The sequence below is a fragment of the Lotus japonicus genome, chromosome 5 (genome assembly GCF_012489685.1).
Source record: "Lotus japonicus ecotype B-129 chromosome 5, LjGifu_v1.2".
NCBI lineage: Eukaryota > Viridiplantae > Streptophyta > Magnoliopsida > Fabales > Fabaceae > Lotus > Lotus japonicus.
This window is the reverse complement of record NC_080045.1, coordinates 53,589,667-53,657,585: the sequence shown is the minus strand read 5'-3', so window position 1 is coordinate 53,657,585 and position 67,919 is coordinate 53,589,667. Positions and strand designations below refer to the sequence as shown.

General features: G+C 37.4%; 12 protein-coding genes, 2 non-coding genes and 1 pseudogene across 16 annotated transcripts in view; 10 read left to right on the top strand and 5 right to left on the bottom strand.

Annotated features, from left to right (window-relative positions):
* The window catches only part of LOC130717135 (telomere repeat-binding factor 4-like), a 3,843-nt gene extending 2,296 nt beyond the window's left edge, over positions 1–1,547 (top strand). Inside the window, exons 5-7 of the mRNA XM_057567255.1 lie at positions 1–31; positions 729–1,023; positions 1,123–1,547. The exon at positions 1–31 is cut by the window's left edge and continues 53 nt beyond it. Coding sequence (XP_057423238.1) covers positions 1–31; positions 729–1,023; positions 1,123–1,154 — 358 coding nt within the window. The 3' untranslated portion in view covers positions 1,155–1,547. The remainder of the gene's footprint in view (positions 32–728; positions 1,024–1,122) is intronic.
* A 6,444-nt stretch (positions 1,548–7,991) lies between these two features.
* LOC130717134 (quinone-oxidoreductase QR2-like) lies at positions 7,992–10,704 on the top strand. The gene is made up of 5 exons (XM_057567254.1): positions 7,992–8,467; positions 8,772–8,865; positions 9,670–9,920; positions 10,075–10,333; positions 10,428–10,704. The coding sequence occupies exons 1-5, from the start codon at positions 8,241–8,243 to the stop codon at positions 10,446–10,448; spliced, it is 852 nt and encodes a 283-aa protein (XP_057423237.1). The 5' UTR covers positions 7,992–8,240; the 3' UTR covers positions 10,449–10,704.
* Positions 10,705–12,366: 1,662 nt separating this feature from the next.
* On the top strand, positions 12,367–13,851 carry LOC130717133 (RNA pseudouridine synthase 1). Its single transcript, XM_057567253.1, has one exon. It carries the CDS (start codon positions 12,382–12,384, stop codon positions 13,417–13,419), a length of 1,038 nt encoding a protein of 345 aa, XP_057423236.1. The 5' UTR covers positions 12,367–12,381; the 3' UTR covers positions 13,420–13,851.
* A 1-nt stretch (position 13,852) lies between these two features.
* On the top strand, positions 13,853–18,907 carry LOC130719787 (pyrophosphate-energized vacuolar membrane proton pump-like; annotated as a pseudogene).
* Positions 18,908–20,789: 1,882 nt separating this feature from the next.
* Positions 20,790–23,929, top strand: LOC130717132 (calreticulin). Its single transcript, XM_057567251.1, has 13 exons — positions 20,790–20,958; positions 21,537–21,644; positions 21,747–21,939; positions 22,040–22,298; positions 22,373–22,429; positions 22,539–22,586; positions 22,665–22,751; positions 22,837–22,894; positions 22,990–23,057; positions 23,144–23,239; positions 23,335–23,412; positions 23,492–23,599; positions 23,689–23,929. Exons 1-13 carry the CDS (start codon positions 20,874–20,876, stop codon positions 23,698–23,700), a joined length of 1,257 nt encoding a protein of 418 aa, XP_057423234.1. The 5' UTR covers positions 20,790–20,873; the 3' UTR covers positions 23,701–23,929.
* A 1,593-nt stretch (positions 23,930–25,522) lies between these two features.
* On the bottom strand, positions 25,523–27,520 carry LOC130717137 (universal stress protein A-like protein). 2 transcript variants are annotated; one of them, XM_057567257.1, is made up of 4 exons: positions 27,096–27,520; positions 26,899–27,005; positions 26,662–26,774; positions 25,523–25,852 (listed from the first exon to the last, which is right to left on the bottom strand). In XM_057567257.1, the coding sequence occupies exons 1-4, from the start codon at positions 27,289–27,291 to the stop codon at positions 25,756–25,758; spliced, it is 513 nt and encodes a 170-aa protein (XP_057423240.1). In that variant the 5' UTR covers positions 27,292–27,520; the 3' UTR covers positions 25,523–25,755. The 2 variants fall into 2 exon arrangements, with proteins under 2 accessions (XP_057423240.1, XP_057423241.1); XM_057567258.1 differs by having other exon boundaries at positions 27,114–27,487.
* Positions 27,521–28,472: 952 nt separating this feature from the next.
* On the top strand, positions 28,473–30,265 carry LOC130717136 (GTP-binding protein SAR1A). Its single transcript, XM_057567256.1, has 3 exons — positions 28,473–28,762; positions 28,870–29,001; positions 29,763–30,265. The coding sequence occupies exons 1-3, from the start codon at positions 28,634–28,636 to the stop codon at positions 30,081–30,083; spliced, it is 582 nt and encodes a 193-aa protein (XP_057423239.1). The 5' UTR covers positions 28,473–28,633; the 3' UTR covers positions 30,084–30,265.
* Positions 29,315–29,433, top strand: LOC130721693 (small nucleolar RNA snoR83). Its single transcript, XR_009013614.1, has one exon. It is a non-coding gene; the product is annotated as a small nucleolar RNA snoR83 (small nucleolar RNA).
* Positions 30,266–31,769: 1,504 nt separating the features above from the next.
* On the top strand, positions 31,770–31,842 carry TRNAA-AGC (transfer RNA alanine (anticodon AGC)). The gene has a single exon. It is a non-coding gene; the product is annotated as a tRNA-Ala (tRNA).
* Positions 31,843–32,131: 289 nt separating this feature from the next.
* LOC130717138 (uncharacterized) lies at positions 32,132–33,436 on the top strand. The gene is made up of 4 exons (XM_057567259.1): positions 32,132–32,338; positions 32,430–32,497; positions 32,729–32,954; positions 33,080–33,436. The coding sequence occupies exons 1-4, from the start codon at positions 32,260–32,262 to the stop codon at positions 33,199–33,201; spliced, it is 495 nt and encodes a 164-aa protein (XP_057423242.1). The 5' UTR covers positions 32,132–32,259; the 3' UTR covers positions 33,202–33,436.
* Positions 33,437–33,570: 134 nt separating this feature from the next.
* Positions 33,571–35,667, bottom strand: LOC130717130 (pentatricopeptide repeat-containing protein At1g09190). The gene has a single exon (XM_057567249.1). It carries the CDS (start codon positions 35,575–35,577, stop codon positions 34,123–34,125), a length of 1,455 nt encoding a protein of 484 aa, XP_057423232.1. The 5' UTR covers positions 35,578–35,667; the 3' UTR covers positions 33,571–34,122.
* Positions 35,668–39,273: 3,606 nt separating this feature from the next.
* LOC130717126 (protein FAR1-RELATED SEQUENCE 5-like) lies at positions 39,274–42,968 on the top strand. 2 transcript variants are annotated; one of them, XR_009012247.1, is made up of 3 exons: positions 39,274–40,004; positions 40,157–42,485; positions 42,632–42,968. XR_009012247.1 is itself a non-coding variant. In XM_057567245.1 (2 exons), the coding sequence occupies exons 1-2, from the start codon at positions 39,930–39,932 to the stop codon at positions 42,143–42,145; spliced, it is 2,064 nt and encodes a 687-aa protein (XP_057423228.1). In that variant the 5' UTR covers positions 39,274–39,929; the 3' UTR covers positions 42,146–42,603. The 2 variants fall into 2 exon arrangements, 1 of the variants encoding a protein (XP_057423228.1); XM_057567245.1 differs by lacking the exon at positions 42,632–42,968 and having other exon boundaries at positions 40,157–42,603.
* A 3,473-nt stretch (positions 42,969–46,441) lies between these two features.
* Positions 46,442–48,521, bottom strand: LOC130719786 (uncharacterized). Its single transcript, XM_057570396.1, has 5 exons — positions 48,098–48,521; positions 47,495–47,582; positions 46,916–47,399; positions 46,610–46,837; positions 46,442–46,552 (listed from the first exon to the last, which is right to left on the bottom strand). Exons 1-5 carry the CDS (start codon positions 48,519–48,521, stop codon positions 46,442–46,444), a joined length of 1,335 nt encoding a protein of 444 aa, XP_057426379.1.
* A 5,359-nt stretch (positions 48,522–53,880) lies between these two features.
* On the bottom strand, positions 53,881–55,461 carry LOC130717131 (uncharacterized). The gene has a single exon (XM_057567250.1). It carries the CDS (start codon positions 55,459–55,461, stop codon positions 54,259–54,261), a length of 1,203 nt encoding a protein of 400 aa, XP_057423233.1. The 3' UTR covers positions 53,881–54,258.
* A 2,110-nt stretch (positions 55,462–57,571) lies between these two features.
* On the bottom strand, positions 57,572–62,682 carry LOC130717127 (ATP-dependent DNA helicase Q-like 1). Its single transcript, XM_057567246.1, has 9 exons — positions 61,910–62,682; positions 61,081–61,341; positions 60,609–60,772; positions 60,359–60,455; positions 60,237–60,280; positions 59,300–59,414; positions 58,856–59,209; positions 58,007–58,231; positions 57,572–57,785 (listed from the first exon to the last, which is right to left on the bottom strand). Exons 1-9 carry the CDS (start codon positions 62,399–62,401, stop codon positions 57,675–57,677), a joined length of 1,863 nt encoding a protein of 620 aa, XP_057423229.1. The 5' UTR covers positions 62,402–62,682; the 3' UTR covers positions 57,572–57,674.
* Between the last annotated feature and the right edge of the window lie 5,237 nt (positions 62,683–67,919).

The following is a 67,919-nucleotide window of genomic DNA, read 5'->3' as shown; positions in this document are numbered from 1 at the left end:
GAAGCTTGTTAGTCAGGGGAAGCTTGAAAAGGTAAATAAGTCCTCTACGCTGCTTGTATCGAAATATATGTAATAGCTTTTCATTTGTTATTTCAATCTTGAAGCTTTTCCTTTAAATCTAAAATCTGTAATATGTGCATTCCTTTATTTACTGATTCCCATTTTTCATGAATTATGGCATTGTTGCACCATAAAAGATACATCTAAATTCTTTTAGTTTTTATCCTTATCATGTTACACTTGGCTTTCATACTTGCTTAACATCGGATGGTTGACATCTTTTCTCATTTTGAAGAGCAAGCATCTGCCCCCTTCCCATCGTTTAATGTTCTTATTTTTAGTTTTGAGTCATTTGTCATGGTTACTTCTCAGTTCTCACCTGGGTTTTTCAGGTAATTTTCATTCTAGACATGCATCTGTTGGAACTTGGAAAGCTATTTTGCATTAATAATAATGCTTTGTTTTGCTTTGCTTCACTTTGTGGGTTCTATGAGGAGGAGCTCTTAGCTTCCTCTTCTTTGTTTTCCTTTACTTCAACGGGATTAATTTTTTTTAATCACTTGTTAAATTGTTGCTTTAGGATTGCTAGAGGCTGTAGGCCGCCTTTTCTCAGAGACTCTACATTCTTGGAACATAAGCAAAACATTTCCCATATTAAAGCAGAATGATCTTGAAACTTGAAGCTTGTTTTCTTATGTGAGTATTTGAACTCTTTACATCTCCTACAGGTACACAATTGCTACAAGATTAAAAAGGACACCCCATCAGGAACGAGATTACCCTCTCCAAAATCACCTGTGCCAAAACAAAATGAGATTTGGCCACAACAATCCCCGACCTCTAGTTTTGTAACAAGGGATGAGATAATAAAGGATGCCGCTGATACTGCAGCCTACAGAGTTGCTGACGCCGAGAACAAATCATTTTTGGCCGCCGAGGCAATCAGGGAGGTGGTGAGAATCTCAAGGCTGGCTGAAGATACTGATTCAATAATACAGCTTGTGCAAGATATTTATGAACGATGTACGGCAGATAAGCAACCCTAACTACACATCAATATATTTTCTATTCGTAATTTTTTAAGTAGAATAACCATTGTTCTTTCGGGTCAATTGATGGCAGGTTCACGTGGTGAAATTGTTCTTTTGGCTTGAGTTAGTGAATGTGAGCCGATATGGATCCAGCAAATTCATCAATCCGGTGAATATTATTTGAGTAGCTCTCTATTTTTCCTCCCTCTCCAATAGTATTAGTACCGGTTAGTATTTCTTGTGAAGCCATGTTTCTTTGAGGCTGGTACACCTTCCTTGGTCTCTAGATATTATCCATGGAAGCTGTCTTTCATTTGAGATTGCCACAAAGAAAAATGTCTTCTTTGATGTATACCTCCATATGGCTGCTGATGTTAGAATTTTTACTGGTATATGTAAGTAGGAGTATAAAAGTTGTAAGTGTTTGTTTGTAAGATATATCATTATTCAAACAAATTTGATGGAATATTGAGCTTCTCCAAAAATTCATTGAACTGTTGTTTTTCAAATTATGAATTTGGACTTACCTAGTAAATTGAGTTTTATGTTCGCTGTGGTAAATTTAACTTACATGTGGGGATTCTAGAATTTTATGGTGAAGCCAATGTCAAAACTTAAGTAGTGTTTTAATCTGGAAGAGTGCCACCAACACTTTCTTTTACACTCTTTCCAGCCCTCTCTCATTGATTTGTTGAAATACATGTGAGTCCCACTAAATTAGAAGAGAACCTGATTTTTTAGTGGACCCCGCATGGATTTTAACTAATTAATGGGAGAATATTGATAAGAGAGTGATAAAGTGCGTGTTGCTAGCATTTTTCTTTGATTTTTGGATGTGATGTTAAGAGGAAGTCTGCCATGATATTGTTTCCGCTTATATTAATTAGGAATAGTATCAGTGCATTTAATATTAATTAGAAATAACATCAATCTATTTGTTGTATATATTTATATATTCCTATTTTAGGTTGCATAAATTAGTAATTGTTATTATGTGTTGTTAAATGTTTTGTAATATATATTATATATATGATGAATAAAATCAGAGAAAGGAATGGAGCCAAAAAATCTTTTGACATGGTTTTAGAGCTTGTTTCGATTCTATTGAAACCATAGCAGCGAGAGTGGTGCAACTGACATCAAAGCTTCTGCTGTGAGGAGGGCACCACCTCCCCCTCATGGAGGCTCTCCAAATCTCTTTGGATTTTTTCCCCTCTCATCCTCTTCAAAACATTTGTTTGGCTATCACTCCTTACTCGCTCTTGTCTCTTGTTGTGTCCATTCGTGATTCTCGACTCCCTTACAACAACACACTTCTTGTTTGTGTTCATTACATCATCATTTCGTAGTTTGCGACTTATGGTTCAAGACTCTTGTTTTAGTGATCCTCGGTTCACTCTTGGTTGTGATGGTTTGGTTTAGCAAATGATCAATGTGGTTCAGTCGCTCTCACTCGATACTCGGTTTTAGCTTAGTAAATGATGATCATTCGCTCTTGGTTCTTGGTTTTGGCTTAGCGACTCCATTCGCTCTTGGTTCTTCGTTTTGTCTTAATGATTCCATTTGTTCTCTGTTCTCGGTTTTGGCCTAGTAATCACTCATTACTCTCAGCTTTGGTTATTGATTCTCAATTGACGAATCTATCTGAGGTACCCTTCGTTAATAGGGCTCAGTCTCAAGTCTCCATTTTGATCGGTCAACAGTGGTTGTGGCTATTTTAGCGATTGATCCGTTGTTGCTCTTATTTGTGGTTCACATTGTTCTCGATTTATGTCATCAGTTTTTACTGAATAAATTAATGTTTCTTAACTAGCCGCATCAATTTGAGGGGTTCGTAAGAGGAAATTTACTATGATATTGTTTCCTCTTATATTAATTAAGAGTAGAATCAATTTGGTTAATATTAATTGGAAATAACATTATATTTCTATGTTAGGTTGTACATATTAGGAATTGACGAATTGTTATTTTAAGTTATAAATGTTATGAATCGAAGAGTTGTTAGTGTTTGACCCGACTTATTTTTTACTTTTAAGAAAAGTTGGGCTGAACACACTTGATAATAAGCTCTTAAAAAAACTACTTATTGTTTATAAAGAAAGTATATAAAAAAGACTTTTATGTAAAAAGTCAAATAAGAAGGTTAAATAAGACCCCCACTGTTACCGTCACTCTTCACCCTCCACCCCCATCACCACCTCTACCATCACCTACATCACAACCGTTCACCACCACCATTGTTGTCGCCGCCACCACTTCATTGCTACCACCACCATCACCTCCACTACTATCACCACCATCATCATCTCTACTATCACGTCCCCCACAACTGTTCACCACCACCATGGTCGCTGTCACGATTACTATCACCACCACCGCCACCACCTCCATTGCCACCAACACCACCAATTTCATCGCCACCACGACCATTACCTCCATTGTTACCACCACCCTCCACCTTCCACCACCACTACCTCTAGAATTACCTCCACCGCAACCGTTCACCGCCACCATCGTTACTACCGCCACCACCACTGTCATTGTCGCCAACTCTTTCTTCATAACCCCCACTACCATCGTCTCTACCACCTCCACCGCGACCACTGCCAATATGTAACACCGACCTCTAGCACCAGTGCTACCTGACCCTCCACCATCACGTCGCTTCAACCATCTATTGTTGTGAATTTACTAACTAACAAATAGCTTGTAAATTAAAAGTAGCTTTTAAGTTATAAAAAATAAAAAAAAACTGACAAACAACTTTTACTTTTTTCTAAAAGCTCTTATTTTTCACTTTTACTTAAAAGTAACTGTTAAGTCAAAAAAAAGTCGGGTCAAACAATACCGATAAAAAGAAGCAACTTAGAGGAGATTTTTGCTTAAAAGAAGCTTATTATACATTTCCCTTCCACGTCTCTACAGGGCCATCAGAGCATCTTTAACCATAATATTCACTAAAGTATTACTTTTTTACAACTCCCAATAATGTTACATCATCTACATCATTTTGTTAATTTTTACTCCAACCCAACAACTCTTAAAAGTTGATATAAAAAATTATTTTATTAATTGTAAATTTTATTTAAACATTTTACATTAAACAATAATAAATGCAAACACACTTTTCATGACTAAATTGAGTATCTACTCTCGCATACTCTCGTAGTCATGTTGGAATTAAAAATATGCTCCAATGTTAATAGATATTGTTGGAAATATGTATTTGACATTACATACTCACATTGGAGATGCTCTCATCATCAGATCTTTCTTCGACCGTCGTCTACCTCTTATCATTGGTGCCGACAAAGCCATTCAACCACCCTCTTCTCTTCTTCTGGTTTTTCTTCCTTTCTTAAATTCTCAGATCTGTTCAATTGAATTCACTCCAAAGAAAACATAATTCACCAGTTTCAAAAAAAAAAACATAATTCACTCCAAAGAATTACCATTGCGCAACATGTCCAATGAAACCCCTTTATGATTCCTTCCACACAGATCTGCATCACAGGCTACGAAAGTTTTTGGAAAGCTGAATATCATTCATTAATATTTGTTTCACTACAATTGTATTTGAAAAAAGTGATTTTTTTTTTTTGAAAAAAAGAAAAGAAAAGAAAAAAGTGAAATTTAGATCAAGCAAAGTGTTGTTTGATAAGTGTATAAATTTTGATCCAGCAACCAATCAGACATTCGAGACATTGGTAGATTGATAGGTAAAGATAAATTTTTGTGGTAATTTTGTAATTCGATTCGATTTGTGCATTGTAAAATTGAATGTTTGAATTTTGTCATATAATGTAGGTTAGAAAGGGGCTAATTTAACCAGAGGCATTTTTGTGGACAAACCAGAGGCATTTTTTGCTAGGTTTTAAAAGAACTCAACATCTATCTATAACTTTATTAATTTTTCGATGTAGAAAAAAATCTATCTATAACCTTATTAAAATAGCAAAGGTTATGAGAACTCAATGCAGAGATGTCATTTTCTCATGCAATGAAAATGAACTCTTCCAGACTCCAATTAGTTCCCACTAGTTGTAACACTGACTGGAAATCTTAGGTGGCTACACTAGAATTCTTCCCTCCAAAAAAGAACATGTGTCACCCTCTCAATTTTTCTCAATTATTTTTTCCTTTTCCAATTTCCCTCAATTCCTGATATTTATTCTTCTTCGTCTTTTAAGAACTCTGCCCACCATGCACCGTTCCCACTCACCAATGCCTTGGCCAGAAATAATGGTTCTCCTAAAATTACCGCCCCATATTCATTGTTTTACCCAATCCCATTTCAGCCTCCTCCCCTCTTCCTTCATCTGCATCTATCATCCTCCACCTTCACAACTGAATGAACTGATTGGTACAGTCTCCAAGAATTTGTCCTCCATCACTTCCCAATCAAATGCCTTGAAATGTATTGTGTGTGTATCAAAAGCATGTGTGCCTTCTGCTGCTTCCGTTTCCAAGATCCTCACGCATGCACCATCATCTTCACTCTCTTAGTTCCTGATGTCGTCGTTTGTTTCCTCATCCTATTTTTGCTTTCATTTCCTTTTTTGTTCTGCTATGAGTAAGATGACCAGACCCTAAACGAGAAGAGGTGAACCCAACGATGGAGAAGAGAAGAAGAGGAAACTGAGGAAGTGGAAGAACCCAACCCCTTGACTTCTACGTTCTATCCTGGGGACTTTAAAAACTCAATCGGGGAAGATGGGCGATTTTGAAACCATTAAAAGATCTAATATACTCTATCTTCTTCTTGCTACTCATTAAGGGAACCATGACAGAGGTGACACTAAGGAGGTTAAAAGGAAGTCTTATTATTCGACCATTAAACTTGTGCTTCCATGCACCCTTGAAGCACAATGCATTAGCAAAGATAAGCCTGGTTAAGTTGGTTGTTGTCCTGGGAGGAAGAAGATGTGTATTAAGGCTATTAATCCATTTTTCAATCCATGAATTCACTTCACTGAGTACTTGATCACTCAATGTGTCACTTCATCAGCTGCAGCAAGGACCTGCTCTAAACGTTTTACAAAGAAGAGAAGTTTTTTCAATAATTTTTCTGGCGAGAGACCTAGGTCAAATGGCGACACAAATACATTGACCAATTTAAGGATTAATCAAAAAAAATATAGCTCATCACATATCTTCATCATATGTTAAAGCATGTTATAATATCTTATTCTTTTCTTAAAGTAGTTAAAGTAAGTTAGATTATTATCTATAATAAAAGTAATTTAGATTATTTTCAAGATTTATTTATTTTCTTATTTCCTTATTTATTTAGGATAAAGAATATTCTCATTTCAATATATATGGTTAAGTATTTTATCTTTCAATCAACATAATTATTCATAATTGAATAATTATTGGTTGATGATAATTGGGTCGTGCGATGGATGAGAGGAGGTCCCCAAGTAACGCCTCATACCTACGATATGGCTAAAATGTTGCGACACCCTAAGGTGAGAATTCTTTGAGGTCAAAAGACAAGAATTTGATAGAGTAACGTTTAGGCATGAGGCGCTAAAAAAATATTGCAAGCAAGAAGAAATACACTCCATTTGTTTTACATAAGCTTCCCCCAATAACAATAAATCGACAATGAAGAAAACGTGGGAAATAAGAGGGTCATTCTTTGGTAGCTTAAGAAAATCCCACACACCCTTCCCAACTGCATTATTCCATACACAAAACCAAGAGGTAGAGAAACAACGGATTACCTTGTCTAGAACTCCTCTATTCAGATTAAAAGCTTGAATTTTATCCCGATTAAACATAGCTTGAAAGCTACATGAAGAAGCATACGTGATAATGAGCTCACTCATATCATCACTTGGCCAATAAACTTGAGCCTAAAATTAATACCCCATAACGGTGCAATAATACTAGAAGGCAGTAACGTCAGATTTGCTCAGGGAACTCACTCGAGAGGCTTGACGAGCCAATAAGTCAGTTGCGTGATTTCTATGTCTAGAAATATGCTTAAGAGTAACACTCCAGTCCCAATTTCTCATAGCTTGTATCCTTTGTATGGGATCCATTGCCCAAAAGGTATGAACGTCAACTTGGTTCTTGAGGACCTGTACCACATTGCTACAATCTTAAACGCAAGTAACATCCTTGAACCCGAGATCTCAGGCGTGTTTTAGGCCATTCTCCACTACTACAAGCTCATCAAAGAACACGTTCCTATGCCTAAACTCATGGACATTCTAAAAATCCAATGTACTAACGTACAACCACACCACAACCAATCATTCCCATCCTTTGTTCCCAGCTCCCATTAACTACAAGTCGTAGCCCAATAATCCTTGTTGCGTCAGATGTTGAAGCTGCAGCAGTACGAGCTTGTCGCGAGGGATTCACGCCAACATTTTGCCACCGTGTCCAATTTCTAAACATCCAATACAATCCGTCACAAATCATAGTTGATCTACCCTACTTGTCCCCGAAGATAAATTGATTCCTCCAACTCCACATCCACCAAAGAACAACTATTGGGATAATCTGTTGTTTCTGGGCTACATGCTTGTTGAACCAAGCCTTGAAAAGACTCATCTGTAACAAAAGACGACATGAAATACCTTAACTATAGCCATAAGCGACCTGAATCTGAATAGTCGCAAAACACATGGTTAACGTCTTCTTCCTCCACGCTGCACATAGGGTAATTCAACTCAAATCTATTATCTATTACTTATGATTTTTGTTTTTATTTTACGGTAATATTTTTTCTCATAATTACTCATCATTTTTAATTATTAGTATTAAATTGCTTTTTTTATTCTCATATTCACTCATAAACTTTGTTAGTATTAATTACTCAAAAATATTATTCTCTTTGGTAAAGGATGATAATTGCAAAATTGCTAATTAAATTGCATAGAATCATGTAACTTGAAAGTTCAATCGAAATTGAAAAATGCTTAATTGTGCAATGGAAGTAGAGTGAGGAGAGATGGGAAATCAGAAACAGAAGTGGACACTGCCAAGTCCCTGCGATGAACTCCCATCCATTAAACTGCCAAATAACTAACTATCTAACGGCTAACTGACAAGCTTACTGAACTAACCGCCTTACAAATTGATAGTCACGCAATTGGTGTGTGGCACTGAATTCAAACTATAAATACACGTTTTGCTTCCCGCTATTTTCACAATCACCAACCGTCAACAATTCAGCAGAGAAAGAAAGAAAGAATGCAAACAACAGCAGAGAGCAGCAGGAAGAGGCCGAGAGAAGATGGAGGATCATCGTCAATGGCTGCGGAAGGTCAAGAAGTTTCATCATCTTCAGCGTCTGTGGACGAAGCCGCATCATCATCATCTTCATGTCCTGCTGCTGCGAAAGAAGCATCATCATCATCATCTTCATGTCCTGCTGCTGCGCAAGAAGGACCATCAAATCCTGTGAGAGTTTTCATAGTGTATGTATTCAATTTTTTCCTTTGTTTCTTTCTGATTTGTTCATCTGCTGCTGCGTAATCTCATGCTTACATTGTGTTTGTTGTTAGGTCAGTTTCGTTTTTCTTAGATATCGCGCATTCTTGTTTCTTCTTGTTATACATTGATTATGATTATTAGGTTTTCTAGAACATTGATTATTGCTCAAGACCTCACGATTGATGAGGAATTCAAGTTCAAATACTGATTAGGTGTCAATTTTTCATTCTTGAGCTTGGTTCTGTCATCTTTATTTCACCGATGGAGATTTTTCGATTTCTTTGGCAGGTTTTACCCGATGCATGGTCAAGTGGAGAGACTAGCAAGGAGAATACTCGACGGGGTTCATTCTGTACAAGGTGTTGAGGCAAAACTATGGGCGGTATGCGTTTGTGTTTCACTTATTATGACAGTTCCTAGTCCTATGCATTTCTACATCTTTTGCATACTTAATGCCAAAATGGAAAATGTTGTCAAAATGGTCAGAGAGATTAGATACATGTAAAGTAGTAGAAAATTACATCACAAGTAGGAGCAATCCTTGTAGATCACATCTTGTTAATTAGTTCCCCTGCCATATGTAGATCTCAATTCATAGAATAGTTCAGTTGTAGAATTTGAACCAGTCCTAAAGAACCAAGGCAACAATCCTTGTTCGTTTTTTAACATATTTGTTTGACAATTTGGACTAGATTTGGATGCTTTACATTTCTAACTATTTGTGTTTTCTTTAAGTTTCCTACAATTTAATTGAGTACTCCTTTTAGTTGCTAGCTCAGTCTTTCTTTTGGGAGAGTAGTATGGAAAGGAAAGGACAATAGCCTATGGATCCCAATGAACTCAACAAAACAAAAAACTAGAACAACATATCATCCAACTTAGCCAACCCACTATACTAGCCTCAGATTATAATTTCTCTGCTATGATCCTATTATCAATCTTTTTAAAATTGTTAATGAGGCTTTAGTTTAATGGTTTATGGTCTGTTCAACTGATGCCTGTACTCTGTTCTTTCAAATCCACCAATACTGGGTGTTCCGTGTTTCCAATGCCATTGTTCTTCTAATAGGTTCATGTGGTTAGTTTTGTTATACATTGTAGTCTCTGTGGATAATTACTTCTCAAATTCATCTTTCTTGCTAAGTTTTAGTAAACAATTTTTTGACTTTACTGTGGCTATGAGCAGGTACCTGAGCCACTGGCAGCTGAGCTAAGAGCACCAACCGAGAGTGATGTATCAACCATCACCGCAGACGAATTCCTGAAGGCTGATTGTGTACTCTTTGGCTTCCCAGCAAGGTTTGGAATGATGGCTTCTCAGTTCAAAGCCTTTCTAGAAACTACTGAACTTATTGCGAAAGAAACCTATCTTGCAACCAAGCCTGCTGGCATCTTCTACAGCAGCAATACCCCAGGCAGTGGCCAAGAGACTGCAGCGTAAGAACACGGATCAAAATCCTCTCATGTAGAAACTTCACATGACAAGTTCAAGTTCAAATTTTGTGTCTGTTATTGTGATTCCTTCAATTCATTTAGTTTCTTATTTAAATGACATATTATTAGTACCATAACGTCAACATGTCTATGACAGGCTCACTGCTGTAACTCAGCTGGCTCATCTTGGAATGATATTGGTTCCGATTGGATATCCATCGGATATGAACGTGTTTCAGCCACAGGGAGGACACCTCATGGAAGTGAAAGGTGGAAGTCCATATGGTACAGGAACTTATACTGGTGTTGATGGTTCTAAACAGCCAACTCCGCGTGAATTGGATTCAGCATTCCGTCAAGGAAGAAATACTGCCAAGATCGCAAAGCAGCTCAAGGATTGTGGCTTTTCTCAGAGAGTATGTTGAGTTATATTTTTCACTGCATACAAGCTTTTACTTTTAGTTATTTTAGAAGCAAATACTTGTCTTAACCTCTATTTTTGTGTTGCAGTGTATGGAAGATATCTGGTGATTGATATTTGCTTTACAAGTTTCTTGGTGTTTCTCTCTCATATATTAGGCCAAGAAATACTTGTTACTGGTCCCCTTTCACGAATGTAATGATGGCAGATTGAAAGATTAATCTGCAAGTAAACTTCTAATTTCTTGTTACAATACTGTTAGTAGATTAGTTTGTTAGCATATTGTTAGAAACTGTAGCATTTAGTTACTGAATTAGTTAGTTCAGTAAGTATGAACACTTGTGTGTAAAGAGATGCTATAGTTTGTTATCAGTTTCTTAATTCAAGAAGACGAATTCATTTCAGTTCTTGATATCTTCTCTATCTTTAGATTCATAAACTGTTCTTGCTTGGTAATGTTGCAGCTCTTAGCTAATGGTTGGATTGGGATCATTATCAGCTACTATATTGGTCATATGTAGTAATTTGCAGTCAATTTGTTACTTGGAACAAGCAATGTTTACTTGTCCCAATTTTATCTTAGGGTTAATTCTCAAATTGGTCTCTATCTTCGTGTCGTCGTCTGATTTAGGTCATCGCCGGAAAATTATTGAAAAGTTCATTTTCTTTGTAGATTATTTGGAGCAGTCCTCGTCGGAGTTCCCGCTCCGGCAAGTGATGAAATGACATGCTGACTTGATTAAATTTGCTTACGTGAATAAAATAAAATAAAATAAAATTACACATAAAAAATTAAATTAAATTGAAAAAATTAAATCAAACCCTAAATCAAACATTCATCAACATCATATCTTCTTCTCATGTCACAGAAAAGGAAAACATATCTTCTTGATCAACATGAATTAAACTCATGTCTCTTAATTTTTCTGGAATATTGTTTTTAGTTTTTATGGGTTCCGGATTAGGTAATCTAAATTTTTTCTTGAATTTTTTTTGTTGTTTTTAATTATAGTTATAATTTTAAGTTTAATGCATTTGTGTTTTTCTAATATATATTTTTTCTTGTAAGTAAATTTAATTCAGTTAGCGATTTAAATCACCACTTGAGGCCTCATTCTGTGATCTTGGTTCCAAGTTGGGGGTGGGGCGGGTCTTTTTTCACCATATGGTTCTTATGCTACTGTACTCACCTTCTTTTCTACCTCTTTTGTATTGGGTTGAAGTACCACTTATACTTCGCTTAATATATATATTCCATTGCCTATAAAAAAAAAAAAAAGCTCCCACGACAACCTGCTCTAAACGATTTACAAAGAAAATTAGTTTTTTGATTTTTTTTAATAATTTTTCCAGTAAAAGATCTAGTTCAGACGATGACACACAGTAGCCAATACGAGGATTAACCCTTTATTTTAATTACTTCACAAATATTTTGATTTTTTATTTTCCAATGTATAAAAAAAATATTTTGGTCATTAAATATTTGGCTTAATTGCACTTTTGGTCCCCCAACTATTGCCTTCTTGCAAAAATCGTCCCCAAACTTCAAAATTAGCAAAAAACGTCCTCCAACTATACATGTTGTTGCACTTTTGGTCTGCAGTTTGCCTTATGTGAGAAAACTAACGTGAGAAGCTGATGTGGCTCCCTCACGAGTGTCTCACGTGACTTTCTTCAGAGAGCTTGATGACTGGACAAGTCACATGCTTCTCACGTGACTCTAAAAGGCTTCAACGGTCATCTCCCTCCTCCATCGTCTTCTTCACCATTACCCCTTTTAGAGTCACGTGAGAAGCATGTGACTTGTCCAGTCATCAAGCAAAGTCACGTGAGACACGCGTGAGGGAGCCACATCAGCTTCTCACGTTAGTTTTCTCACGGAAGGCAAACGGCAGACCAAAAGTGCAACAACATGTATAGTTGGAGGACGTTTTTTGCTAATTTTGAAGTTTGGGAACGATTTTCGCAGGAAGGCAATAGTTGGGGGACCAAAAGTGCAATTAAGCCTAAATATTTTGATTCATGAGAAGCTGAGGAAAACGCATGGGTCCAACACTGAAGCAAGCGAGTTGGATCGGCCCGTGTACCCATCCATTTCAGAAACTCGCGGCACCCGTGTTCTCCGCCGCCGTAGCCATGTCAAGTTCCCGCCAAGGCGAACAAACGCATTGCTCCGCCACCGTCACCGCCGAGAACTACCCGGTGCCGCTATCCCCTCCGCTTCCAGCAATCTCGAAGGAAATCGAGCTGAACAGAGCCACCATCGCCACATCAAACTCAGAGCTCTTCACTCTGTCAAGAACCGACCACATCATCTACGAAGACGACTCACTCATCGCCGTTAACAAACCCCAGGGAATTTACTGCGACGCCCTCCTTTCCTCCGTTACCACCATCACCACCGTGCCGGAGCTTCACCTCGCTAACCGCCTCGACCGTGACACCAGCGGCGTCATGCTGATAACGAAGTCGCACAAGGTGGCTGCCAAGCTCGTCAAGGCCTTCACCGAGCACAGGGTGAAGAAAACATACATCGCGCTCTGCACCGGGCGTGCTCCCGATTGGGAAACGGTGACCGTCAGATCCGGTCACGGGAGGTCGAAATTCGGCGTGTGGCGAGTTTACGCCGCTTCCGACGTTGGCCGTGTACTGCCGGGTGGGTCGGTTGTTCGGGACATGGAAACTTCGTTCGAGGTGGTGTCTGTTAACGGGAAGAAGGGGAGGTTCAGGGAAGTTTCTGAGGCTGACATGGAGTTTCGAGAGGGGAGTGGGGTGGTGGTGGTTGAAGAAAAAGCGGTGAACGGTGACGGTGGTGGTGGTGGTGGTGAGGATGAGATAGTGGTGAGAGCGTATCCTAGGAGTGGAAGAACGCATCAGATTCGGTTGCACTGTCAGTATCTTGGGATTTCTATCAAAGGGGATGTGAAATATGAGGGTGTGTATGAGTGGAAAGGTGCTACTTATCATGCTCATCATCTTCATGCTGAGACATTGTCGTTTGAACACCCTGTCACTGGTCTTCGTGTTATGGTTCGTGCACCGCTTCCACCATGGGCTAACCTCGCGTTGCAGCCCGAATAACCATGGAGTTTGCATTTTCATGTGAGCTATGTCTGTTTCTCTGTGGATTGATCTCAGCGTCTCATGCAATTTGCACTGAAGAAGGGGTCAGTATCTCATTCTTGCACTCACTATGAGTATTAGATTTGTTACTTTGATCTGGGAGCTTAGGAATTGGCATGTTTTTGGGAATGGAGAGTCATAGAATCAAGAAGGACCTTTGAGCTGTGATGTGATTTCATCTAGTCATGGTAGACCTGAGAAAATGTTGCCGCTATTTAGTAGATGATGATGGGCGGCGGAGAGATTTTGAGGTTCTTGCTAAATGATTTTTAGTCAACAATTTGTTATCTTTCATTCTGTCTTTGATTACACTGTACATGATAGTCAACAATGAATGTCATTTATGTTTGATATTATTGTGAACAAATTTGAGAATTATTGCTACGGTAACATGGATTTCCAGGTGCTTCTGGAGAAGGTTTTTTTTCCATTTTGAAATGTGAATCACTATGATTATATCATAAGTAATGTGGTTGAAGTGAAAAATAGCAATGACACACTCAATAAGACTAATCTTGTAACTTGCAGATGTCTTCAATAATTTGTTTGGTTTGACATAACTTGAAATACCTATCTTGGCAACATGCAGAACAAAAATATATATACTTCTAGATTTCCACCAGTCCAATGACTTTTCCCACTCTGTTTGACTGTTTCTAGTTTTTTACAAGTATCTTAGAATTAAAAAGAGTTCACTGAAGTAATTCAATTTTGATTTGTCCCTTGAAACTGAGCCATTGTTTCATAGCACATAAGGTTCTAGACAGGTTCAGAATGGCATGCTTTTGAATCTGATGACTTCATCTTACGTATAAGATAAGAGCACTATTCTTATGTTATGCTGGTTCTGTTCATGCAACTAAGCAAGCTATCTTGATTTAATGAACATATCATGCTTCTTTTTTTAACCTTGTATAGAACTCTTAAGCATGTAATAATGGTATTTAAGTGAAAGTGATGCTTGTATTTGTACCCATGACCATGTTTTAATTAGAGAAGTTAAATTCTTTTAAACACAGCCCATTGAAAAACGATATATGAATGGAAATGGATAAATCTGCCACCTGCTAATCTAAACGGCGAGTTTACTGATTCTATATCGGGATAATTCTGGTGAAGTCCAAATCTTTCGATCAAAGAACTGGTTTTGTAAAATCTGATTGCCATGCAAGCTCCCCTTGTTTTGCTCTGGTTTTCGGATGACAAACTTTCTAGATTGTCTATATGGCTATAGAACTCAGAGTTGAATTATACTATATTAGCTCAAGAAGTTCATTACAAATTTTCAACTTTGGCACTTGGATATGGTGAGTTGAGCGAGTTTCTTACACAAATAGTTATACCTGTGTCTGCATTAATCGGAATTGGGTTTGCTTTGCTTCAATGGTATATGGTCTCGAGGGTCAGGGTCTCTGCTGTTGATCACACTGATGCTGACAACAGGTATAAAAGAAGTTTAATAGGAGATTCAGAGTTGTAGAATGGTGTTCAGGGTCCTGATGTTACCATTAGCTGTGCTGAAATTCAGCATGCCATTTCTGTTGGTATGCTTTTGCCTCCTTCCCTCTCACAATTAACTATGGTGCCAGCAAATAAAAAATTGATCTTATTTTGATATGTTCCCAGGAGCTACTTATTTTCTGTTTACTGAGTATAGATACCTGACTATCTTCATGGGAGTATTTGGTGCAATAATTTTCCTTTTCCTGGGCTCTGTGAAGGGCTTCAACACCAAAAGTCAATCTTGCACTTATAATGAAGGCAATCTTTGTAAACCAGCACTTGCTAATGCCTTCTTTAATATTGTTGCCTTCTTGCTTGGTGCTCTAACCTCTGTCCTTTCTGGATTTCTGCGGATGAAGTTTGCAACCTATGCCAAAGCTAGAACAACTCTTGAAGCAAGGAAAAAAATATGAAAAACATTTGTTACTGCTTTTTGCTCTGGTGCAGTGATGGGCTTTCTTCTTGCTGAAATGGCCTGTTGCTGTTGGTGCTTAACGTCTCCATCAATTTATTCAAACTGTATTGTGGAGATGAGCATGACTGGGAGGGGCTTTATGAGTCTATTATTGGCTACAGTTGGAGGGTCGTCAATGGCACTCTTTAGAAGAGTTGGAGGAGGTATATACACCAAAGCTGCTGATGTTGGTGCTGACCTTGTGGGGATATCCTTGAAGGTGATCCACGCAACCCAGCTGTAAGTTCTTATATTCTTTTCTTATTGATCATCTCCATTCACCATCATAAAATCCTATTTGTTGTAGAAGTTTTGGAGGCCTTTCATGGTTGATATGTTGTCATTCAAAGCATGCAATTTTCTCTATCTTCTATTGAATGTTTCTTTTCTAGCTAAAGTCATCATTTTGTCGTTTTAAACCATAGTGAGTAAACGTGTATTTCTAGTTGCTAAATTTTGTGAATGTTAACAAGTTATTTGAGTCTTATGCAGAATCATCATGTGCGGCTTTATTTGTTGCATCCATATCATCATTTGGATGAAATCATGACTATACAGCCATGTAATATCCTCTCATCATAAGCTCAATGGGAATTGTGGTTTGCTTGATTACAATCCTTATTGGAACTCATCTGTTTGAAATACCCAAATAGAACCATACTTGCCATTGTCAACTTCTTTGCTCTGCCATCAGAATTTGCTCTCTATAACTTTGGAACCACTAAGGTTGTGAAGAACTGGTAAGCCTAATGTTCCACCAACCTTCCCTTTTTAGCAGCATGTATAGATTGTTTGGTCTTTATATGATTCAATTGTAAGTAAATCATATTATGACATAATCATAGGCACCTTTTTTTTGTATTGCCATTGGCTTATGGGCTGGACTTGTAATTGGGTACATTACTGAGTTCTACATGCTTACAGGTGAGCAGCCTCTCAGGGTTATACAACTTGCAATATTTCTTCTTGTCTCCTGGTCTGTTGCATGAAATCACTGTCCTTCAAATTTCCAGGGAGTCTAAAATTTCCCAAAAAAATTGACTTTATAATTTTAGAAAGTTGGATCTTGTAAATGTCTTCAATTCTCCCATAACCATTAACTTTTAGACACCCGTACAGCATAGTAGTCAATAGCGCCGCTATAGAGGCGTAGCGGAGCGGAGCGGCTCCCTGCCGCTATTGAAATAAAATAGCGGCGCACTTCAAAATAGCGGCCGTAGCGGCGCAAATAGCGGCCAAAATAGTGGCAGATCGCGGCCAATAGCGGCGCTATATGGACGAACGGAAAAATGACTCAAGCCCCTCGGTTTTAAATCGTTGGGGAACCTTTTTAGGGGCATTTTAGAACTTCTTAGGGCCATTTTAGGTCAAACTTGAAAGAATGAAGCTTCATTCTGATTTGCAAATCCGACTTCTTTACCTTGCTTTTGAGTGCTTTTTAGTTGTGTTATTGTTCAAAACTTTGATTTTATTTCTATTATGAATATTATGAATTTTAGGCAATATTTGACATTGTTTTGTATTTATATGTATATAGTATTAAACTATTAATTATATATAAAAAAATCTGAATAGCGGTCATCCCGCTATGCGCTATCCCACTTTTGGGGCCAGCCGCTACGCGCCGCTATCCGGGATTGACTACTATGCCGTACAGTCAGAGAAATAGATGTTCAGATGATAAGTTGCTAACTATGTTTGCATATTTTATTTGTAAATTGCAGTCCAGTGCAAGAAGTGGCAGATTCCTGCAGGACTGGAGCTGCAACAAATGTGATTTTTGGATTGGCACTGGGATACAAATCAGTCATTATTCCCATATTTGCTATTGCTGTTGCTATTTATGTAAGCTTCAGTCTTGCCGCTATGTATGGAATTGCTGTTGCAGTCCTTGGAATGCTCAGTACCGTGGCTACTATTCTTATGGTCCCATTAGTGATAATACTGGAGGTATTGCAGGAATGGTTGGGATGAGACAGGAGATACGAGATTGAACAGATGCATTGGATGCTGCAGGAAACACCACAGCCGCTATTGGCCTGGTCATTTGTTATCTAAAATATAGCGTTTCATTAACTAGCCAGAAAGAGTAGAAAACAAAAATATGGATTTTGATTCCCATTTCAATTACCATGCCCCTTTGACAAATTGTACTGGACTATAAATCTAGTAAAGTACCTTATTTTTAAAGTCACATCTGGGCTTGTATTGAAATCTGATATTGTTATGCCTTTCTAATAGGGTTTTTCCATTGGATCAGCTGCACTCGTGTTTCTTGCATTGTTTGGTGCTTATGTGAGCAGAGCAGGCATCAAAACAGTGAATGTGCTGACCCCAAAAGTTTTATTGGTTTGATTGTGGGAGCGATGCTTCCCTACTGGTTTTCAGCTATTGCAATGAAGAGTGTTGAGAGTGCAGCTCTCAAAATGGTGGAAGAAGTTCGAGGGCAATTCAATTCTATTCCCCCGGTCTTCTTGAAGGAAGAGCAAAACCAGATTATGCTACTTGTGTAAAGATTTCCACTGACGTCTGACGCCACTTAAGGAGACGATTGCACCTGTCGCACTAGTTTTGCTTACACCACTTGTTGCCGGAACATTCTTTGTTTTAGAGACTCTTTCTGGGGTTCTTGCTGGATTTCTTGTTTCTGGTGTGCAGGTATCCAGGCATTATATTTGTTAAATTCCAATTTGCAACATTTATGCTCTTTTTCACACATCAAGACTTTTCTCTATTTGCATTAGCCTTAATGTTAATATTCAATTTTGCTAAGATATTTTCATTTCTTAACAGGTGGCATTTTCTTCTTCTAATACTGGTGGGGCATTGGATAATGCCAAGAAGTAGAGAGGTAAAAATAAGAAATTATATGTCACCATTCAACTTTTGGTTTGATAGTGTTTTACAGATATAGAACTTGAAAATGAAGAATTCTATAAGGAACTTATTGCCTTTGTCCTTTTTATTCCTATAGGCTGGTGCTTCCACGCATGCTCTATCACTGGGTCCTAGACTCTCAGAAAGCAAAGCAGCTGTCGTAGGGGACGGACACTGTTGGTGACCCTCTTAAGTCATAAGGACACTTCAGGTCCCTCACTCAACATTTTGATCAAGCTGATGACAGTTGAGTCATTGGTATTTGCTCCATTCTTTGCAGCTCATGGAGGCTTAATCTTTAAAATGCTCTCATTAGGAGCTGTTATTGTAATCAACTGAACATTGTTGTCCATATTTTCAACATCTGGATGAACTGTGAGATTGATAGTGCTTGCTTTTAGGATAAGATTAAGTATGAAGAGCAAAAAAAATATGGTTTGCTTTGATTTGGTGACTACTTAATGCTAATAAATATTTGTGGGTTACATGTGACATGTGGGAGTATAAAATCCCTGCCAGGATTTGATCTTCGAACCAAGTGGCTAAGTCACTTAATGTACATGGAACACTCTAGAATCATAAATAATTGTGACCCACTTGAACAAGCTTCTAATTTCAGCATCCTAATATTTAAACAATGATATTAAAATAAAGGCCGGCATCACTTTGGTAGTTTAACCATGAAAAAGTGCCCTTTCTTATGATTGGCTTCTTTGGTTTTTCGCCCCCAAGCCAATAGGGAGGTAGTGGTTGTCATTATTGTTATCCCTATTGTTATCAAGTGCTAGGGATTCAAACCTTTTTTTTTTATAATATAGTGATAACTTAGCCCCAACTCTACGCATTATCTTCTTGCCCTAAACTGGTTCCCTAAAAAATGTAAATAAAGAATCCGCTCTCCCAACTTTTTTAACATAGCATGTAAGATTCAGTTTTTTCCCCTTTTCAAAGATGTTTGCATTAAGACTCAAAAGGTTGCTCAAGGATGCAAAAGGTTGCTCAACGATATTCATTATATGAGAATAAAATTTCAAAGGGTGATATTGTAATGCGATAAGATGAATAGATTAAGAATAAAGCATGTGCACTCAAACTGGTAGAAGCAGCTAACACTAAAAGCCAAGTAAACTCCTCTAAACTCCAATATTCAACAATGAAACAATCGACCTTCTAAGCAGAAATAACTTTTATCCATTTTAATCATCGGTCCAACTCATTCTCTCACGCTGATCAAACTCTTACTCTTTTTTCTATTTGATATGTCGTTCTTTCTACGTCTCCCTCTTTCATTATCGCGAAATAAGGACTAGTGCATGTTGCTTCAATACGTTCTCTGTGCTCCTTGAGGAGAAACTCAGGCATGATGGTACCATGTTTGTATTTTCTTGTGATGTCGCTACCAGTCGTGCCACTGTCTAAGAGAAGAGAATGATGGTAAATGGTGAGTGGTGGAGGCATAAAGATATCGACATGAATTTCAACTAATATATGAGAGAGTGTTCAAATTTGTGTTCCTAGCACTCCTCTAAAACCAATCAGCAATGATTCATATACCACTAAACAGTGCAGACACTTCGAGACACATTTTTCTCTCTTTTTATATCTTTTTTTCAGTTACATCACATCATATATCACACTTATCACTTATCTCTAATCCCTTATTATCTCTCTAGTGATCTACACTCTTTGGGTGTATACCAATTTTTATTCTAAGCAAAACCTCCCACGTGAGAAGAGAGCTCTATGTTGGTGATTTTAGTATCATTAATGGATTTTAGTAGTAATGTGATTTATTGAAGGCCAATGCGATTATGCGTTAAACTCGGAAACGAGTTAGGGTAGTGTGGAGTGCACGCTTGTTGAGCCAACGCATAATCGACCGCGATTAGATTGCGGGGTTCCAAGGGGCGGAGCCCCTTGGCCTTCAGTTTGAAAAACAGAAAAACAAAACCGATATCTCTATACATTCTTGATCTGTTCTTCATTTGCCTGAAGCAGATTGCTCTTCAGAATTATCCCAACAAGGATTTCGTGAACCCAGGCAAGAATAGGGTCAAAATACTTTGTTTGGAAAGTGTACGAACACGATTCTTCGAAGTTATCCAGGATTATCATACCCTAATTTCTAACACTCTACAAGGGGAGATGATCTTCTCCATGAGAGAAAGAGTTGCTCTTTGATTGATATATTTTTGGAGTGGTTTGAAGTTTGAACATGACCCACCCTAACTAACATGTATTGTCTTAACTACCCAACGTCCTGAGCCAAAAATGTCATAGCCCAATGGCAGCACTGTAAATCTGCTGACAACTCCGATTACGTGTCAAATCAAGTACATCCCAATATTCTTACCAATTGCATTACGCCACACAATACCAATGACAACCATATACCACGTGGCAATCAACAATTGGTAAGAATCTGCCACCTCACCTCCACGTAAGACCACACCACGTCAATTTCCAAATATACCCACCTCAGTGAAAAAAACAAAGCAACAAGATCCTCTATATAGAACCAACCTGAAGCTCACTACCAGTTGCAAGTAGCTCTCGAATTCTCTTTCTATCTCTAGCAATGGCGCTTAGGGTGCGCTCTCTCATTCTTCTCTGCCTCTTCGCGATCGCTTCCGCCAAGGTCTTCTTCGAAGAACGCTTCGATGGTAACCACTCTCTCTCACTAGATCCAGCTTCAATTTTCTCTGTTTTTGTTTTGTTCTGATTGATTAAGCATTTCAAATTTCATTCATCGCATTGTGAAATCAGTAGTGTTTGTGTTTGTTCTGGATCGTTGATTTGCTTCTACCACCCCGATCTGAATGCTTCGGTTGTTGGATTTGTGTTTTGGATTAGTAGATCTGAGAGTGTGTTTACTGTTTTGGTTTTGGTTTTTGAATTTTAATGTGTTGATTTGTAATCATGCTGATTTGGTTTTGAAATGAGGTTCAAGCATTAGAATCAACCTCCATTTCCATGATTAATTGAAGAAATGGAGTGAGCATGGAACCTCTGGGTTGTTGTTTTGGCAATTTTTTTGTTTTTAGGTTAAATTCGCCTTTGATCATGCATTAGTGTTAGTGTTACTGCGATTTTTCAATTTTGTATGATTTCTGTGTCAAAATTCTCTGAATGCTGATAATTGTTAGCTTTTTATGAACTGTGAATTCTGTATGAATATTGGCCTCAGTGTTTTTTCATTATTCTAACTCATGTGCTCTTGCATTTGGGGTGTGTGTTACAGATGGATGGGAAAATCGGTGGGTAAAATCTGAATGGAAGAAGGATGAGAGTTTGGCTGGGGAGTGGAACTACACCTCTGGTCAATGGAATGGAGATGCCAATGACAAAGGTAAATTGAATTGGTGTGTTTTGTGGCGGTTGGTGTTTACTTTTGCTTAAAATTTGATATTGAGGTAGGGTTTGCTGAGCTGAATGTTTGATGTCTCTGCAGGTATTCAAACAAGCGAAGATTATAGATTCTATGCTATCTCTGCTGAGTTCCCTGAATTCAGCAACAAGGATAACACACTAGTGTTCCAATTTTCTGTCAAGCATGAGCAGAAGCTTGACTGTGGTGGTGGTTACATGAAGTTGCTTAGCGACGATGTTGATCAGAAGAAATTTGGTGGAGATACTCCTTACAGGTGATTTATACACCCCATTTTGTTTAGTTCCCTCTTTCATTATGGATTCCTTAAGTATGGTTAGAAAACTGATTTGTTGACATTTGTTGCTCTGTTGCAGTATCATGTTTGGCCCAGATATCTGTGGTTACACTACCAAGAAAGTACACGCTATTCTGACCTACAATGGGACAAACCACTTGATTAAGAAGGATGTTCCTTGTGAGACTGATCAACTTACTCATGTTTACACATTCATCCTCCGTCCAGATGCTACCTACAGCATCTTGATTGATAATGTGGAGAAGCAAACTGGTAGTCTCTACTCTGATTGGAGTCTTCTCCCACCAAAGAAAATCAAGGATCCTGAGGCCAAGAAGGTATATTTTTCATAATTGCCAGATTGGTTTTGGTTTCAATAGTGTTTAATTTCTAATCTTTGATACACTCACAGCCAGAAGACTGGGATGACAAAGAGTACATTCCTGATCCTGAAGATAAGAAACCAGAGGTAACACCTTTTTCTTAAAAAGCCCTACAGTACTGTATGAACTCTGAAGTTTGCAAGTTTATGATGTTGCACATAACCATGTACTGACTCTGATGTCCTGTATTAATAGGGGTATGATGACATCCCAGAATCGATCCCAGATACTGATGCCAAGAAGGTAGTCATCACTTTGTTCACATTGCTGTTATATCTCACATTTTGTTGTAGTTGCTGATTAGACTGATTGTCAATGTAGCCTGAAGATTGGGATGATGATGAAGATGGTGAGTGGACAGCACCTACCATTGCCAACCCTGAGTACAAGGGCCCATGGACGCCAAAGGTTGGTGGAAATTGTAATCTATGGTAAATTGCAATATATTTGTGAATGAATTTGTTTTCTAACCTTGTGTTTTACATCTCTGCAGAAAATTAAGAACCCTAACTACCAAGGAAAGTGGAAGGCACCAACAATTGACAACCCAGGTTTACTTTTCATCCTTTTTTCAGAGAAGCAGTATTTTATGAGTTCTTTTGTTGTAAAATAAATATACCTAACATTTGAAAAATACATTTATCAGATTTCAAGGACGACCCTGATCTCTATGTTTACCCCAAATTGAAGTATGTTGGCATTGAATTGTGGCAGGTAAACTTCTCAATGTTTATTTCACTGCATTTTAGTCAATGCTTTTGGATCCAAACTCTAATAAGCAAGATATTCTAATTTCACAGGTCAAATCTGGTACCTTGTTCGACAATGTCTTAATTACTGATGACCCTGAATATGCTAAGCAAGTGGCTGAAGAAACATGGGGCAAGCAGAAGGATGTAAGTTGTTTCTACACACAATTTTTTTGTCTAATGTTTATTTTTTGAATGATATGATCTCTTATGCCAATGCCAATGAAAATTTGTTCTTGCAGGCTGAGAAAGCAGCATTTGAAGAGGCCGAGAAGAAGAGAGAAGAGGAGGAATCTAAGGAAGATCCAGCTGACTCTGATGTAAGTAGAGCTATTGATTCGTGAAATTTTGGTCTATCGTCATGTATGCTGATTTTAATCAACTTATTATCCTCTATAGGCCGAAGATGAGGAAGATACCGATGAAGCTAGCCATGACTCAGATGATGCTGAGTCAAAGACGGAAGCTGGGGAAGACAGTGCTGATGCCAATGAAGAGGATGTACATGTAGGTTTTTTCATTCCCCCCTTATTATTGCTTGAATTAAGCTTGATAGAGAAGTGTTTAATAATTATCTCTCTGCATCTTATTTTCAGGATGAGCTCTAGAGAGTTTGAAAAGCGGATACCGGAGTGAGCGAAAGTCATATTCCGGACTCTTTTTTTACTGTAGTGATTTTTTTTCTCCTAGATAAGTAAGCAGTTGAAATCTGTAAGCAAGAATTCGAGCTTTTGCTTCATTTCATTCGACTGTTTTCAGTTTATTAGAACAGACAAAAATGTCACTTTTGAATTGATCTTTTTTAGCGTTTTGATCAATCGAGTTTTCAACTATGAAGCTAGCTGTGCCTAAATCTTATGAATTGCTTGACGATTTTCTTTGTAGAACGTTTGACAATCTAATATCCTGAAAAATTTCGCGAGATCAGAAATACATTGGTTCATCTAAAAATAGGGTTGCTGTCAGTAGAGTATAAAGTAAATAAAATATAGAATCAAAGTAGGTAGGGAAATTTATACCTGTAGTTCATAAAAGAACAAAAAGGATTTATACTTGGCGATGGGCAAGACATTTCAGGATCTTTTTCTCCCACCGCGCTTTAAATAGGTTAAATCGCTTGGCGATGCTTCTTCGTATGGCATCATTGTTTTTAGATTTCATTTGCCACCACTTTTTCATCTTGACATCCAAGTGAAGCAGTTGTGACTTATTTAAGGTAAGCAGCCTGCCAGCTAAAACTATTGTGAATGTTTTAATGTATTACGAGGGATTCTGCTAGATCTTAGAATTGGAAAGTGACTAGCTGCTATCATTGATTCATTGTACTACCTACCACCATAAACTAGTTAATTGACCATTTCAATGTATTATAAGTGATGAGATGAGAACTCAACGGAACTCGAATTAGTTCAATGGAGGTACAAAGTCCCTTTCTATGAGTACTGAACATTGAACTCCATTTCAATGTTTTGTTTAAAAACGAAAGAAACGAAAACTTAAGCCCTGATGAAGGACCCTCCTAATGCATCAACTAGGAGAGATTTGCACAACAAATACTTTTCACTTATGCTAATTTGGTTAAAGAAAGAAAAGAGAGAAGTGAGAAGATGAGTTGTTTATTAATGGGTATGATACCGGTACATCCGTCCTCATGGGTACTCAATATACATTTTTGGGTAATTTTTTTTATCCTATAAAATTTTGAAAATCCAGAATTGATCCCTAAAAAATTCATAAATTTTAGTTCTCAATGTTGATGAAATATGTGTAGTACTTTGTCCTCAACACTAAGGTTCATATGTTAAGTGATGAGTTGGCTAAGTGAATGCTTACATCACCTCTTTACTTGGCAAGACACTCCATTCATTAATCATGTCAATTTTGTTTTTTTTTTAATTTCATGTAAGATTAATAAAACCCGACCTTCTTCGTTTGAAGTTAGTCACCATAGTCATTGACCGGAAAATGAATGTTTGTGATTATGATTTGCAGATTGAACTAAATTGATTTTGAAGTTATCTGATTTAAATTTCGTATATTTTCTTTTGATTAGTGGATTTTTTTTTACTATCCCATCCAATCAGTTAAATTTAATTTTGAATTAAATGATCAGTCCAATCCGCTTGAATATATGGATTGGATTTTTTTTCTAGATCTTCTTTTATTTTAAAAATAGTAAAATATTAAAATAAAGGCTTAAATAAGTTTTTGGTTCCTATCCTTTACACTAGAATAGAATGAAGTAGGGAAATCAATAAAAAGGTTGATTTGCAAGCTAGGGAGACAAAAACAGATTCGCTTTGAATTGTTAATCAACATTTTCTTTCCTTTATTCTTTATTAAGCTTTCACTTAACTATGATTTATGAGCCATTTTCAATAGTACAGCAAGGAGTATAAGTTATAAAAAGTAACAGAGAATGGGATCAAATTCTACATAGAAATAAATAAAGTCCAATTTAAAAGTAATAAACCAATGTTTTTACACATACATTACATATAAATAAATCCACCACTTTAGCCTGTAACATATAATAATATTTCGGATTCCCTTCGAGGAGGAACAAAACAAAACGAAAAACACACATACATGATACATAACCCAAATTACACATAAGGACAAAGTATATATTTACAGAAAGTAACAAATATTATTATTTATTTTTATATTTCTCCAGCGGTTGATTTTGGCTTCTTAACGATCACAACTGGGCACTTCACGTTCTGTGCGCAGTGGTTGCTCACGCTTCCAAGGAAAGCCCTGCCATTCAACATGCAAAATCTCAATTAACTTGACAATTCAGATTCAGAGTGAGAGCTAGAGTTGTTACTATATAAGAGAGAAAGGATAGAATAGAGATAAACATAGAGTGAATGTTTGCTTCCTTTATTCATCTAACTTGTAGCATTTTATATAAAACACAACAAAGAACTAGGAACCACAACATAGAAAAAGTACATCATATTAATCCCTAAGGCATTGGGAAACCATAGAACTAGCAGATTAATTCAACATAAAGTTATGCTTATCTAAACAAAGGAGATACAAAGCATATAACATTTTTTGAAATCTTTCTACTACTACCGATGATTCTAGCATGCACAAACCAAACATAGGTTATATCTTCTAGAATTAACATTGGCTTTAAAATCAATTGTAAAATTATTTCCAAGCATATTTTAAGTAGCTCTTGAGAAATAAAAGAGACGGTCTAAATTATTCATGATGATTTAACCTCATTCAAAATGGACCAATAGGAGGTAGAACCCATGATCCAGTAGATCCAGGCTTTATAAAAGGCCACATAATTTTTTCATTAATGAAGTGATTTTGTACTTTAAGCAATTTTAACTACTCAATGTATAAATCAATTGTCAAAAAAGTTGTGCAGGGATCTTGGAGAAGATCCAGACTCCTTCCCCACTAGAGTAAAATCAGTTTCATGGGTGATTTAGATAACCTTGACTCAATATTAATTAGAGAAAAAAATAAGGTGATCTAAACATGTTACTAATTTAATTTGAGAATTGAGAGAGCACTATATATAAAATGTGAACTCAGTCATTCACCTCTTGATGACACCATAGCCGTGGCTTCCCATGACCAAGACATCAACACCCCACTTCTGAACCATCTGACAGATCACGTCCCTCGGATCGCCACTCTCTGCCTTCACCTCCACCTGAAACAACCACCACACATTCATCATCAATCTTCACACAAACTCAACAGACAAAAACAAAATTAGACATCACAATTATTAAAATTCATCATAAATAAATTAAGTATATAAGGTAGGTAGATACATTTTCGACGTTGTTACACAGTCCCTTAGCTCTCTCCAAAACACCTTCAGCCACCTGTTGGCTAACCCTCTCCATAGTTGCAGTTATATCAGAGGAAAACAAGTACCCTGCATTTGAATTGAAACAGAACACAAAACAGAGTCATCGATCATTGTAAAACACAGCAATGCTTGATGTCATTTTTGGTTACTACTTACTAGTTACTACGAACGAACCTGTGCCATCGAAGGCGGAGTAAACGACACGAGGGGGCTTGACATAGAGGAGGATGAGGTGGTCTTTGTCGTTCTGGAAAGCAAGGTTCTTGAGGCACCAGGACAGAGCATACATGCTCTCATCCCCTTCATCCACAGTCACCATGATCCTTCGTTCGATTCCTGAAGTCTCAGCCATTTTTTCTCTTGATGATTGATGAGAATACAAGGTTGATGATGAAGCAAATTAAGGAAGAAAATTATCTCAGTAACAGGAGAGTGTATTTGAGTGTGAAGTGTGAACTTTATATCAATAGTGCCTGCTTCAATTCAAGGTATGAGGAGTCAAATTGTTGTATATATAGATATTTTATTTTTCTAACTTGACCTTAGCGTGAGTTGATGGGAAGCACCTAGTGATATGATTTGTTTATTGAATCTATTGGCGGTTTTGGGTTTGGGCTTCTGGTTTTGAAGGCATGTTGATTGAATGAATAAAATATAATTGAAGGCAAGTGTGCTGGATAGACAACATGGATACGTGTAAGATGTAACTTGCCAATTTCAGGTTCAGACCCTAGTCATGAGGATAAGATTCTTCTGCTTTCAAATTACAAACATGCCCACAGAATCCAAGCTAGCTACCCATATTGGTTCATGTTTATCCGGTTTTTAAATTCCAAAACATTCAATAAATACTTGACAATTTAACAGAGATTTAGATGATCTTTTATGCTACTTGTGGAAAGTTGAAACGGGTATAGTTGCCTCCAATCCAACACTTGATCATTCTTTAAAGAAAATTATTTTATTAATATTGACCATTGCATTACACAAATAGAGCTTATCTAAGCCTTCACTCTTGACCCTAACAGGCTGACACTCTCCTTCATCCATATGATTAAGAGTAAGATAGTGGACTGTCATGGGATTTGGATCGGACGATCGTGTCTCAGGGAGTTGGGTTTGCCTCGGTCACCATAATGGGTTTGAGGATGCCTTTGGGACGAAAGACTGCTTATAGAGGTACTTACAATCATCCATGAACACAATTCTCACATTAACAACATATATCGAACATACAACCTTCCTTATGAGAAGAATTGGAGAAATGCCCTATTATCCCTACCAATTGAACTAGCACGTGTTGTCTATTTGTCATTATTTTTAGAGAAATACAATGCAACTGATCATTATCCAATTAAAGGAATTAGGCAAGTTTCTACCACATTAGGTGGTTTTAATATATATATATATATATATCTCATTAAATTAGGTGTCAAGCCCATATAATTTGCTGGACCTCACATATCACTTTCAAACTAATAAAAGTGGGAGAGTTAAAAACATTTGTTTCTCCAAATTTCTCTTTTTTGTTTTGTTTTGGGCCTGTATTATTTGGACTCAAAGAGTTAAGCTCAAAACACTTGAGCTGAACCGGTGAGCGGTCTGTCCTACTTGTACAAAAACTCGTGCCTCAGCAGCTGCAAACACATCTAGATCCTTTGTAACTGTTTGAGTCTTCCCCAGATTCATTCATCATGTTCTTGTTCGATTGGTTTTATGGGATTCTCGCATCGCTCGGGTTATGGCAGAAGGAGGCTAAGATCTTATTCTTAGGCCTCGATAATGCCGGCAAAACCACCTTGCTTCACATGCTCAAAGACGAGGTTATTCATTCTTTATTTCTACAATTTCAATCTCGGATCCACTCTTTCAATTCATCTACTTTTTTATGGTTTGATGGGTTTTTTTGTAATGGGAATTGATTTTGCAGAGATTGGTCCAGCATCAGCCAACACAGTATCCAACATCAGAAGAGTTGAGCATTGGGAAGATCAAGTTCAAGGCTTTTGACCTTGGGGGTCATCAGATTGCTAGAAGAGTCTGGAAAGACTACTATGCCAAGGTCTCTCTATTCCTTTTCCAGCCTACATTTACACAAAAGCACACACTTTGGTTTATGAAAATATATCATTAGATGTCTCTTGGTTTTTTTGTATATTAGGAATTTAGGTTAAGTCTGGCCCTGCAATATGTGTAGTTCTAGCTGTTAGCATGGATATAGTTTTCAATCCAATGCTCACTACTGGTTTTGTACTAGTATGATCAAGTTGTTACAAATAATACTTTTGTGTTATGGAATACTATAATCTATTGTGAAACTAGTATCGAATTGTGTCTTGTGACTAGAGCTAAGTTAGAGGTTTGATGCCTTCATAATCCCAGCTAGACAGTTATTGTTTATCTGATTCATGGGAGGCAGATAGTATACATGGTACTTCGCTGATAGCGCCTTTTGTCTTTGAAGGGTTTGCTAATAGTATGTTATCAGACATTTCTTATGCAGTTTTTCTTATGGAGTGTCTCGTTTGTTGTCCTATATACTTAAATCAAAGGATAATCCAATGCTCATGAAGTTTTTCATTTTGACTTGATTCATGAGAGGCAGACCTCATTTGCTGAGTACATTGATGCTATTATTTTCCTCTTTGGAACGGCTACTGACCATATCTCTTTGGAAAAATTCTCTGAACACACCTAGCATCCATGGTCATGGAAGTTGATTTCCCTTTTTTGTTTTTTAATTTTTTTTGCATTATTATTCTCAAGCATGAAGCTTTTAGATGGTTTAGACTCTAGAGTAAACATCATCCGTCTTTGATGCAGGTAGATGCTGTGGTCTACTTGGTTGATGCCTATGACAAGGAAAGATTTGCTGAGTCGAAAAAAGAGCTGGATGCTCTCCTCTCTGATGAGTCTTTGGCTAATGTCCCCTTTCTTATTCTTGGAAACAAGATAGATATTCCATATGCTGCCTCTGAAGAAGAGTTGCGTTACAGTTTGGGCCTGGCCAACTTCACCACAGGCAAGGGCAAGGTAAATTTGTCAGACTCTAATGTCCGTCCTATGGAGGTATTCATGTGCAGTATTGTGAAGAAAATGGGTTATGGAGATGGTTTCAAATGGGTCTCTCAGTACATCAAATAGGCCATTAGTAATAGATGGTTTGTATTGTGTTAAGTTTATTCCTTTACTTTTGAATTGGAGGTGTTGTTAGTATAAATTGCTACTGAAGAAATTGCAGAATATTTCAGGTTTTTCTTTGAAAATGTCTGAGACAACCCTCCATCTACATTAATCCAATATATGCTGAACCCAATGTTTTGTTATTTTTGGTGATTGATTATATTTGCTCTGAAGAAGAGAGGGTATAATCTATACGCAAGAACTCTTTTTCTACACCTATGCTTGAAAAAAGCACATTTTACACAAGAAAATCGACCCATGTTCTCTTATCTAGCCTGCCCTATGGGGTTATTACTTAATCTTAGGTGGACTAGTATGATTATTTATCACAAATCAAGTCAAAAAACGTGTAAAATTCATAACCCACTTATCTTAAAAGTTGTTAGTCCACTTAAGATGAGGTGATGAGCTTGAATAACCTCATGTGATAAGTTACACAACTTCTTTATAATATGATGTGAAATAGCATAGTCACTACAAAAAATTTGAGTTGACAATATCGAATGTCCAAGAAATTTTCACTTCTATTTTGTTTCATGTTAATGGAAGAATTTGACTCACATTTTAGGGCTTGTATCCATCTTGTGATTTGGATGAAATGATAAATCTAACATTTCTAAATCCCTAGCAGAGCTTCTCCAGAGCGTTGCACATTTCATTGCAACCTCCCTCCCTCCCAATGGGGTCGGGTGGGGAGCTTTTCTTTTCCATTGGAGCTTCTCTATTCTTTCATATAGTTTTATGTTCTCTTGTGTGAGAGCTTTCTTTACTCTAGTTCAGATTTTCCTCTTTTATTTTTCTTTTTCATCTTTACTGGACCACCACTAGTACCCACCTCTTCCATCTGCCTAATCTCCTATTCCTTCTTTCTTTAGAACCTCCGTCACCACCTTCCACAGTTGGACTTAGATGATGAAGTTTTATTTGGATGTGTCTCGTGTTTTGGTGATGTGTGTTTTTTATTTTTTTCTGTTATTAAATGTTAACGTTTATTAGAGTACACGAGATTACGAGATTGTATCGTAATTGAGTATTTGTGATGCTAAGAAGTATTGCTATTTCACTATTTGTTTGAGTTTGATTTTATTACTCTATGATTCATGAGTGTTGTTTGGCTTGACTTAATGTCTTAGTGTATCTTAGGATATATGATTGAAAATCATAGTGGATAGCTCAAAATATGAAGTGATATTGCTTCCGTCCACCGTGATATCGACCCATCATAGTTTTTTTACTGGGTATCCAAATGTAAATTTAATCTAATTTAATTTTTGTTAAAAAATGAAATGATACTCATTTTAAGATAGAAAATTTGCTTCTAATTGCCTCCAAACATATTCAATTTGCTACCAATAAAAATTTAAAATAGAAAAACTAATTAGTCATGAAATGTGTGTAATTATTTCAATAGAGGATGTGTAAATTTTTCAAGTAAATACTGCAAGAGTGTAGATTTTTCCTCCGCATGGATGTCACTTCATTACATGTTGAAAACTTTAATTTAAAAAAAAACGCACATGTGAATGAGACAGTTTGTTTACTCGTAGACCACTAATTATAATCCTGTTTCATGTTATACTGTTTTATTTTGCTTTTAAAATATGGTATTTAGTACAAATAAGAAACTTGCGTAAAATAAAACAACATGGGGATGTAGCTCAGATGGTAGAGCGCTCGCTTAGCATGCGAGAGGTACGGGGATCGATACCCCGCATCTCCACTTTTTCCATTTTTCTTCATTTTTTGCATCATTTTGGATCAGTGACAGAACCTTATTTTAGGAATTCAACCCCGTGACGAATATAACTGGTCAGTAGCTGACGAATATGTGGAAAGTTCGTTCTACAATATGATTTCGTACATGAAGAACATACCCAAAACTAGTTAGATAGATTGGAAGCTCGAGTTGGTGACCAAAAACTGGTGTTATTTGTTATAACCAACCTCTCATTCTCACTTTCTTCTAATACACTTTTGCGTGAGGTGGCCTACTATTTTCACCTCCAGTTACCACTTTGCTCAACTTGTCTTCATCATAAGAGACAAAAAAATTGAGTGATCAAACACCAAAGACATCACACTATGACATTCATATTAAGCCCCATGCATTGAGTTCTGTCTCCCAACGTGTATAGTCATGGCATTTTCACTCATGCTAAAGGGAAAATTTATCATCCTTACTTTACTTTCCATAGCGATGTTTTGCTTCTACTCAGGTTATTGTTCTATGGCTTCAATAAAATTGCTTCTAACCATTTATTCTACGCATCACAGCCTAATATGTGTGTATATGTAAAAAATAAATAGGGGTTGCGTTGGAGGAGCTGCCAGGCGAAGACATAGTAAAGGCCTTATCGTGCTTTGACAATAAGCTCGTAAGTGCTTGCTTGGAATTCTTTCTACATTTGGTTCTCAAGTCAGAATCAATTCTAAGTAGAATGTAGCTTCTTGGCTTCAGAATTGATTCTGAGGCAAAAGAAGTTGCATGATAGCCTGTATTTGATGGCATTTATTGGAAGCATGTGGCTTAATGTTAACATTTAACATTCTTGCTCTCTAACATGTTCTTTTCCCATTTCTTTTGGCTGTTCTTGAATCTTGCACAGATTTATGCTGGGTGTGATGAAGCATATAGATTGAACCCATCTGGGAATATTGAAGTACCACCTGAGGCTACAGATTTGTTCTGCAGTGGACCATGTCTGGTTGAAACACAGCAAGTGTTGAATTGCATTGATAACATGCTGTCCAATTTCATATTCTACAACAAAGCCACTGTGCAACAAATGAGATATGCACTCAATGGTGGCTGCAGCTACGCTAGACAAAGAGGTCAGGATACTACTCTATTAGTTATTTTCCATGTAGAATTTAATCAGCTTTAACTGACTTTTCTCTGTTTTCTTTCTCTTTTCTGATATTTTTTTCCTGCATGAACAAATGTGTGTTTTGTGTAGGGAGCTTCAATTTGGGAGACTACATTGGAGGAGAGACAAGCAATAGTCACAGGTTACCAATTTGGATTAGATCCTACCTCTTCATCCTGGTAGCAGCAACTGCAGCGGTTTATTTGATCTGAAGTGATGTACTAGCAGAGTAGCAGTAAGAAACAGATATTCATTGGACTTGCTTACAATTTAGTACCGGATAGTGATAGGTTCCTTCTTCCTACTTGCTTGTAATTGCCTTAATCTTAACTCTTAATATACTTGTGTGGTACCGCACAATTTTAAATGAAGAGAAAAACATTTATGTATGAGGACCAAATATATAGAAATTTGATATATTTATACTCACTTCCGATTTCATTCCAATTTTACACCTTTTTTCTCTTTTATTCTCTTCTCACTTTGGGTGAAGGTTGAAATGAGTTGCTTATGAAACATTAGTAATACATAAACTTCCACCAAAAGGGAAAACAAACAAAAGATATAAATGTGCAACGTAATGGCACCCAAAAAATTGCCATTAGACAGTAAATAAATAGGCAGAGACAGAAAATAAGTAGCTAAAATGTATTTCATACTCCTTTAGAATAATATACAAGAACAAAAAGGCACACTTAAAACTACATGGACTTTTCTTCATCTAAAATCTAAAAAGCACTAAAATCTGTGAATCAATATGCAAGTAAATATTGCTGGAAGATAAAGTATCCAGTGCGCTTGTGGACCAATCACTACATTTCTTTAAGTTTGACATATTCAGACTCCTTTCTAATTCAATACCATGAAATGTTGGAATTGTCTGGAAACGGTTTACTGGTATTCATTTGTCATGTCACAAATCAGATAGGTGCTGCCATCCTCTAATCTTCATGACACTACAACTTGTTTAACTTAACTTCATGCATTACAAAAGAACAGGAAAATCCTCTAGTTTGCATGGACCAAATGATGAATTTATTTCTCGCGATTATGTGAGTTGAGTGCAACATCGGACTTTCATCCCAATTCATAAGAAGAGTTTGCACTGGTGCAAACGAGTATCTAAACATAGGCTATGTTGTTGCACTCTGCCCTGGAACTTTCTTGATGTGGCCTTCGCGCATCAACACTCTAACTTTCTCAACTTCATCCCATCTCATTTCTTCTGCATAAATGTTGGACAGCAGCACATGGTGTCCAGAATTCCAGGGTTCAACATTAACGAGCTCTTTAGCTGCAATTTCAGCAATTTCCCTGTCACCATGAGTCCGACAAGCACTGAGCAAGGCACCCCACAAGGCAGCAGTTGGCTCCATAGGCATGCTTCGAATCAAGTCAAGAGCTTCCCTGACATGGCCACAACGCCCAAGCAGGTCAACAACACAACCATAATGCTCCAGTTTTGGCAAAAGCTGAAACTTCACAGCCATTGAATCGAAGAGCTCACGCCCTCTATCAACAAGACCCGCGTGAGCACAACAAGCCAGAACCCCAACGAAAGTGGAGTCATTAGGGGTCACTCCACGCACCATGTCCTCAAACAAGCCAACTCCGACTTCACCCATTCCATTATACGCCATACCCGATATCATCGCGTTCCAAGATACAACATTTCTCATCGGCATCTCATTGAAAACGCTCAACCCAGCTTGAGGGTTCCCACATTTACAATAGAAATCCACAAGTGAATTCCCAACAGAAACAATGTCTCTAAGGAATCCCTTGTCGTTTGCGTACGAATGGATCCACTCCCCAACATCCGCAGCTCCCAGGCGAGCACAAACAGGAAGCACAGTCACCAAGGTCGCATCATCAGGTTCAAAACCCTTCTCCAACATCTCGCGAAAAAGCACAAGAGCTTCCTCCTCCTTCTTACCCTTCGCCAGGCAAGAAATCATAAGATTCCACGACACAACACTGCGATCGCCCATCCGCCTAAAAAGCTCCAAACCCGTTTCCAACTCCCCCACCTTACAATAACCTTGAATCATCAGGTTCCAAACAATTACATCTCTCTCACGCATTTCATCGAACACCTTGCCCGCGTCCCCCATTCTCTCACAATTCGCATAAAGCTCAACTACCCCCACACGAACAGGACCATGGCGCGCGAACCCAAGCGTGGTGACTTGGGCGTGAAGCGACTGGCCCAGCTGAAAGTCACGGAGGTTGGAAGCGGCTTTGAGCAGAGAGGGGAAGGTGAAGTAATCAGGGGAAATGGCGCGGGCATTGCGCATTAAGGAGAAGAGGTGGAAGCATTGTTGGAAGGGTGGGGATAAGGAGCAGGCTTTGATGATGGAATTAAAGAGGATGATGTTGGGGTTGGGGGAGTGGTTGAAGACGCGAGTGGCGTAAGGGACACGGTGGAGGGAGGCGCAGACGGAGATGAAGTGGGCGAGGATTTGGTTGGAGTGGTGGAGGCCATGGCGGAGGAAATGGGCGTGGATTTGGGTGAGTTGAGTGCGGGTTTTGGCACCGTGAAGGAGACTCAGGATCCTGCGCTCTATCTGCTGCAACCCTTTGCTCATTGGGTGAGTTTAGTGCAGGTTCACATTGTGTTGCAATTGCACAACACTTTTGTTTCATTTACTAGTGTTTTTACCGCGCTGCACGGTGAGGTTTACTACTAGTAGCGGCTAGTATTAGTAATTTCCTATTTTTAATATTATCTTTTATTTTAAGTTTGGGCATTTTATATTAGACCTACATAGGGTTTGAGTTTGGATTTAAGGCTTGTATTCTGGCTCATTAAGATTTCGGTTTAGGGCTTGTATTACGGTCGATTATGATATGGACTTGTAAATGGTCGAATTAGGAATTGTAGCATTTTGGGTCAAGTTGAGTCTAGCTAGTTGAGATCATCTCCATTTGCTGCATCATCTATAAAGCAACACATTTGATATTTTAAAATTTAAACTAACCATTTTCTTTTTCATTGATAAATCTCAGCCATAGTTTTAGAAATCAATGGTTGAAAAACTGCTGCAAGGAGTTGGGGAGAGGTCTTGGCTGGAGAGATCCAGATTTCTTGCATTAGGGGACACGTACTTATCATGTTTCTCCCTATATAAGATGCTTCCATGTATATTTTAACATATCTTTACATAATATTCAAATTTGAATTATTCTTGAGTGTGATGCCTCCATATCTCCCTCATTCATCTGTTAAGTTTCTTCTTGTTGGTGATTTTTGGTGCAAGCAAACTAGATCCGCACTAATAGAGGTTAATTCAAAGGTTTGGAGTGGCTTGAATCTCCATCACATCACATTGAGTATAGTTATTAGTAAGCATATAATAGGATTGTATTAAGCACCAAAAGGTGAAACTCACCGAAACTCTGAAAGCATTATCAATTGTACTTATTATTGTACATGCATGACAAAATAAGTATTTTTTTCAACACCAAAGTCCAAAATACAAATTATGAAGCATTAGTAAACTAATTTGTTCCAATTAGTTGCTTCATAAAATGGTTTTAAGTCAAGGTTCGTGATGGTGATTTCAGTTGCGAGGTTGAGGTTTTAGAGTTTTATTAAGCCGCAAGGCAACTCTAATTTTAACTTCAATATGAATGACCGCAGTGCAAATGGCCGCAACGCAACCGGTAACTCAATCATGACCGTTGCTGCAGCTGCAATTTTAAATCCTTGCTTGATAGTACGAGGCACTGTTATTGTCCGTGGCCCATTCCATAGATGTTCTCCTAATTGGCAATTTGATATCTGTGGTATGAGCTACATCAAACCATGAATTTGAATCCTCTACATTCATTTTTTTATCACTCACTATCTGGGACTTTATTAGTTGGTTTTATAGTGGTCCAGAAAATCTCAGAGTTGAATGGCCAATCTTAAGTCTGAAGTCTGCATCTCATGATCCAAATTTTGAATTTTTTGGGACCAGTAAATTTAAAATCAAGGAAATTTATGTCATGCTAATGCCATCATTCTCATGATATCAGATTGCAATCCTTTTAAATTTCAGATAATTTTGAATTTTCTTGAATATTACAACTAAAATCAATATTCTTTTTTCCTTAAATATAAACTACTTCTGGGGTGAGTTAAATGATGGCAGTGTGACAAAATAACTGATGGCATAGTTCTTATTTATTGTCGTACTGAAAGTTAATTGATGGGTTTAATTAATTAGCATAAATCATAGAGAAAGATTTGGCCAATAACAATCAATAATATGAAGCAGCAACAGATTTGTTCATCAAAGAAATGGGTGACTACTGACTACTGTAAATTTCTTATTACTAAGAACTGACATCTGAAAAGCCAGTATCATTTGACATTAATTTGGATGACTGGTCTGGACATGTTTGAATTTTTGCTTCTGTTGATACTGTCAATCAGCCCTGCATATATGCGCAGAAGAATTCACTTATTATCTACCGTTGCTTGAACTTATGATGAGGGAAGATTTGTTGCATTAAAAGTTCTGTTATGGGAGATATGGCTTGATGTATAAAAGCCACTAAAAGCAGCTGGTTCCAATATTTCTGTAACCAAGAACTAAGAACATTTTTAATTGGGGTTGCTTAAATCCAGTTGGCAACTTAAGCAACGTTGCTTATTTTAGAGCACCATTGGAGCAACATGACGTGACAGTTGAGTTGCTTAAATTTAAGCAACAGTTGATTATTTAAGCAACGATTGCTTATTTTCTCTCTCTTTACTTTTTGACTAAAAAATCATATTTTCTCTTTCATTTATGTACTTGTATAGTGTCATTACTTTGAAATAATATAAATACAAGAGGTATAATGAGACTCAACTAAAAGTAAACTAAGCAACCGTGGTTGGAGCGAATTCTGCTTGGGTTGCTTAAATCTTATATGTCAGTCTGGACCCACCGAAATAGTTTTTAAGCAACCCAACTAACAACTATGCATTGGAGATGCTCTAAGAACTAATCATTATATAACAAAAGTTGGTGCCCACTAGGGTGGACCATTTTATTTTTGGTCCACCGGTGCACCATGGATATATTCGACTTTGCATCAAGGGTACTACAGACTTTATCCCTTTTTCTCCCTCTTCCTCCCACTTTCTTCACCCTCAGGCCTTTTTTTTTTTGTTCAAACACAGACCCTTCTTCATCAGACTTTATCCCACAAATTGATTGTTGCTTTCATGTTAAACCATGAAAACTTTACTTTATGGTAAGTCAAGTAAAGTGTTTGACTATGACAAGCTTCTCCCTCTTCCTCCGCTGCAGCGTTGCTCTCCCATCCTTCCTCTTTTCCCACTTGTGTTCCATCAAAACCACCATGGCTGTAGTTGGGAGAAAACTCAAAAATGAGACCCAGAAAATCAAAAGCTAGCACAGATATATCACCCTCTTCTCTTTAAAAGTCAAAATCAAAAGTGCCAAAAATCAAAAGATCACACAGATCTGTCTTCCATCCTTTCTTCTGATTCTTTTTCTTCTTCCATCTTCTCTTTGCTAGCACAGATCAATGCATGTCATGTCTATATTTTTTGTGGGTTTTAACTAAAAAAGGTTCAATCTTTCTTCTCCCTTGTTGTTGTTTCTGGGTTTTTGAGTTTTGTCTTTCTTGTTAAATGTCTTGCCTTTGTTTTTTCAACCAAGAAAGTTGATTTTTTCTTCTCTGGTTCATATTTCTGGGTTTTGTAAAAGGAAGACGGAAGTGTTGCAAATTAAAGAGGGTATGGAGGTGAAGGTGGGAAGGTAGAGGATGCTGGAGAAGGAAACGCCGGTGAGGTTGAAGGTAGTAGTGATACGGCCGGCGATGGAGCAAGAAACGTCGAAGCTAGGAGAAGGATGTGACAGAGCTGGGAGAAGAAGAACCAGTAAGAGAGGAGGGGTTGTTTGTCAATTTATGTTTTTGCCCTTTTTCAATCCAACAAATCCTGACCATCTAATAAAATAATATTTCAAGATTCTCAGATCTAATTGTAGTTAGTCATGGTGCACCGGTGGACCAAAAAAAAAGTGGTCCACCCTAGTGGACACCACAAAGTTTGAGTGAATAGATCCGATAAGCTTGAAGAGCTCATTGTAAATCCTAACTAGATCAGGATGAATGTAAAGCCATAAAAAAAGGTGGGAATGTTTTGAAGAAAGTAAAAGCCAAAGGAAATGGGGCAAAAATAGTTAAAATACTATGACAAATAGGTGAAAAATAGCTAAGGAGTGCAAGTACATATTATTAGCTACATAGTCTACATGACCCAAAAAAGTGGAGCCGTTTACTATGGGCCACTTTTTTGTGGTCCATGGTTACACCACCTGCTTTTGACCTGCTAGTGCAGGTCCAGCAGGTATTTTTAAATTTTTAAAAAATAAAATACTTAATATATTATATATAATTTGTTATATAGTTAGTAATTTTCTTAATGTTGATTTGCACTAACTGAGTTAGGTAATTGTATCAGTAAAAAAAAAAATTTGGAACATAATTAATACAACTTAAACAAACTACTAATTGGGTCATGTAATTAATACATACAACTTAAACAAACTAACACAAACTACAATAAATTTTCCCCTCCTTTCTAACTGAAAATAACCCAAATTCATATCCCGATTCACCCCGATTCATTCACCCCAACTCCAGGACGGCTAGGGTTCATGAGGTTTGATTCTCATCTTCAAATCCTATCCAGATCTGACGCCTCCCTTCTCGGCAGCTTTCTTCTTTCTTCCTCATCAACAGGTTCGTTGTCGCTTTTACCTTCTCATTACTGCATCTTCCTTCTGTGAATGATGTTGTAGAGGTTTTATTGCTTTCACCTTCTAATGAATGTGTTCGATCTGGGTTTCCTATGCAGTAGTGTGGAACGGGTTGGTTAGGCGGTGGGAACGGGTTCGCTAGTGGGAACGGGTGGGTTCGGTGGCTGTTGAACATGTCTTCCCATACCCAGGAGTCTAGGTCGAACACTCTGATAGATGATGCAGCACTTGGTTCCTCTGCGCTTCAGGTAACAGCTAAATTGCATAATATGGTTTCCAGTGGCAAAGTGTTTCATTCCTTGAGAAGTGTTGTGTGATTTTAAATTAAATTATAGCATCTTGTTTTCTTAGTATATGGGTTGTTTGATTTGGGGAAATTTATTTAATTTTACTGCGCCAGGGTCCTCAGCATGTTGTTGGAGTAATGGTTGAAGGAGGGGAAGGTGATGTACATGTCTTTGTTGATGAGGAACAAGGGACTGATGACGTTCAGGAAAGTGGAGAAGAAGGAGAAGAGCAAGGGACTGACTATGATGAAGAAGATGAAAAAGAGTCTGAAAATGGGGTTGAAGAACAAAATGTTGATGTGGAGCCGCCAACTGAGATTGCTATCAATGGTTTAGAAGATTTGGGGATGGTAAATTTCAAAGAACTATCTGTCAATAACATAGTCACCTATCACTTTCCGGATCGTGAGGTTGCTTACTTGTTCTACAGTTGGTATGCTCGGATGCATGGATTTGCTGCGAGGAAGGCTAAGGTTCTAAAAAACAATCACGGAGATGTAATCCAACAGAGATTTGTTTGCTTCAGGGAGGGTAAAAGGATAGAGAAAGCTGAGCCAGAGGTTGATGCTCATGCTGGTGAAAAGAGAAAGCGTTTTCCGAAAAAGGCCACAAGATGTGAGTGTAAGGCTTATTGTCAGGTCCATGTTCATAAGGATAACAAGCGTTGGCATGTTAGATCTGTTTGTGATGATCATAATCATGTACTTGTTGAAGAAAATTTGATTGGATTGGCACCTACTCATAGGAGAATGAATGAGGCCGACATTACTCAATTGAATTGCTTTAGGAAGTCAGGCATTACAACTCCACAGGCTTATGGTGTGTTTGCCAACCAGATGGGTGGATATCAAAATGTTCCATTTGGACCTAGACAAATGTACAATGAAAAATTTAAAAAGAAGAAGGTGGAAGTATGTGATGCTAGAGGTGTGCTCGGTTTCTTACGTAATTTGAAGGAAAAGGATCCTGACTTGATGTGGAAACACACCTTTAATGAGGAAGGAAGGTTGGACAAGTTGTTTTGGAGTGATGGAATCAGCCGGGACAACTATTTGTTGTTTGGGGATGTGTTGGCATTTGATGCCACATACAAGAAAAACAAGTACAAGCGGCCACTTGTGATTTTCTCTGGAGCTAATCATCACAATCAGACAATTATCTTTGCTGCAGCTTTAGTTTCTAATGAGAAAGAGGAGACATATGTTTGGTTGCTTCAGAATTTGTTAGATGCAATGCGGGGGAAAGAACCGGTATCAGTGATCACAGATGGAGATCCAGCAATGAAAAATGCGATTAAAAGTGTGTTTCCAAATGCGCATCACAGGTTATGTGCTTGGCATCTTCTTCGGAATGCAGTTAGCAATGTTGCAGAACCAAAGTTTGTTCAAATGTTTTCAAGATGCATGCTATGGGATCTTGAAATTGTGGAGTTTGAGGACAGATGGGCTCAAATGGTTATTGAATGTGGGTGTGAAGACAATGTTTGGGTTCATGATTTGTATGAGCGGAGGATGATGTGGGCTGCTGCATATATGCGGGGTGAATTCTTTGTGGGCTTTCGTACAACCTCTCGGGTTGAGGGATTACATGCCCAAGTTGGGAAGTTTGTAGACTCATGGAACAATTTGACAGATTTTATGCACAACTTCTTTCGATATATGAGTTATCAGCGACAAAGGGAACTTGAAGCAGATTTTGCATCAATGCACGGTGACCATGTGCCGCAAACACAATTGAAGAGGCTTGAAAAATCAGCTTCCAACCATTACACGAACAACATTTTTAGGCTTGTCTCTAAGGGTCTTCACCGGTGTTTGATGCTAAAGGTTAGTCTTTTCAAGGAGACTTCAACTTGCATCATTTACTTTGTTTCAAGGTTTTCTTTGTCTAGTAGGAAATGGAATGTGACTCTGTGCAAAACAACCAGTGAGTTCAAATGCTCTTGTATGAGGATGGAATCATATGGCATTCCATGCGATCATATTCTTGCTGTTTGTAGATATCTAGACCTGCCTGGAATTCCCTCATCATTAATTATGGGGAGATGGAGCAAGTATGCAAAAGATGGGCTTGAGCTGCGTGGGGAACAATTGGGTGCATGAGACCCCATGGATATGTGTAGATTTACAGTATTGAGGGAAAACTGCAGGCGAATGTCTAAAGCAGCATGTAGAGCACCGGAAACATTCCGGGACACAAATGAACTGGTTCTAAAGCAAGCAAGGAAGTTGGAGAAATTGGAGAAAGGTGATGGAGTGAAACAAACTGTGAATATGGTGGCCAACGATGCTGAACAATACTTGCGTGACCCACTCAAACCCATCAAAAGGCGCATTGGTGGTGCTTCTAGAGGTAGTGGACCGGGGAGGCGTACTTCCCACTGTGGTCTTTGTGGCGGAGCAGGCCATAATCGGAAAACATGCCTACGGGCCACACAGTGAAGTGAGTATTTATGTACATGGTTCTGTTAGGCATTGAGTATGCAATATATGCATAGAATTGTAAAATTACATATACGGTCACTATTTTGCTTTCTACCACTGTTACCACTGACTTCTAATTTGCCTATGTTTTTTGTCATCTCACAGGTGGGGCTGCACTATTGGAAGGGAATCACACACTATCTATCTTGGAAGGGGAACCTCGTCGGTGGATGTTGGGTGCTCTGAGTAGCACGGTTGTTTCAGTAATGTTATTCGTGGATTTGTAATGTTCTTTTTCATAAATTGGTGTGGATTTGTAATGTTTTATTTGAACTATCAGTACTTTAAATGGTCTGTTTTTAAAATTCCTGGTACAATATGCTTGTTACATTTGACATGGTATGTACTAAATTGTGTATTTCACTTGTAATATGTGAGATGTGTATTTCACTAGTAATTTGTGGGGTTTGGAAATGGTTTTCAAACATTTTTATGTGAGGAGTGTGGTTTCAAACCACGGTTATTCCTTGAGTTTCTAGTGATAGGAAATATTTTTTATGTGAGGGGTGTGGTTTGGATGAGATTAAAGGGATTAAAACCTATTAGAAATCCCTTGAGGGTGAAGTGAAGAAGAGGTTGAATTAAATTAATACTAGTTATTACAGAGGTTGAATAAGAACCAATTAATACTATTTAATACTAGTTAATACAGAATAATACCAAAATAAAAACCAATAACTACTTTATTTGGTTGCCAACTTGCAATCCCTTGAATTTCTTGAATTAGGTTCATTTTTTACTTCACCCACTGTCTTCACCGCCAATTCAAAAAGAAATTACAAAAAAAATCTCTTTTGGATCCTTTTTTCCTTTTTTTCTAATACTAATAATTATCCCAAATTTAAATAGTTTGGACCAATTTTTTAGTTACTTACTTACTCACTAAATTTTCGATACCCTCACTACCTAGTTTTATTGTGTTATGTTAAGTTGTAATGGAAAAATATATGCCCAACACAAAGTGAACTTCATTGAAATAGTAATGGCCATAATTGGCTACAAAATGGAAGAGGGACAAAGGGGATGACAACAAAGGACAGAAGTAGAAATTATTTTGTTCACACGGGCACACACAGGCATAGCATTATACTGAATCCTTCACACAAGGCGGTCAGCTGCGCGCGAGATCGAGATAGCAAAAACATCTTCAAAAACTGTTGGCATGCAATATATATGGTCTCCAGGCCCAACATGATTCTCCACCTTGAATTGATACCAACCCTTAGCAAATGAACACTGGTTTCCAGTGGCATAGTGCCACGACACTTTGACAGTATAAAGCTTCACATACTCATATACAAAAATGATCTTCTCATATTTCCTATCAAGCCACCTTTCTGCAAACCATGCAGGGACCGCCTACATGAAGTGATGAAAATAGCATGATTTAAGAAAAAATTTAACAAGATTTTAACAAGATAATAGGGGTGGAAATTCATGAATGAAGTGATGAAACCATGGTTGTAAGAAAATATGCTTACCAATGCTTGACCTTTTACAGCTTGAGACTTTGTAATGGGTTTAACAAAGCCTGGACCAAATGGAATTTCACCTTCCCTAACCTCCTTCCCTACAAACCTTGGATCATTGCTTCGAATCCATCCATAAGGGTAGTCATCGGTACCATCAGAATCACTTTCATAATAAACATCAGCATCAGAATCAGATGAGATGTCAATAACCTCAGTTTCGTTTGGGGGTGGGAATTGGCTAGAGCTGGCCATTGATAGACAATTGAGAGAAGAGAATGAGGAAATAATTGGAGAGAAGAAAGAAAGGATGAGGTGACTTTATAGATAGGCAATGGTGACTGTGGCTTTAATAGATGAACGACCTTATGGGGGGGAGGGGGCGGTGGGTGAGGACTTAGGGAATGATGGTGTTGGGAACACAAACATGCAAAAAAAACTGTTTTGACCACACTAGAAAACAGTAAAAAGTAGATATGACAAGATTCCTTGACCAAGAATCATAAAGGGGGGGGGGAGATATGACAAGATTCCATTCACCAAGAATCATTAATGGGTGAATTAATAGCATTGACTGACCGTCTAATAGGGGAGGGGAGTCATTTTTTGTTCAATAAGGGAGGGGAATGGGGAATTGATATCAGTTAATATGCAAGCATTAAAATTACAGTTACAATGCAAACATTAAAATTACAGTTAAAATGCAAACATTAAAATTAAAACAAAATGCAAACATTCATCCATATCATGGAATTTATTTCAACTAAATGCAAACATTCAACCAAATCAAGGAATTCATTCTCAAGTAACTGAACAAATAGTCCATAGTGGGGGGGAGGGGGTTAGTTCAGGATCCACCCATCAGGTGACAAAACCTTGCATTGCCTATCATAGGAAATTCAATGCATTGTGTTGCCACCACCAAATCCAAACCATCATTGTTGTAAAGTTAGAGTATATTACATGCCCAAAATCTGTGCAACACATATATATGCACAACAAAATAAGCCAGCCAACTATTAAATCCTATTGCTGCCTATTAAATCCTACTGCTGCTAGTGTTAAAAATGCAGCCAACAAAAAAATACACTTGCCCTTCAACCACAGACTTCACAAGGTCGCAGCTACCCCTTCAACATCAACAGTGTGACATGCATTCCAGAAGACATTGGCCTTCTCCTCCAAGCTCCTCCGAGTGTCATTGTGCTCACCACATAACAGAGTTGTGGCAGTGTTCATGCGAACAGCCCTTTCATTTGGCTAGCATAAGAAAAAAAACAGAAATTAATGCTCACAATCCAACAAAACAGTCATGAACCATGCAGATGACTATTTACTTACATAGCCAGATTGATTGGGATTAAATCCAGAACCCAATTCAAGCCAACTTAACAACCACACAGCTGAATCATGGCTGCAGTAAACATCAAAACAAGAAAGAGTTAACAAAACTTGACAAAATTATGAAATTAGCAGTTTAATGTTTAATTTCAATAAGGACTACCTGCTACCAGTATTGAGGATGCCCCTTGCTTCCTTTAGCTTCCAAGAATGAAAATCCACCATTTTCCGGTAAAAATTAGTTTCCACATATCTGTCCTCTGTGCTCATCATTTCAACCAATGTGTTGCACTGATACAATAAAAGCAAACAAATTAAAGTATGATGCTAGAAGGTAAAAAGTATTCAGATCTCCGTGAAGTATTATATAAACATTACCAATGTTTTCATGGATGCACATCTAACCGGTATGTCCTCCACATTAAGATGGGAATCCAAGTGGTAAATGGTGTAATCCCCAATGGAAATGATGCACAAATACCAATGGCCAGAAACAGTCTTGATAGGAATGTAGATCTACAAATTCAAGTAAATATGTTAAAAGGTGCATCACAATCATTAATGATAGGCAATTAAGACATATTCTTTCACTTATGAAACTTAAACAAAACTTACATATTTCAAAGTGTTGTATGGATACATGAATGGCCTCAAGTATTCCTTACACAATTTCTCAACAGAAAAGCCCTTGTAAACATCCTCCTATTTTAGGGGTGGGAACATATCAGACTTCAACCAATATGAAGAATAGCATGCAGATAAGGAACTCTTTCAAATCTTACCACAAAACATGGGGGAAAGCACCAGATAGTATCATCCATGTGATAGCTTTGTTCACGCATGATCTTGACAGCAACCAAGGTTATAATCTGTTTTGCAGATTAATAAACAAATCAGACCCTAATTAAAACACTAATTAATGCTAATTAGAAACTTAAATTAACCAGTAACCTTGTCAGTTATTTCCTGTCCAGGGATGAGGCAATCAAAGTCCCTTCTCACAGCTTCATAACGACCCATACTCAGCAAAAGCTCACTGAGCAAAAAATACCGCACATTAAAATATCACCAAAATACAACATACAGTTATAACAAATTGGAATAATTATTCAACATACTCTGGGTCACTTTCCTCTTCGAACAAGTATGTAGCAACCTGAGTATCAGTCAATAACAAGTCCAGCTCTTCAGGGACTTCAAACTTTGGCCTGGCACTCTGACATTACAAAACATGAACTAAACTTAATCAGGTTTGAAATAAAAATAAAATAACAGCAATATTTGCAATGCAAAAACCGTAGTATACCTTTGGAACAAGTGGACGAGGTAAAGGGCGCATGTAGAGCATCGCTTGGGTCATTGGATTGATTGATTGGGGGCCAGTGATAGGACTTCGAAAAGTAGATGAAGAGCTAGTAGCTCTTTTGGATGAGGGTGGGGTGACAAACAGCCTAGACCTTGTTTGCTCAACTTCTTGCCTAACAAAGGCACCAACAAGTCCCTACAATTTAGCAGATCTGATTAGTTACTTAACAATAAAAAAAATGCAGAAAGAGGGGTAACAATTTAATGAACATACCTCTACAGATGTAGCACTTCTGAAACTTTTTTGTAGCCAAGGTGTAAGAATGCCTTTGCTTGGGTTGGAACCAGCAGAGTCTGTATTTTTTTCTTCACCTTCATTCTTCTCAAAGTCCAAATCAATGTTGATTACATCATTTTTCAGGATCTCAGATGTTGCCCTTGCATTTTTTCTTTTCTTTTTACAAGCAGCAGACTCAGCAGGAGCTTTAGACTTAATACCACATTTTGGGGTTGATTCTCCAAGGTTTGGTTTGTCAACCATGCTGAGAAACTTGTCTACCCTCTCCATGTTACCATGCATAACAGTCTGGATCTGGTGAAATTCCTCTAGACGATGGTCCACTTGTTGGAACTTCACCATAGCTGCCTTCACAGACCCAGCAAGATCCATGACAGTAGCGGTCAGTTGTTTAACATCACTAGACAACTGAGTTTGATGAAGAGGCTCTACCCTAGCCTCATCAGTCAAGGTATCAAGGCTGAAAATTAAAAAAATAGAAGAAATAATGGGAAAAAGTTATTTGTGGAAGACAATAAATGATGGATAAATCAACCAACAGCCAGAATAACTAACCTTCCTTCCCCTCCATTCAATGGAGTATTGAAGCTAGGTTCATCATTGGGCATCTTTCCAGGGTTAGTTGATGACATCACTAAGTAAACTTACAAAAAATCCCAAATAGTTAAAAAGAGGATAGAAGAGAAGAGTGTGAATAGCCTTCAACCGAATGTGGGCATTGGGGTGAATAGCCCTTTAATAGAACAGAAATTAGGGTTTAGTAACATGTAAACAAGTCAAGTCAGGTCACTTTCAAATTGGTTGGGGACCCCACACGTGAACTAGGTATATAAACTACATAGTTACATAGTACTAAGATTTTCCTTAAAAAGTACTAAGATTATAACCAGAAGCAATTACCTACATTCAGATTACTATATTATGTGTGAATAAAGGACCCCACAATGAGGAAATTTAAAATTTAAATTAGAATAGGTCAGAAGAAAGCATTAACACAAGTTAAATTATAAATTGGAATACAAAATACAACACTGGGGTCCCAACAATGGTCCATTAAACATAGGAAAGACTTAATACAACAGAACTCCCAAAAGAAATAAAACACTTAAGACATTTAGGAAACCACATAGAGAGTGGCCATAATTCCAATGAAAATACCAAATAAAACACAACACATGGTAATCCACAGCCACTTTATTGCTCCACCATCCCTCTTTTTCTCAACCCCACAGCCTTTGAGAGGCTCACAAACTCCATCTTTTACAGCCTCGCTCAATGTAGGACACATTGAGGCTGCAGATGGAGTTATGGTTGAAGAAGATGGACGAAAGTGTAGATCACCCTCCCAGTAAACATGTCCCAATTCCCTTGCTGTTGTCCGAGGAAACTTTCTCATGGATTCCTTGGCCAAAAATTTCATCCACGCGCTGGCAGCCGCGTCACAAGTGGAGTATTTTTCATGAATGTTCCCAGGGTAGCAATAGACTTGGCGATGTACTTCGGCCCAAGTTTTGTAAATGCCCGGTTCTCTACCCACAAACACAACGTATTTCCCCATTCCCTCACTACTTGGTGTTTCCATTTTTTAGAAGTTCTATGTAGGACTGTCCCAACCGTTGGTTATATATATCTAAGATAGATATATCTAAGATAGTAATTACAATATTTACTATGTACCTAACTCTAACATAACATATTATATTCTGTGAGTGAACCACATAGTGACAAGCCTCTGCACGTTGACAGATAGCCTGCGGCGGAGGGGCAGGGTAGGCTTTACCCTACGCCTGACCAAACGGAAGACAGCTGTGTTAATTCACATTCAAGTTAAAGCACATCACGTGCTTAGTTACCTGAACACGCATCATGCGTATCTGATGCGTCTCAGCAAAGGAGATGAGGGTAGAAGACAGGTGAGAAGGGACAGATGAGTGTACAAGAAAGGTCAGAAGGGACATATGAGATAAGACTTAAATATTTAATAAATATTTATAATTCATTAATAATCTTTTATTATCTACAAATAAATAAATAAATAATTAACAAATATAAATATTATTTCTAACAGAATAATATAATAACAAATATTAATAATTAAAAAATATTAATAATAAATGCATAATAAAAATATTTAAATATTATTTATTACAATATAATAAATAAAAATCAATTTTTTAATAAAAACAAATATTAATAAATAAAAAATATTTATTATTTTAATTTATTATTTTTTAGAAATAAATATAAATTATTTTGTTTATTGATATTATTTACAGTATAATACATAAAAACAAATTTGTTTTTTTTTTGGTAATAAAAAACAAATTTGATTTAAACGGACCTGAACAATTTTTTTTTGGCCCGGATTGAAGAGGCAAAAAAAATAAACCATCTGGGCCATGACAAAAATACATATACTTACAAAAACTTGGCCCACTTCGCTCGACCAGCTCCTTCATTCTTCATTTTCAAAAAAAAAAAAACGTGCTCCTCCTTCAAGCATACCCAGATTATCCTGGGATTCATGTCTTCGCCATAACCTGGGTTTCATGTCTTCACCGTTATCCTTCAAGCACACCGAGATCCTCCCTTGTTTTAACACAAACAGAAAGTGTTACTGTTAGTATTCATTCAATCCAATAATTGAACAAAGTAACGAAAAAACCAAAAATACTTCGAATCACAAATTAAAAAAGTGTTTGCAGGATAACATCTTCGCATCCCATACATGCACTACTTAATTTCAACACTTGAAATCTCTTATTTGAAAACCCCCAAATTCAACCCTAATTTCAGAATAATGTCAAATCCCTAATTTGAAAACCCCTAAATTCAACCCTAATTTCAGAATAATGTCAAATCCCTAATTTGAAAACCCCCAAATTCAACCCTAATTTCAAATTGACTTCAATTCAATAATTTGAAAACCCAAATTTCAACTCTAAAACGGATCAAAATCGCTTTAATCTGGCAGAACCCCAAAATTGAACCAAATAATTCTCTCTTGTTCATGCAGTAATTATTTTCAAAATCACCTTAATCTGGAAAAAACCCAACAAAGAAAAACCAATTTCAGAACTCGAAAACGACACTTAGATCACCAACTTGTTTCAAAAATTTTAAATCCTAAACTTCAACAAGGAGAAGGGGATGAGAAATGAAGAACTTACACTTCGGTGGAATGAGAAAAGGAAACGCGATGTGTGACAAAGGGATTCGCTAGATCTGGAGACGAATCCACCCATGGAAACCGGATTCGATGTTGGGCTTCGAATGAAGGTGGGTTTTCAACGGATGGTGGGTATCAAGGGAGGTGGGTTTCGAGGAAGAGAACAGGCGACGTTGAACGAACGATCTCGGCCTTCGATGAAGGTGGTTGGAGGAAGAGGAAAGGCGACGAGAACGCTAGATCTGGAGGTGGGTTGCGATGAAGGTGGCCATGAACCCTAAAGAGTTCTCGAGAACAAAAGGCCAAATGGGTTTTTGTGTTTGATTTCTGGGGCGTATGGGTTGAAAATGAAAGTGATTTAGATCTGATTTTGAAAATTAAAGTGAGTGGGTAGTTGGAGTAATTGAAGTGAGTAAGTGGGAGACAATTAATGATTTTTTGGTGTAATTAGTAGGAGTAATTAAGTAATTAACTGATTTACCTTATCATTTTACCTCCCCAATTACCACTATGATTTACCTTCAATTAACTACTAATCTTTATTTACTAATTAAATCATTTATGGTTTATAAATTAATTATTTTGTTTTCAAATATTTAAAAAATACAATATTACCTATGGTATCAGGTCAACCGGGAGTGGTGTAACATTAGACCACAAAAAACTGGTCCATAATAAATAAATCCCAAAAAAGTAAAGGAGGGAATCCCAGTACAGGTAGCTAGCTAGTGAGTGATTTACTGAAGAGTGAATGAAATATATCCTCTTTACCATGATTGATTGGTGGGAAAAAAATAAAAGAAAGTAAAAGAGGAAAAACACCCTCACAATATTCATGTCACCTCCTTGCAAAATACACTTGACACACTTTAAAGTGTGGTATGAAAAAATACAAAATGCATACTGCAATTTAAAGTGTAGTATGCATTTTGTCGATACCGCAAACTTAAAATGCGATATGAACATGGATGACATGAATAAGTGTGAGGATGACACCAACAGATTTTTCATTAAAGGAAAACCACAGTTAGTGTATGTTATAGAAGGAAAAATTAAATGCTAAACTATGTTTGGTTTATGAGAATGAGAGTATAAAGACAGAGGACGAGTAGAGAGAAAGTGATGTGAAGATGAGTAGATAAATTAGTTATTTGATGAAAGTAATGGAAGAGAAAGAATGAAGTAAAGATTCTATGTGTGTTTGATAACAATCCACTAGAATGTGAATAAACTTCCATCATAGTCGTCAAGAATAGTTATGTTCACTTTTTGTCTCAAAGTGAGTCATAACATTCGTTTGCATTGGTCATAGCGTGTATCCAACTTAGGATTTATCTTCTTGTTTAATCGCGACTCCTCTATTTCTTGCTCCACCGTAAATGGTGGTTGGGTAGAACCTAAAATGGTGGGTCTGTTTAGGGGTGTTGAGTGGAGGTCCTAATGTAGGGTTCCAGTGGTCGATTATGATCGTATGAGTTGGGGGATAATGGATTTATGGAGAGGGTTGGAATGGAAAACGGGTAAACATGCCCCACCTCCCACTAATCCACCTAAAAGGGGGCGGGAGTTCGAGTTATGATATATACACCCTTTCCACTCTTTTTCCACCTTCATTTCTATCTATTTCACTTTCCTCTATCAATCAAATCACCTATCACATCTTTACTTTATCTCTCTTTTCTTCATATCTCTCTCTTCCTCCACCTCTCGACACCTCATTTTTTAGGTGTGAAGATACAATTATTCAATTTGAAGCTTTAGTGGTCTTATGGGCCAACAAATGGCACGTTCGACACAGGGGGTTCTTTGGCACATTCCATATCGTGCTGACCCCGCCTACCAATGTCAGTGAAGACGATAGCAAGATCCCCAAAAATGAGGATGGTTGTGGGTGGAGTCACAGTGGAGTCAAGCTTTGGGGTGCGATGATCGTAGGTGAATGAAAGAAGGTATATTGACAAAAATAATATGTTACCACTGATTCAATCACAACAATTTATTTAAGAAATATTTATAGAATCTTACATTTGACGGTGTTTAACCCTTGGTGCATTGGTGGATTTTTGAAACACCCACCATAGTCTACGCCTATATATGGATACAGTGATAATGTTGCTTTAATGGTACTCAAAAAATTTTGGCCACTAAATAAATAATTTCATTACTAGCTCTTATAAATTTATAATAGATACTTACTATCTATGTTCACATTATCATCATTGTCTAAACTTGAATCCATGTATCTTTCTGGTATGTGGGCTAGCATTGGGATTATCTGCTAAATTCAGCTTGAGCTTTATTTTGATACCTGATAGTCTTGTATGTTTTATGGGTTGGAGCTTTCTTGTATCCATTTTATGTTGAAAGATTTTTTTCCTCCTCAATGCCATCTGTTTAATTAGTGACATTTTATTGCCATACTTTTCACCCACCATAGTTTTAATAAAGCCCAAATTTGGACATTCCAAATTATCCGGTACTCAAACAAAGTCCGGGTGGCGTGGTAGTGGTAGTCTTATTTTGCCACAAACTTTAGAAGCCGCCGGCAAACAAATTTAAATTCCACCACCGTATTTAAGGAGTTGTAACCTCCCATTCTTATCCACATATCGTAGTATTTATTGGCTCCTTTTTTAAATCTTCCACCAAATAAGAAAAGAAAACCCTTCAACTATTGCAGTGGGGTCTTTGAGTAAAGAAAACTGAGGGTGCAACAAGCAACGGGACGGTACGTAACACTATTACGAAAAGAAAAAAGATACCTTTATAGAAACATCCAAAAAGAAAATGGAACTACTCTTTGGGGATTTAGATGGGTTCCATTATTCCAGCTTATATAATACTTACTTAAGAGCAAGTCAATGTCAAAATAATCTCAATCTACTTTATGTCCACATCTTGTCGCTTATATATAGATTTGCAAACATCTTTTTCATGGATCAAAATAATCCAAATTATATCTACCTAGCTATCATGGCATAATAATAACCCAACATCTAACCATATGGACCCCAATATAAAGGATAAACTCATTTAACCTCATCTATTAATGGCCATCATTTTCAAAGCTATCTCATTCTCATGCAATTTTCACATCACAACAAATACTTAAGTTCTAAAAGATGCTTACAAAACACAAAAGATCTTTCAATTGTGATGTGGTGAGTGGCATATTCGGATCAGTGTTTCTTTTCTGATTTTTTTTATAAATAAAATGGCAAAACATAGAGAAAACATCTCCAAATTACTAATTAGAGATTAGTAATGCGCTAGAGAGAAAAGCAAAGACTTGGGTATGCATGGTTGGCGTTAGTAGTGCGCTAGAGAGACGAGCATGCAAAGACTCAATTTTGGGTATGCATGGTTGGCTACTACTGCAAGCAAGTCCGGCCGCATTGTGAGCATGGCCACATGAGGGGCAAGGAATGTCTTTAACGAGAGTTTTCCACCAACTGAGATTTTACTTAACGCGAAAATGATTCAAACCCTCAATCGATGTAAGAGTTAAACTCAAAATTTGCGACCAAGTTGTGCGGTGCGGCCAACCCAGGCTGAAAATCGACTTCACTGTTTCTATGGGACCAGAGCCAACTAATAACAGGGCACCCCACACCACGCGGATTCTGTAACTGTCCCCCTTTTGCACATTCATTTGGGGTTTCCCTTCCAATGAAAATGTAACCCCACAAAATAATATCGTACAAGGAAAATCTAACCATTTCTCAGGCTCAATTCACCCTAAACTCATGTACTTAATATAACAAAGCAAAAATTAAGAACAGTGTGAATAATATAAAAACTCCAGTTACTGCACAGCAACTGTATAAATAGTGATGCTGTGAGTACACTTAGTACATTGATTGTGCCTAGCTTTTATCAGCATCATCATCTACAAGGACGATGGCGATGGAAGAAGAAACCTATTAGCATAGGCTTCCAATTTGAACCATCAGAACCAAACTTTTTCATTCACCCAATAATGGAAACATGGGGTGGGTGATCTTAAAAGCTATCACACTAAGCTAAACGATTCCAAAATGATCTAATTAACAAACAATAATCATAATAATAGTGATGATGATGATAGTGGTAATTGATAGTGATCGATCTGTATGTACAAGTTTAGGAAGACCCTAAACATGAAACTGTTTTACCTTGATGAAACAGGGTTTAAGGCTCTAGCAAACCCACTCATGGCTCCATAACCCTTTGAACTGAACCCCAAGCAACCAAACAAACCCTGCCTGTAAGGCAAGAAGGTTTTCTTCCTCAACTCCTCAGCTTGTGCCCTGTTTGCTTTATACAGCAACTCATGCGGCGACGCCGGCACGCGCCGCTTCCCGACGCCGTTGGTGGGTTTTCCGGTCATTTTCTTAGCCCAACCTTGAGAGCTTCCTTTGGTTGAAGAAGACCCATTATTTCTCTGATTCTCACTAGGCTTGTTGTTGTCCTTTGAATGCTGCTGCAGATTCTGATGATTGTTCTTCTTTTCCTTGATGGGTGAGAAGGAAATGGTGGACCAGAACTTGTTGTTGCTTCTTCCTTCACTCTTGCTTCTGAGAAAATCCTTCAAGAAAACCCATCTCTTAGAGCTTCTTCCAGCTGAAGAAGAACGAGAAGATGAAGCTGAAACTGATGGAGTTTGCTCCAAACCCAAGGCTAAACCCAACCCCAACTCATCCACTACCTTGTCCCTTGAACTCTCCAGAATCTCAGAGGAACAGCCATTGTTGCTGTCAACGTTGTTGTCGTTGGTTTGATTTGGTTTGTCTTCAGGTTCTTCACTCTCTGCCCACTCAAGAGGCGTGTCGTTTCTGAGAGGAGACATAGATCTGGTTCTTCTCCTCACAGACTTGTCTCTGAGCCTCAGATCTCTACCTCTGACAACAACCTCTTCATCTTCCTCCTCACCTTCCAGATCCAGCAAGGGAGCGAGGAGTTGTGGCCGTTCGAGGTGCGTGGAGAGCTTCATGGGGCGGATCTGGCCGTTGAGGAAAAGCTCGTCAGCGGAGGTCATGGCACCAGAAGAAGCTAAGGCGGCGGAGCCAAACCTGGCGGAGAACTCGAACTCGGAGGAGGAGGTGATGGCGGCGAAGTGCATTGGACTAGCGGGGGCGCTGTAGTAGAAGCCGGCGGGGCTGGATGGGGCGCTGACGTAAGGGGTGGAGCAGGTGCTGTCGAAGGTGGGAGGTGGTTGGAGGAGTTCCATTATTGTGGTGAAGGAGAAGGAGGAAGAGTGACAGAGAGTGTTAACTGACAAATGTGAAGGAAGGAAGGAGAAAGAGAAGAGGAAGGAGTGTATAAATGTAATGTGAGTGACCGTCCGTGCAGAAACTGACCTGACGTGATGCATTAATGCTCTGAACACAAATAATAAATTAACACTAATCATATATTTATGATTTATCATACATTTTTCATTTTCACCACAATATGGAAAATGAAAAGAGAAGGTAGTGAGAGAGAGAGACATATGGCATGCTTGGTTACTATAGTATAGTCACTTACTAGTAATAAAAAAATGACCCTTTCAATCTTCACTCTTGCACAACGTATTTGGCTGAAGCGAGAATTTTAGTACAATAAAATTGTGCGGTTGTCTTCCAACATCCCTTTAGAGACCTTAATAGAGTGGTTAATTCTCTAACTAAATTGAGACTTAAGAAGAGAGAAGTACTAAAGACTTGGTCCTCTTCTTCGGAAGATGTTCTCCAATTGTTGAAGAATGGTTAGTTTTACCTCTTTTTGTTTTCTTCTGTATGTTTTTGTTTTCATTCCAATCTAAAAAAAGTACTTCTCTTATAAAGATTCCATTAAAATCATATGAATTTTATGACTTAAAATATAATGAGATAGACGTGAATTTTTTTGTCTTTAACCAAGGTATCTCCACAACCGACAGTCGTAAGAATAATCTCTCGCCCCACGGTCAGCGCACTAAGCGGTAGGGGGCTGACCAATGAGTTTTTTCTATTCGCAAAAGTTGAAATTCGAACCCCCAACCATTTACTTAAAGGATGAAGTGCTGAACCACTACACCAATTCACTTGCTTAGATAGACGTGAATTTAACCAAATAAGGAAAATTGTCTTAATTATTTTTTTGTTTAAAAGTGTTTTTTCGGCCCTCCTGGGCTGGCTGGAAGGAGTTAAAGAGGTGGGTTTTCTTCAATGATTTTGAGATTTTCTGTTAGACTAGTTCTTCCAGAAAGTGTTGTGTAGAAAAAATAGTGAAAACAGGCTAAAACCTTTGTTTTTCATAGGATCCTTGGTCCTTTTCCGCTGCTAATGGTGAAAATTCTGATAACGGAATCATTCTACAATTAAAAAAATGTATAAAATTAATGATTTATAAGGAAGATACATAGCATTAGCATACTAATCTGTGAACATCATAGAAAGCAGAGCCTCGTTCCAGTTTTCTCCGAACCCAAGAAAAATGAAAGAATACTCGTTGGTGGATGTTAAAGTCGGCCTATTGATCCACAACCCAAGTTTTTTTTTTTGAAAGTCACAACCCAAGTTAGAATCATGCATATGTAGGTTTAATATTTGTCATATACTAGTAGTATTAAAAAGAAATATTAAAGAGAGTGTTGTTAATATTTCTTTTAATATTTTTATCTAAAGATTAAATGAAGGATTTTTCTTAAATAAACTATTTACAAATAATAAAATACTATAACTAAACTGACCCCGCACAACCGAAATAACATAGGAAACGTAGAATGTATGCTCACTTTTGTACTATTAAATATTAGGATTTGCATCATGATTCTAACTCGATCTTTAAGATTCACTATGTTATGTGAGCATTAAAGCTCATCGTTGGCCCTTGTAAACATTTTCAAGGTCCTTGAGGAGAAGACTTTAAGGCGAAGATGTTCGACAGTAGACAAAGTCGGAGACTTTAAGTGAGAATGCAAACGGTTGGATTGATGCAGTTGGAGTCATAGTTGAGATGTTACAACTAACTAGCTTGACCGAGCTTTGACAAGAGAATGTACCGTTGCAAAATCAAGTGGTTGAACTTACTCATACCTTCTTGGCTAACGGTTGACATCATCTTAAATCTTCGACTCCTAGTGCGCTGATTCGAGAACTATATATCACCTGGTCAGCAGTACATCATTCATTCCGAATATTTATCCCATATTGGGCACGAGAGGTTGTGTCGCAATCATCAACCAAGGTGGTGCCAAACTTTCAACATTTCTCATATGCAGTCGTGGCACGGTAATTTCAGACAAGATCAAGACATTGGCTTTGGACACTTACGTAGAAGCAACCGACGCAAATGAGCACTTGATGGTGTTCAACACCCAGTTTCCCAGTATTAGAATATTTTGTGATTATTCTTTTTATCCCCTTCAACCTTGTTTTTAAGTTTTCCATTCAGGATCAACTTTTGTATATATACACTGAGCTGGAATACTTCTAGTTCCTTAAGGTAGATCTGAAAAATAATATGATCAAGAAATTTTTCAATTATAAGCTAATGCCATAAATATAAGACCAACCGGTCCACTGAAATGGTTAGAGCACATCAAACTTGAAATTGAACGTCTCAGGATGCAGTCTTGAGACAGTTATCACAGGGGTTAGATCCATGCTTGCATGCTTTTCTGTCAAAATCTTCTCCAAAGTGTTTGAGCAAAGTTTCTCTTCGACATTCAACCTAAACATTCAAACCAGATAAAATTAGAAGTTTCATGGATGAAAAATTTATGGACATTTTATACGAAAATTCATGTCTATAAATCAAACTTTTAAACCCCTATTTACAACGGTTTTATTTTTTTGAACAAATATTTACAACAGTATTAAAACTGACTAGATGCATGTGGGAGGGACAAAGAATAAAACAACAGACGTTGAAATATAAGGGAGCTTGCTTACCTTTAGTTCACAGTACTGTTGCATCTTTTTGGCTTGAGCCATTGCTAACTTAAAACTGTCCCTTTTATATCCTTGTCCGTTTCTTATCAAGCATACTACTCTACTAAAATCCTTCTTTTGGTACAGAGCAATGCAAACTGAAGGAAGATTATCTCTTCCAGCCCTTCCTGATTCTTGATAATAGCTTTCAATTGATTTTGACATTGTATTGTGGATGACAAAGCGCTGAAAACACATGACAAGAAATGGATAATTTGAGTAACAGAGACTGTAAAACTCATATATCACTAAGAATATTTTATTGAAGTATGAATATTCTATAACTAGCAATTTGTAGAGCATTTACTCACCTTACATGTGACAATTTGCCCTAGCCAAGCATACAAATGCTGCACTAATATATAAGCTATATTTATGTTTATTAGGCAGACTTGATCTATAATGGCTTTAGATTTTGGGTTTATACTTTCAATGCATTTAGGCAGGATAGATAAGGAGATATCACTGGGAATTTGAATAGTTATGCAAATGATCATTTGCATTTTAACTCAGTTATGTCAATCATGAACACAAGCCTTGGAGAAGACTTCCTATGTATACATGAAGGTCTTTGATATATGCTGTGCTAGAAAATTGTAATACATGAGGGTTGGTCCCTCTATTTCATTTCGTAGTCACCACACTGGTTCAGTATATATGTAGCATATCAGTAATAGACCGCTTAGTTTATCTGATATATCAATCATGAAGCTGCCTTAATAGAGATAGTCATAAACAATGTCAATCACCAAAATGAGAGTGATACCAGCAATATCATAATAGTTACAAAGAAAACGTAAGTCAACTTACAACGTCAGGTTTGTCAATCCCCATTCCAAAAGCAATAGTTGCACATACAATATGGACCTCTCCGTCATACCATTTCTTTTGAATAGAAACTCTCTGACGGGCAGCCAAGCCAGCATGGTAATACACTGTCTTAATTTTACATTTCTCATTCAAAAACTTTGAGACCTCAACACATTCATTCTTTGACAGGCAGTAAACAATTCCACACTGATTCTTGAAACGAGCCATTACTAGCTCTCCAAGTTGCTTCAGCGGTTCCTTTGTCTTACCAATCACTTCATATTTCAAATTTGGTCTGTCAAAGCTTCTTTCAAGAACAAGTGCACGCGGGATTCTCAAAGCGTTTAAGATGTCCTGAAACAGATGCAATTTAAAGGAAAATTAAAAAGGGAGGATTAATACTAGATAGATTTGTCAATACTTGCAATCTGCTTTTCTAATTACCTCGCGAACTGAGTGGGTTGCAGTGGCAGTCAATGCCATGATAGGTACACCTGGAAAGTTTAGCTTAAGAGATCCCAATGCCCGATAATCAGGACGGAAATCATGTCCCCACTGGCTGAAAAAGTATAATTTTCAATTTAAAAGTAGTGAGTAATAGATATCTCTTACAACAACAGAAATCATTCAGCTTTAACAACCCCCCCATCTCTAACTGTTTGAGGCCTGCCTCCACTGTTCTGTCAGCTCAACTTTGTAGTATTTTCATCAGAAAAATTCATAGTACTTGTAATGGAACTATGTGTAACTTTAAGCTAAGAAAATAATTCATATTCATATATCAATTTTGTATCTTAAGCAGCCAAGAACTGCATCACCCAGGAAAACCAAAAACTAGACTGAATACAGACTTCTGGCCTACGAAATGACATACCAGTTAATTCAAAAAGATCCGGTGTTAGAACTCCGAATTAAGAAATTAATCCTTATTTCTACTAATTCTAACCCATTTTCATATGAAGTCCTTTTTCTCCATTTTTTTTAATTTTTTTGAGAAGTTATGAACTTAAGGAAGCATCATTTGAAGACCTTCAGCCAGATGACCTAAGGTCATACCTTTGATGTTGTGATCTCACCATATCCAAAGCTTGTTACTGTAATCAAGCTGTCCAATTTCACTTGATCTGCCTTCTTAAAGGTCACCACAAGAGCTCAATTCAAAATGACATTTTATGCAATAACAGCACTTCATCAGTAGTTACAATTTTGGGGTTTGTTCATATATTGTAATCAGTCAGTCACATACGAGACAGACCACATGGGGCAGTGCTGCTTCAAGAAGGTAGAATAAATAACAAAGTTGTGTCTCAGAAATTTCATAGAACTAATGTCATTGATATAAAAGAGTTAATGGGATTAAGCACAAAAATACAAGGCATACCTAACACAGTGTGCCTCATCGACAACAAAACCTGCAAGCAGTCCCTGTAATAGGGAGCACCAAACACAAATGCACATAAGAAAGTAGTTTCATAAAATGTACTCAAATCAATAAAAAATTACCTTTTGATGCATGTATTTTAGAATCTCACGAAATGATTGATTTCCAGCAATTCTCTCTGGTGTCACATACAAGAGCTTGCATGACGGTTTGTCTTTTCTAGAAACAAGAAAACTGATGTAAGAAAAATTTAAACACGAAAGCAATCAGTTATCTGAAAGGTATTTTTCAAATAAAACTATACACTTTTTTCAAGGGAAAATTATAGGACAGAACTTGATAGATAAGAATATACAAGAAAGTGAATCTCACCTTAGCTCTTGGAGGACAGCTGTGGCCTGGGAAGCAGTTTGTTGAGAATTCAAAAAAGTAGCAGGTATTCCAAACTTCAGGTTAAGTGTTATTATCTGATCCTGAATGAGTGAAAGTAAGGGAGATACAACTACTGTAACTCCAGGTAGAAGAGTTGCTGGAAGCTGTAAACACAAATTAAAATAAACATGTTCAAAAGTATATAAGCTATAACTATAAGATGACAGATAACAATATTTCACCAATTAATGTAATTTTGGTACAAAGAACAGCTTGTAACTGCCATTGAAGCTATGAAAAAAACAGGGACATTCATGATACACATTGCAATAATTTGAATTTGAATTTCTAGATCTTTAGCATTTTTGATTGAATAGTTACTTCAAAAAAATATAACTATCAATGATATTAAGTTGTTAGAAGAAGATGACCAAAAAATATATTAGAATAGGGCTTAAGAAAAAGAAATGACCTGATAGCAAAGTGATTTACCACCCCCAGTAGGCATAAGAATAAAAGAATCTTGCTTTGCCAAAGCTGCTTTACATGCTTGATGCTGCAATGGTCGAAGCGACTTGTTACCAAAGATAACAACATTTGCCAATTCGATATCATCTAGCGCCTGCAATTCTTCATAAGTTAGAGTATTGTATCTGTCCTTCGATGCAAAGGAGGATTGTATCTTGCTGGAAGTTGATGAAACTGAGCCTTGGGTTATGCCACTTCTGCCATCCTATAACATACATTAACTATTCAGTATAAGTTAGAACAGTAACGCGAATACCGAATCAGAGTAAAGAGAAACACACAAGACTTTGGCCACACAGTTCAGCCAAATTGCCTACTTCTGCGACTACAGGGCAGCTATAGTTTCGTATATTGACTAAGATTCAGAATACCCTTGGGTTAGTGTTACAGGACATTACCCATGAGCCATACTCTCAACAATTTTACATTGTCATCTTAGTCTTACAATAACGGAAAATCAATGCTCACATGGAATAGTCAAGGGAATTCTCTGCCTACAACCTTTGCCATCTAAATACCTTAAATACTACTACTTGTTATGCTCATTACCACAGATTGAAATCAGTAACAAAAAAGAGTCATGATGCCGAATTCACAGGGTTGTTAATGGCGGATAGCGTAGCGTAGCAGCAAGCCCAAAAAACGCTATTTCGAGCGCTATAGCGGTGAATAGTGGAGTAGCGGTGAACCCCAGGGTGCTACGCTATAGCACTATTCCGCGCTATTAACAAGCCTGCGAATTCAGAAACATTAAGTTAATACTAATTAGTTACCACAGAAATTGGGGAATGTTGAGCAGGAAATGCAGCAGATTTTCCCTTTGAAAAGCCAAACTCCACACGATCCTCCTCATCTTCACTGGAACCCAACTCCACCACTTTGCTTCGGAGTTTGCGAGGTTGAGGAGGCGAATCATCACTAACATCAATGAAGCACGCGGAGGCGGCACCATCAGCGGAAGCAGGAACACTTTTCTCAAGCAAGTGAGACAGCGTTCCACAAGCTTGAGTCTCCATTTCGCGCGGATCGTCATCCCATTCCTCAGTGGCTGGCATCGACTCCGCCAACACCGTGAGGAAATCGTCGCCGCAGTGCTCGACGGTGATGAAATCGCGACCGTCTTCGCCGTAGAGATCGAGGAGGCGGTTGAAGCATTGGTCGGCGGAGTGTTGGTCGAAGCCGAATTCGAGAGCTAAGCTGATTAAGCGAGTTTTCTCTAACTCCAAATCGTGCTCCGGCTGCTGATTCTGGCTACTTCTTCCCATTTCGATGGCGGTGGACGGTGGCGGTCGCTTCGATTTTGCCCCCTCTGCGCCGTGTTACCGTTGATTCAAGGCGAAGGGGTGGTGGTTTAACCTATGTTTAGTTGGAGGGAAACCGTGGGAATGGCGGGGTTTGAGTCAATTTATCTTGTTTGGTGTAAAAATAAACAAGAGGGAATGAGAAGGGTTTGTTTTTTTTTTTTCCGTGATGATTCAATGTTTCATCCCTTAAATAAGTGATAAGTGGTATGAGGTTCGAATTTCAATTTTTGTAAATGAAAAGATTCATTAGTTAGTTCTTACCGCTTGATGCGCTGACCGTTAAACGATTAATTAGTCTCATTGTTACTAGGTCTGAGAATAACTCAGTCAATACCGAAAAAATGTAATTCATTTCATTATTTAGTTTGAAAAGGATGAAAAAAATGAAGGAATAGTAGTTGGAGAAAACTTTCTTCTCCATCTTTTGTCTCCCCCCAGGGTTAAATAAGTTTTTAATCCTTGAAAAATATGTGTGAATTGAATCTGGTCTCTCAAAAAAATAAAAGTTTTTAGTCTCCAACATTTTTGAAATAGGTGAAGTAAGTCCCTATCATATTTTCTGTCGTGATTTTTGTGTATTACAACGATTTTTAGCTATCACAATTTATTTATTTTGTGTTTAGGGGCAGTTTTAAGCCTCCACAAAATGAACCAAATGACTAATTTCACTCATTTCGTTAATGTTCGGGAATCAAGAGCTATGAATTTTTTTAGAGGAATTAAATTCAATTCACTCTTATTATTTTAAAGGGAAAAAAAAACATATTTAACCCTTCAAAATTATATCAATGCAGTTAAATGGTTAAATTGTTAAAATGATAAAATGGAAATCGAAATTATATCAATGCGATTAAATCGTTATAGAGGTAAAATATTAAAAACCATAAATTGGAAAAGAACCTAGCAAGTTTCTTCAATTTTTAACTGCATTTTGTCCTATCTAAACTTATTGTTTTTAGCCAAAACTATACCAAAGGAAAATCTAATTCCCAACTTCATTTTAATTCATTTCAGCACTTTCTTTTTTGGAACTGAAATTGATGTTTGATGGTAAACAAACAAGCTATTATTATTATTTTTTAAAATGTTGGTTCATGAAACGGAGCCATATCTTCTAACTTAAGTTTCAAGGTTTTTTTACTGTTCACCCGTGCCATTTTTTTTTTGTTACCACTGCGTTTGCTGTTGGGCCTGTTGGTTTCGTGGGCTGCGTATGGCTAGAAGTAGTAGCCACTTGAAACCTCCTTCCCTCCACAACCCTCTGTCACCGAGGTAGCAGCTCAGACGTCCCACCGGCCAGCTGTTGCGAGGCTGGTGCATCGAAGGCCGATCCCTAAGGAGTTGATCTACTACCTCCTTGGCTACATGATTTCCGTCTGTCTCTTCACGTGATTTCCAGCAATTTCTTAGTCATTGACAGCTGCATACTCCAGTTGTTTCATGGTTGTTCTTGATGCTTGAACCCTAAAAGAGAATCTATGATCTATGCCCATGAGCATCAAGTTACATGTTTGTTACTTTCCATATCTTCTTTACCTGAATTCTCGCATAAAGTTGGATCTATACCCCTAGAATGTTATCTAGCACCTATTCTCCTCTATCTTCCAAAGGTACGTTCAAGCTCTCAAAGCCAACTGTCCATTTTGCTTTACAGCTTCACTGATTTGATGCAGGGAGAAATTTGTGCCTATAAATTTAACCATTGTCTGTGAGGAAGGGAAAGATCGTTGTCATAATCAGAACAAGGTGAGTGAATTTTCTTCTCTTCCCTTCTTGCAATTCTCATCTCCGATGTCATGAACCTTCCTCCTTCACTTTCTCCTCTTTTAGTCATGTTTCTGAGTTCTTAGGTTTTTACTGGGTTGGTTTCCTGCAGTCTGAATTCTGAGTAGTTCTTATAATTGGGGGTGGTTTTTTAGTTATGAATTTGTAGATTTGAGTTATAGAAATATGGCTGAGATGTCTGGACTTCTTAATCTATTATAGCTGTAATAACCAAAAGTTATTTGTGTATGAAAGATTGTCTTATTCTTCTCAGGTCCAAGCATATTGTATTTCACCAGAAGAAGAGCTAAGGTTTTGGAGGGTGAGTCAAAAGCTACTAAGAGGAATTGGAAGAAAATGGAAGAAGAAGAAGAAGAGTGAATTGCAAACTATATGGAAAATCAGAGCATTTCACTGAGCCAATACAGGTTTCTCATTATCACTTGTACCTTTGTGAAAGAGTTTTTTCAAGGGCTGTGTGAATGCTTTTACATAATCAGGATATTGAGTGTTCTGTATCAACTATTAAAGCAGAGGCATCCTTAAGAGTTTTATTCTAGCATCCTTATTTTTTTTGCCAGTTTCACTAAGTTTTTTTAATTTTCTCTTTCTTTAACCATTTATTGCATCCATAAAGTAACACAGAGATCATCAAATAGTTAATATTTTTATCACTTGGTCTGAGTCTCTCCTTGACAGGTTCAATTCATTATGCAGTTCTATTAATATGTGGTTGTGCTCATGAATAGATATGATGATGTATATAAACATTTATTTGAACATGCATGCACAAGTGATCCTGGCTTTTTTTTATTATTCTCTTAAATTCACTCTCTTTTATTTTCTCATAAGTTTGCCTTTTGTATGAAATGCAAGTCTAAAAGAATAAGATTTGCAAGAATAAGCAATTTGCGGTGGTTGAGAATCCTGGCTTATGGAATTGGACATTCACCTTGAAAGATATTAATGGTGAGGTGCTTGCTCAAATAGATAGTGATTGGTGGGGTTTTGGCTTTGAGGTTGGTTTTTGACATTTATCTTTTGTGTTTTTAGTAAAAAAAGTTGTTGTTATCTTAGTTTAAAGTGCTTGCTTACCGTCCATTACTGTTATTCTCTTTGGTCATGGTCAGTCATTTTTAAACATTCTTTGTACAGGTTTCACTGAGCCAATACAGGTTTCTCATTACCACAAGTACCTGTGGATTTCAAACAAGTAGATGTTCATGAGCATCAGTACAAAGGAAGCAGTGCTAGGTATAATAATATTAATACTTTATTTGATTGATTGTCTTTGTGTATTGATTGTTGCTGTGACCTGCAAATATATGTTCCTAGAAGAAGTTCTGATTATTTGAGAAATTATTTTGATTAACAGTGTGGGCGCTGCCAGAGTTAAAAATCTCTGCATTCCTTTCAGAAATTTTTGTGAGACTCAGAACTTGGAAGGGAGAGTGCTCTATCATATTCTCCACTTTATGCTATTGCTCAACATTCGTATCTCATATCATGTGAATGAATTATTTTTGTTCTACATTGTTTAGCATTAATGCATTCATTGATTCTTAGTCTTAAGTTTGTTGGGTGGTATGGTTAATAGAGCCTTTACATGTAATTTATGAAGCTTTAACAACATTTGAGGGTTCTAATTCAGGGAAAACATTTAAATACTCTAAGAACAAATTAAATACATCATAAATTAGTATGATTGTGTCATTTTCAAGTTCCTCTAGATTTTAAACTACAGAAATGTTTGGTATGTGCTGCAATTGGGGGTACCTATTTATCCCTTATCTAAAAATCACTTCTTCTACACATTTTGGCTTGGGAGACCTTCACTCTTCACTCTATTTCTAGCAGGACCATGTAGTAAAGTGTTATTTCAGTGACTTTAGATTTCATTGTCTCCAAGATAAGGCTGGGATTATCACTCCTATTTTTGGTAGTTATTATTATTCGTAGTTGCTTTTGGCTGAAAATTTATTGGCTCTTTGGTCTCAATTTTGCTAAGGGTAATCCTTCGCGTATAACACCAACCTTGATCATGAGAAAAGAGGTGGTGGAACCAGAAAAAAAAAAAATCATATTATTTAATGACATGATTCTAAATGCAGTTCAAACTTTATAGACGGTAGACTAAATCCAGTAAGAAACCTTTGTATGATGATTTGGATGCAGCTACTGATGTGAAAATAGTTTTTGATAGCTCACTATTTTTTAAATCATTTCCTTATTTTTCTTCACATTATTATTTCTATTACTCTGATTTGAGTTTTATTCCCTGTTGCTGTCCAGTCTTTGATGATTTGAACTTTGAAGTCTGGACCTGATTTTGAAATTCCAATTTCAAAGGAGAGAGGCTTGGTTGAAGGTACGACCATCAATGTTTCGCTTTATTTTGAGTTTTCTTTAAGAGTACTGGCTAAATGGCTCCTATTATCCTCATTCTCCTTATGCTTGGTCTTGAGAAAGAGGGAGCAGAAGGTAGAGAATATGTGCTATTTGCTTCGTTGATTTGTATTTTGTTACTGTTCCTACTCATTATTTCTTGTGTTTTTCCTTGTATCTTCCATTTTCTCCATTCACTTTTTTTTTTGCAGTATAGTTTCCTTTATTCATTCTTTTCCTTCATAATCGTAGGTTTGCTTCTCAACTAATGTGGTGACAATTCCATCAAGCATTCAATGGAAGGACATAGCCTCATTATTATCTTTATCACTCAAGGGCTGGCATTTTAATGTTTACTTTAACTATGTGGAGTTATCAACTAGAAGATACGAATCAAAGAGGGTTGGATGAGACTGTTTTGAAATTTTCTTTTCATTAATAAGAGTAAGGTATAAAATGTTATATTTTGGTTTTTTATTATTATCACTTCATTAAAAGACTATGATTTAACTATTTAAAATTTAAAATGTGAAACTTTCTTAGTAATGTGTGTAAACAAAGATGGAAGTGCACAATTTTTTTTGTGGAATATTAAACTCGTGATAACACTGATCTTCCCGAACATCAACACACCTGGGAGTTTCAATTTAATTTAGATGTGGTATAGACTAAATATAATTGGAATCCTTCACTTTGGTCATCAACACCTGCTATTGCAATCTGTTCCTATCCTACGATGAGTCTCAAATGATATCTTATGTACAACCTATGTCCCAACTACAACTGAAATTTCTATCTTTGGCATTCCTGCTCCATCTGCTTGGAAACCTCACCCTTTCTCCATCTTATTCTCTTCAGTGGAGGGGTTGTGTCTTTGAAATAATGCAGGTAAGAAGCTTTCGAAATTTGGATCTTATTTGTTGCTTGGGTTGTGTGATTGGATCATGGGCTTATTGGATTAGATCCCAACTGAAAAAAAAGCAAGTGCAATGGGATGAATGACAAATTGGTTGTGGATGGCGCTAATGGTTTTGGTGGAGATTGCTCACGAACAGGATCCAGAGAAACCATTTGAGATTTCTTGCAATTAGCATTCTTTTTACTTAGTATTGACTATGTCGTTTTCTTTTCCCATCAATTTACAATTATTTTCACGTAATATTTGTTCTGTGGAAAAATTTCAGAGATTGAGAAATGAAAAGTTTACCAATAAATGTAGAGAATGAAAATGTTATGTGGTCTGAGAGGAAGAACGGTAAAACTTAAATTGGTTGATTTTGGTTGGAAAAAATTATGGAGCATCGAATGCCTATACTTTGAATATATAAAG

Excerpts from the sequence above, each read along its gene's own strand:
- LOC130717127 (XM_057567246.1), bottom strand. The coding sequence starts at position 62,401 with ATGGGAAGAAGTAGCCAGAATCAGCAGCCGGAGCACGATTTGGAGTTA. Across the intron at positions 61,342-61,909 it reads AACATTCCCCAATTTCTGTG|GATGGCAGAAGTGGCATAAC; the intron begins GTAACTAATTAG and ends TGTATGTTATAG. Across the intron at positions 59,210-59,299 it reads CAACCCACTCAGTTCGCGAG|GACATCTTAAACGCTTTGAG; the intron begins GTAATTAGAAAA and ends CATCTGTTTCAG.
- LOC130717137 (XM_057567257.1), bottom strand. The coding sequence starts at position 27,291 with ATGGCTGAGACTTCAGGAATCGAACGAAGGATCATGGTGACTGTGGAT. Across the intron at positions 26,775-26,898 it reads TGTGTAACAACGTCGAAAAT|GTGGAGGTGAAGGCAGAGAG; the intron begins GTATCTACCTAC and ends TGGTTGTTTCAG. Across the intron at positions 25,853-26,661 it reads GGCTATGGTGTCATCAAGAG|GGCTTTCCTTGGAAGCGTGA; the intron begins GTGAATGACTGA and ends GTTGAATGGCAG.
- LOC130717138 (XM_057567259.1), top strand. The coding sequence starts at position 32,260 with ATGGCATTTTCACTCATGCTAAAGGGAAAATTTATCATCCTTACTTTA. Across the intron at positions 32,339-32,429 it reads GATGTTTTGCTTCTACTCAG|GGGTTGCGTTGGAGGAGCTG; the intron begins GTTATTGTTCTA and ends AAAAATAAATAG. Across the intron at positions 32,955-33,079 it reads CAGCTACGCTAGACAAAGAG|GGAGCTTCAATTTGGGAGAC; the intron begins GTCAGGATACTA and ends TGTTTTGTGTAG.
- LOC130717131 (XM_057567250.1), bottom strand. The coding sequence starts at position 55,461 with ATGCATCACGTCAGGTCAGTTTCTGCACGGACGGTCACTCACATTACA.
- LOC130717130 (XM_057567249.1), bottom strand. The coding sequence starts at position 35,577 with ATGAGCAAAGGGTTGCAGCAGATAGAGCGCAGGATCCTGAGTCTCCTT.
- LOC130717133 (XM_057567253.1), top strand. The coding sequence starts at position 12,382 with ATGGGTCCAACACTGAAGCAAGCGAGTTGGATCGGCCCGTGTACCCAT.
- LOC130717132 (XM_057567251.1), top strand. The coding sequence starts at position 20,874 with ATGGCGCTTAGGGTGCGCTCTCTCATTCTTCTCTGCCTCTTCGCGATC. Across the intron at positions 22,430-22,538 it reads CTGAAGATAAGAAACCAGAG|GGGTATGATGACATCCCAGA; the intron begins GTAACACCTTTT and ends CTGTATTAATAG. Across the intron at positions 22,752-22,836 it reads AGGGCCCATGGACGCCAAAG|AAAATTAAGAACCCTAACTA; the intron begins GTTGGTGGAAAT and ends ACATCTCTGCAG.
- LOC130717136 (XM_057567256.1), top strand. The coding sequence starts at position 28,634 with ATGTTCTTGTTCGATTGGTTTTATGGGATTCTCGCATCGCTCGGGTTA. Across the intron at positions 28,763-28,869 it reads TTCACATGCTCAAAGACGAG|AGATTGGTCCAGCATCAGCC; the intron begins GTTATTCATTCT and ends TTGATTTTGCAG. Across the intron at positions 29,002-29,762 it reads GGAAAGACTACTATGCCAAG|GTAGATGCTGTGGTCTACTT; the intron begins GTCTCTCTATTC and ends TCTTTGATGCAG.
- LOC130717134 (XM_057567254.1), top strand. The coding sequence starts at position 8,241 with ATGCAAACAACAGCAGAGAGCAGCAGGAAGAGGCCGAGAGAAGATGGA. Across the intron at positions 8,866-9,669 it reads TTGAGGCAAAACTATGGGCG|GTACCTGAGCCACTGGCAGC; the intron begins GTATGCGTTTGT and ends GGCTATGAGCAG. Across the intron at positions 10,334-10,427 it reads ATTGTGGCTTTTCTCAGAGA|TGTATGGAAGATATCTGGTG; the intron begins GTATGTTGAGTT and ends TTTGTGTTGCAG.
- LOC130717126 (XM_057567245.1), top strand. The coding sequence starts at position 39,930 with ATGTCTTCCCATACCCAGGAGTCTAGGTCGAACACTCTGATAGATGAT. Across the intron at positions 40,005-40,156 it reads TTGGTTCCTCTGCGCTTCAG|GGTCCTCAGCATGTTGTTGG; the intron begins GTAACAGCTAAA and ends TTACTGCGCCAG.
- LOC130719786 (XM_057570396.1), bottom strand. The coding sequence starts at position 48,521 with ATGGAAACACCAAGTAGTGAGGGAATGGGGAAATACGTTGTGTTTGTG. Across the intron at positions 47,583-48,097 it reads CATGTGTTGTGTTTTATTTG|TTTACTTAGTGATGTCATCA; the intron begins GTATTTTCATTG and ends ATTTTTTGTAAG. Across the intron at positions 46,838-46,915 it reads GAAGTGCTACATCTGTAGAG|GGACTTGTTGGTGCCTTTGT; the intron begins GTATGTTCATTA and ends GCTAAATTGTAG.